This window comes from Staurois parvus, unplaced genomic scaffold (genome assembly GCF_062004578.1).
Source record: "Staurois parvus isolate SC_StPar_1 unplaced genomic scaffold, SC_StPar_1.0 ptg000154l, whole genome shotgun sequence".
Classification (NCBI taxonomy): Eukaryota; Metazoa; Chordata; class Amphibia; order Anura; family Ranidae; genus Staurois; species Staurois parvus.
In genome coordinates this window covers 11,766,939-11,839,027 of record NW_028317950.1, presented here as the reverse complement: position 1 = coordinate 11,839,027, position 72,089 = coordinate 11,766,939, and the positions used below count along the sequence as shown (strand labels likewise).

General features: G+C 40.9%; 2 protein-coding genes across 2 annotated transcripts; both read left to right on the top strand.

Moving 5' to 3' along the window:
• The first annotated feature begins 12,664 nt into the window (after positions 1-12,664).
• Positions 12,665-17,992, top strand: LOC149463516 (POU domain, class 5, transcription factor 1.2-like). Its single transcript, XM_089675314.1, has 5 exons — positions 12,665-13,327; positions 15,332-15,443; positions 15,576-15,706; positions 16,716-16,880; positions 17,705-17,992. Exons 1-5 carry the CDS (start codon positions 12,665-12,667, stop codon positions 17,978-17,980), a joined length of 1,347 nt encoding a protein of 448 aa, XP_089531440.1. The 3' UTR covers positions 17,981-17,992.
• Positions 17,993-52,039: 34,047 nt separating this feature from the next.
• Positions 52,040-57,266, top strand: LOC149463515 (POU domain, class 5, transcription factor 1.1-like). Its single transcript, XM_089675350.1, is given in 6 exon segments — positions 52,040-52,645; positions 53,705-53,816; positions 54,714-54,844; positions 55,437-55,601; positions 57,016-57,198; positions 57,201-57,266. Coding segments are annotated over 6 exon segments (1,263 nt in total).
• The last annotated feature ends 14,823 nt before the right edge of the window (positions 57,267-72,089 follow it).

Sequence of the window (72,089 nt, the reverse complement as noted above, 5' to 3'; positions counted from 1 at the left end):
CTACAGTTTTGTAGTTGACTTTTATTTTTTTTTTTTTACAGTGTAAGTGGAATCCCGCTTTAAGGTCAGTGTTCATGATTCAACAATAAGAAAGGGCAAAAATGGCATCCATGGTGAAAGGCACTGCTGACCAAAAAGAAAGCAAAGGTTTTTCTTCACATTTGCCACCAAAAACATCTTGATTATCTCCAAGACTTTTGGGCAAATATTCTCTGAACTGATAAGACTAAAAGTTGAACTTTTTTGAAAGCTTGCGTCCCCTTTACATGTGGCGTAAAACAAACACAGCATTTCATAAAAAGAACATCATACCAACAGTCAAACATGGTGGTGATGGTCTAGGCCTGCTTCAGGACCTGGACAATGTGCCATAATTGATGGAACCATGAATTCTGCGCTCTACCAGAAAATCCTAAAGGAAAATGTCTGGCCATCAGTTCGTGGCCTTTAAGCACACCAATTTTCCAAGGGTGAGAGCTGCTCTCCAAGACTTAGAGTGGGAGGGAATATTGGCATAGATGAACACAACACAGAAATCGGAGTTCTTCAAAAGGACTGTATGTGAACACAATGCAAAATATATTCCCATGGGCAACAAGTTTAAAAGGCTAAAAATCAAACCTATGTGGCTTACGGCCAAAGTTAAAAATCGTTATCGTTTAAACATCACAAAGAATATAACAGAATATGCAAAAAGGAAATAAAGGGCGCAAAAATTGATAACGAATGACCGATTGCAAAAGATAGCAAGACCAACCCCAAAAAATTCTTCAAATATATTAATAGTAAAAAGGTTTGGTCCGAGCATGTAGGCCCTTTACAAAATAATCTAGAGTGGATGACTGGGGACAAAGAGAAGGCAAATTTATTTAATACCTTCTTCAGCTCTGTGTATACAAAGGAGCATGGGGGAGCTCTTGTCCATAATGGGCATGGTATTGACACAGCTCCAGATGATCCATATTGGCTCACAATTGATATGATCCAAAAATATTTAGACAGAATAAAGGTGAAAAAAGCACCTGCATCGGAAGGCATACACCCACGGGTCCTTAAAGAATTGAGCTCTGTCATTGCAAAGCCATTGTTTCTCATTTTTAGGGACTCTTTAATGACTGGCATAGTACGACTGGATTGGCGTAAGGCCAATGTGGTGCCAATATTTAAAAAGAGGTCAAAATCTTTACCAAGTAATTATAGACCTGTTAGTTTAACTTCTATAGTTGGGAAGATACTGGAGAGTTTAATAAAAGACCGCATAGATGAGTTCTTGCTGGAAAAAAAATATTTTAAGCAACAGACAACATGGATTCATGAAAGACAGAAGTTGTCAAACAAATCTGATTACTTTTTATGAGGAGGTGAGCAAAACCTTGGACAGAGGGGTGGCAGTGAATGTGGTATACTTGGATTTTGCAAAAGCGTTTGACACAGTTCCCCACACATGGCTAATGTGTAAGGTAAAGTCTAAGGGCTTGGAAAAATCTGTATGTAAATGGATAGATAACTGGCTAAAAGATTGTATTCAGAGAGTAGTGGTTAATGATTCATACTCTGAATGGTCTAGGGTTGTCAGTAGTGTACCCCAGGGTTCAGTGTTGGGACCCTTACTTTTTAACATATTTATAAATGATATAGGGTCTGAGATTATTAATCCCATTTCAATCTTTGCAGATGACACCAAGCTGTGCAGTGGAATAACGTCCTTACAGGATGTCTTCAATTTATAAGCCGACCTCAATGCACTGTTTAATTGGGTAACTATGTGGCAAATGAGGTTTAATGTTGATAAATGTAAGGTTATGCACGTGGGGGCTAAGAATATGTATGAATCATACATACTAGGGGGGGAACAACTGGGATAATCAATGGATCAATGGTGGAGAAGGATCTGGGAGTTCTGGTAGATCACAAGCTTAATAATGGCATGCAATGCCAAGCTGCGGTTTCTAAAGTGAGCAAAATCCTCTCTTGTATGAACAGAGGTATAGACTCCAGAGAGAGATATCATATTACCCCTGTACAAATCATTAGAAATACCTCATCTGGAATATGCAGTTCAGTTTTGGGCACCAATTCACAAAAAGAACATTGGGGAACTGGAGAAAATACAGAGAAGGGCAACCAACTGATAAGAGGCATGGAGGAGCTCAGCTATTTATTTATGTATTTCAGATACTTATATAGCGCCGTCAATTTACACAGCGCTTTAAATATATATATTGTACATTCACATCAGTCCCTAACCCTCAAGGAGTGTACAATCTAAAGTCCCTAACTCATATTCATACATACACATACTATGGACAATTTAGACAGGAGCCAATTAACCTACCAGCATGTCTTTGGAGTGTGGGAGGAAACCAGAATACCCGGAGGAAACCCATGCAGTCACAGGGAGAACATGCAAACACCAGGCAGGTGGTGCCGGGGTTGGGATTCAAACCAATGACCTTAGTACTGCCAGGCGGAAGTGCTAACCATTTAGCCACTGTGCTGCCCTCACTATGAGGAAAGATTGGAGGAACTGAATGTATTCTCTCTTGAGAAGAGGAGATTAAGGGGGGGATATGATCAACATGTACAAATACATCAGTGGTTCATATAGTGAACTCGGTGTAGAGCTATTCATCCTGAGGACATCACAGAGGACAAGGGGGCACTCTTTACGTCTGGAGGAAAGGAAGTTTAATCTCCAAACACGGAAAGGTTTCTTCACAGTGCGAGCTGTGAAAATGTGGAATAGACTCCCTCAAGAGTTGGTTCTGGCCAGCTCAGTGGATTGCTTTAAAAAAGGCCTGGATTCTTTCTTAGATACACAGAATATAACTGGATACTAACATTTATAGGTAAAGTTGATCCAGGGAATATCCGATTGCCTCTCAGGGGATCAGGAAGTAATTTTTTTCCCAGCAGGAGCAAATTGGATCATGTTTTGCGGGTTTTTTTTGCCTTCCTCTGGATCAACTGTGGGTATAGGATTATAACTTTTTTTTTTCTATGGTTGAACTGGATGGACGTTTGTCTTTTTTCAGCCAGACTAACTATGTAACTTAAATACGACTGAAATGCTGTTGCATGACCTTAAACATGCCATTCATGCTCAAAAAAACCTCCAATGTGGCTGTATTAAAACAATTCTGCGAAGAGTGGGCCAAAATTCCTCCACAGCGATGTGAAAGACTCATGGTCAGTTGTCACAAATGCTTAGTTGCAGTTGTTGCCGCCAAGGGTGGCACAACCAGTTATTAAGTTTAGGGGCAGTTACTTTCTCACATAGGGCCAGCCAGGTTTGGACAGCTTTTGTTTCCCCTTAATAAATGAAATCATTTAAAAATTTTGTATTTTCTCTGGTTATCTTGTGTAATCAAATTTGTTTTCTGATCTGAATCATTTAAATGTGACAAATATGCAAAAAAAATAAATCAGGAAGGGGGCAAATATTGTTTCACGACACTGTAAATCACAAATTTGCTTGAATTCGAATTATCGAATTCATTTGTACATTGAATTAATTTCCCCATGGGCCTGAACTACTAACGCATCATGTGACGTCATCTGAATGAAACAAATGCATTAGTTAATTTCATTATAATTATTCATTCATTACTATGTCCATTCGAAGATTCATACACATCTGAATCTTCAAAAATCTGAAAATCAATTCATTATGAAACAAAACGCACATAGAGACATATTTTTAAGTGGAGCTCCACCCAAAAGGGAAAGTTACGCTTTAAGCCTTTATCCCCCTGCTCCCCATTAAGGATTGGCACCTTTGGGGACCTGGTACCCGAATTTGACAGGTACCTGCTTCTGCTGCGATCGCCTAGCTGATCGGAAGCGGAGGTTTTCCTCCCCCAATCCCTCCCTGTACTCTTCTGGGACATGTGACAGGTCCCAGAAGACTACAGGTAATTCACAAAGCTCAGCGCTTCTCGCGCATGCGCAGTGGGCACCTGGCTGTGAAGCTGCAAGCTCTTACAGCCGGGTGCCCACACTGAAGATGCCAGCGCCAGGGAGAGAAGACGGCCAGAGAAATCAGTGGTGGTGAAGACACCGTGGGACCGAGGGACAGGTAAGTGGCTGTATTTTAAAAGTCAGCAGCTACAGTTTTTGTAGCTGCTGACTTTTGTTTTTTTATAGGTGGAACTCCGCTGTAAGGAACTGGCAAGTGAGGGTGGGTAAAGAACCCTTAGCCCTGTGTACTTCCAACTGGATCAGTTTGAAGCTTGCACAGAGCTTCTTCTCTTATTTCCCATTAGTAAAATGTGTAGCAATTAGGTAAAGGTTAGGTGAGTTTATGTGGAGTGGGATGTACCTAACAACTAGGGTTGCCACCTCATCCCTTAAAAACCAAATGCATATTAATTACACAGGTTCTGAGGCTAATTTATTGCAAATAGGGCACTAGGTGAGTTTAATTACCATCTTAATCAGCCACAGAACTTGTGTAATTAATATGTGTTCAGTTTTAAAGGGGTGAGGTGGCAACCCTACTAACAACACCTGTATGGGCAAAGCTTTGAACACCAAAATTCCACTTGTAGGGTAATAGGCTACTATATAGGAGGACATATAATTAACTTTGCATACATTAATAATTCTTTACCTATGTTGTATTAAGCCTACACAGACTTTTGAAGTACTTGCAGTGGCTAGTAAAATTTGCTTTGTGCTGTGAGGCGTGCCTACTTAGGTAAATATAAAGGGCTCATAATTCAAGCTGTTGGCTAGCCTAAACATTTCTTGTTGAGACTAGAGATCAGAGCTAGCTACCTATGCACTGGGTGGCCCGTCTTCTCCATACCAGGATGCACAATTGTGGGGGAACATCCAACATCTACAGCAAAAATATAGACTTGATTGAATTTAGGCTTTATTATAACATTACATACAACCGGTCCATGGGAAGAAGCAACAATTTGAGTTTTGTGAACACTTACAGCCCTAAGGAAAACAACTGCTTATGGTATTTATTTCCTGCCTGCTTTACATTTAAATGTCATTTAAAAGGGCCAGCTCACAAAAGGATATATTAACTATAGGTGGTTTCTGGAGTTGGATAAGCCTACATAGACCCAGGTTAATAGGTAGTCAATATCCCACATCTCTCTTAGCTAATTATTCCATCTTCAACAAAATGGGGCTTTCAAGGTGCCAAAAAAAAGTCTCAATACTTCTAATTAGCAAACATTAATGGAAAAATGCATACGCAGCTGTAGCTGTTAGTTTGCACAACACCATTTCACAATGTACTCATTATACAGTACAACAATGGTGGAAGACCAGCTAAGCAGTTGACGTCATTGAGAGACATTCATCTTCTTCAGGAGAATGGTTGGTGACCAATAAGATAAAATACAATAGCAACCAGGGGCGGACTGAAAACTCATAGGACCCCCGGGCAATAGGGGATAATGAGGCCCCTGTGTCCTTGCCCAAACTCAAAAAAGCCTATGAAAAATGTACCAGGGGCATCTCATGGGGCCCCCTACTAACCCAGGGCCCTCAGGCAGTGCCTGTGTTTCCAAATGGTCAGTCCGCCCCTGGTAGCAACAATGTAGAAGATCAGTTAAGCAGTAGACTCAGTGTTTCATTGATAGGCTTTCAACTTCTACAGGAGCAATGGTTGGTGACCAATACATTCAATATAAATATGGCACTCCCCATTTTCAGCCAATATGTTTTGTGTGGCCCCCAGATCAGCAAACAAGCCACTCAAGGGGGAACCACTGGAAGGATACCACACAAGCACCATGATTCTACTGTAAGAGAGGAGGATAGATATCAACTTAAAATACAGACACGGACAATACACCATGTGCACCAACCCCAATCTTGGGTCACAAGACCCCAACCAGGTTAGATCAGTCCAGACTTCAAATATATTACCCAATTAATCTACTTAATATGCCAGATTTGTATATTCTCCCTTCCACAAACAGATCTTTTGGCTGTTGCCTAGCCCCTGAACAGGAAGGAGTGGAACCTGGGGGGCTGAGTCTGTTCATTGTTTTCTTTGTGTCTTAAGATGGCCATATATAGTTAGAATCTGCTGGTTCAGCAGGGACCAGACAAGATTTGAGCTATCTATGGGCAGGCTGATTGTACCCAAGTCCATCCATCAATCAACTTGGGTAAAACCAGCATGTCAGAATAAGAAAGAAAGTGTGTTACTGGCTGGATCACCAATTGAAATATAGATAAAATATTAAAACAAAAACTAATGCAGCCACCACATTTAATGATTGGTGGCTGTTTATGTATAGTCAGTTTATATAGTATTATAAGGATGATTATGATGGAAATGTTTTAGATGGAAATACGGCATGGTATTTCAAATTACATCATGACCTTCGTGGAAAATTAGGTGATTGGTAGTCCGATTTTCTCATAGGCTTTAATCGTGCTGAAAAATCTTTTTTTCTACGTTGCAGTGTTTCATAACGCAACAAATGAAATGTCCCAAACATCCAAAATAATTCAGATAATTTGTGAACCTGTCAAATATTATACAAATGCACACAATTAAGAAGTCTGGCAAAGGCAGATGTCCCATCAGGAAGCAAAAATTTGAAGTTGAATTTTCTAGGATTTTTAAAAATCTACAAAATCATAGTGAGCAATCTTCAAAAATATTTGTCTAACAAATGACAAAAAAAATAAGTGTGTGTTCAAGAAAACAGAAACCACAAAATTGTTAATTAAATTAACATATAATAAAAATAATTATAAATGCGATGTAGTACATAGTTAACATATAATTATTTTTAATTAAACCATATCTGAAGCCAGATAGTGCTATAGTTTGTTTTTTCCTGCCTGTGCCTTGTTGAGGAGATAACTATTCAATTCCTGTTCTAGAGTCACAACAGGAAGTTACAAAAAAACCCCATCTTAAAAGTGGTATTAAACCCAAAAAACAAAAATGTAATATATTGTAGCTTGTGAATCATTAAATGTGGTGGCTGCATTAGTTTTTGTTTTAATATTTTATCTATATTTCAATTGCTGGCCAGGAACATACTTTCTGTCTTTGGGCGTCTGCATTCTGGAAAAAGTCGTAAAGCAGACACCTTTGGACAGTGGCATTGTCAGTCTTGGGGGACAATAGTGTTAGACAAGTATATTTAGATGGACTTGACTAACAAATTAAAGCTGAACACCAGCTATCACTTTATAAGCCATTATAGCAACAGTTTTTTTTTCCTTTTGGGATAAATGTTTTACATAAATTAATAAATGATGGCCATTGAAAGCTCTCCTATCAGTGGTAAATGGTTTGTCTCAACCCTCTAACTACTACTTTGTCTGGACAGCATGGTCTGGTAAAAAAAGATGAAAAATAACAGACCTACTGGCTTGATCACCAGGTGAGAATAAAGGGAAAAAAAGCCAACACAAAAACTAATGTAGCCATCATATCTAAGAATTGGTAAGCTGCAGTTTTCATACATTACCACTTTGTCATGTGAACTGGTGTCCCCACTGAAAAAAGTCACCTCTCACCATGAGTTTTGGTGACAACTGTAAAATTTTGGATTTCTCAACACTTTTTTGTTAGAGACAATGAGTACCGCCACAATAGAATGTTTGGTCCCACCAGTGGCGATATAGACAACTATAAAAACTTGACAGAGGTTCTAACTCTTCCTTGCTTTATCCCAAACTAAAAATAAGAATAGTTTTGGCTTAGATACATTTTAATAACAAATCATTTTAATTAATAATTATACAAGAGTATATTTGGGTGTGGCCTGACAGTTTTCCAGTCCTACAGAAATCTTTAAACACCAAACTGGAGTCATAGATCAGAGAACACTGGTATGTCTGTAGACCTTCCAGGATGCCCAAGCCTATCAGGGTAAGAATCAGATGGTTGGGTTGGATATTCCTGGAAGATCACTGTAGTTTTCTTCAGTGATAATGCACTGTGCACCTCCTACCCTCTCCATAGGCCCAGACATGAATATCCACTCAATTTCCAACATGCATGTTTGTACAATGATAATTTGCAGTAGTGATTGGTCAATATGGATAGCTAATTATTGTGGCCACATTTACATTTATGCATCTAAAAGATGTCACTACCCTTTAGCATAACAACTGTCCATACTGAAGACTAAGCAGTCCACATCTGCAGGTTCAAAGTTACAGGTTGGGGCCATTGCTGTGAGTTCTGAATAGAGAAAACTGGTTGGAATCTGGCTAATCTAGTTTCAAGCAGTTTTGTGTCTTGTTTTGGGTAGTATCCTGTGGTGGAGAGTCAACATGGAGGGGGGTGGAAGGAGGGTCAGGTAACAATGAATCAAAGTGATATAGTTATTGTGCATTGAGGCTCTCTGGTTCTTGGCCCCCTGCTGTGGCAGAAGAAGTGTCTATTACCAGCTGAGCCCCCCTGTTGTATCCTGCACAAGGCAATCAACTCCTCCAAAGACAGGTGGAAAGAGCTACTCAACCAGAGCTACTTCAAGCAACATGAATCCACTGATGGTATCTAGAAGACTATTTGATGCTCAAGTGCTTCTTCCAGCAAGGTGCTACAAAACAATGTGTTGCACTCAAAACACTTTTGCATCTCATTTTAACACTAAGCTCCCTGCAAACATCGAAATACACATATATGTGCCCACTTGTCTGCCAAAGTGTTTACGTTCTGACCAGCCACTTTTGTGATTCATACATCTCTGTCAATAATACACAAGGAGGTTGACTCCCCTTTCTCAGTTACAGTTAATGGAGACAGCAGTATCACCTACCCATCCCCAGGCTGCTAAATGGAAAATGAAGGAGCAGAAACACACTGAATAATCATTGGTTTTGCTCACTCTGTTCCCTCCTGCCTGCAGGCTTCCTGATCGAACAAATGCATAGCCATAAAGCCTTGATTGGCTCCCTGTGCTGTCTTTCCCTCTCTGTCTTTTGCTGAGATTTGGAATCAATTTCAGGTTTTTAATGCTGTGTGTTCCCATTAGGTAGACTCACCCTCTAATTGTCCTGATCACCAATGTTCCTGGAAAATGAAAGTGAAGGTAATCCAAAATTTTGCGTTTTCAGCAGAACGGGAAAAGATGGGAAATTTTCCAATGGGGACACTTGTTACCGTGACACCATTGGAAAGTTAAGTTACTTCCTGTTGAGTGTACCGGACAGGAAGTGAAGAAAATTCTTCCTAATGAGAGACAGATCCCATAAAAAAAATTCCCCATCCCCACTTCTATCCAAACTGAAAGAAACAATTTGGGCTTTAGGTATACTTTAATCATTTTAAACAAAGACCCAACTGAATTAAATGGCATCTTTTTATACCTGCCTGAAGTTCAGTCCTTATGAAATCCTAGGGCTTGGGCACTCAGTACACTGGTTTGAGTTTACCACCAACCACCCCAGCTTTTGTTCGACTCCAAAGACAAGGGGCAATCAATCTTCAGCATCATCATTGACATCTCTAGTGTATATTAAGCCATCTAAAAGCACTATTTCAGCTTAAGCCATTACAGAGTATACAGATTTATATAAAACACTTTAACATATTTAATTAATTAGTATATTTTTTACTCCATAACTGTGATCATGACTTGAACATGTTCTCTTCTAACTCAATAGTCACCCCCCACTTTGCTTAATTATTTAAAGCAATGCTTGAATCCGTCACATCTGTCTTCCAAATATTAAGATCAACACCGTGTGGTAAAATGACAGGACCACAATAAAGAAAATATTGTTACAAAAGTCTGCAGGGGATAGGATTATATAGCCTTTCAAATGTCTTTGTAGCACAACTCTAGAAGTGATAACATGATTAAGGCCACTTAACATGCCTTAATAAGTTTAGTTGACCTCCATTAACAAAGAAAACCTGTTAATAATCTATTTTACCCCCTCTTGGTTAGTGTGAGCCAGGAGAAGCCATGATCATGGTCTTCACAGATAGCAAAAACCAAAGCCAATTATCCTACCCTTATCTTCCCCCCCACTATCCAGGTGACCCAAGAAAGAAAGCTGAACAAATAATGGCACAGAGCAGGGCTCTTGTCAAGATTGGCTCTTGTTATCAGGTCCTAATAAGATTTTCCATGTCTAGCCCTGGGCTTTCAACATCTAAAGACAACAAATGGGAGCTGGAGACTCCATGCCAATTGGAATATGTGATCACTACCTGAACATAGTACAAAATGATGGACACATAAATATTTGGAATTTTGGACTAATGCTTACAAGCAGGTAGAAACACTATAAGTGCACTCTACTTCTGCATATACCCTTGGCTCAACTAATTAGAGGAAGGATGGGTATATTATGGTTTTTCCCAGCCAAACATTTTCCTTAAATCTTTGCTCTGCAGCCTCTATAATGAAAAACAAGCATGCTTAGGTAATCCCCATGTTGGTCAGTCTCCCATGCAGCATAGGACTCCAGCATGAAAGCAAAGAGATGCTGCATATTCCATTTTATTTGTTCCCTTGATGAGGGCTATCTACATCTACAAGTACTTAGACACACTTGGAAAATATGTGTAATCGTAATAACAAGAGAAATGATTTCCAAATTTGCATCACATACAGCTGATCCAAAGTTAATTTACTCCACCAGGCAAGCCAGTTTACTTAGGAACTGCAGTGTCTTTTCCAACCCTTACTTGGTCACTTTATGTGTATTATTTATTTATATCAGGTACTTATATAGCGCTGTCAATTTACATATATATTGTACATTCACATCAGTCCCTAACCCTCAAAGGGTGTACAATGTAAAGTCCCTAACTTACATTCATACATAAACACACTAGGGCCAATTTTAGACAGGAGCCAATTAACCTACCAGCATGTCTTTGGAGTGTGGGAGGAAACCGGAGTACCCAGAGGAAACCCATGCAGTCACAGGGAGAACATGCAAACTCCAAGCAGGTGGTGCCATGGTCAGGATTCAAACCAGCGACCCTAGTACTGCCAGGTGGAAGTGCTAACCATTTAGCCACTGTGCTGCCCATGTAAAGCCCTTATTATCCCTTCTGCCCATGTTCCTTTCACAGTGTCAGCCCCCTGCCCCATTTGAGGTCACCAACAGAACGGGAAAACAGACTTTAATAAGTCCAAATTAGCACAACTCTGTCATAGAAACATGGCCCATCATTAATATAAAACATCCTACCTCTCTGTCTATTCCCTACCACCAGAGATGGGTGAGGGACTCATAATGTTGGTGAGAACTGTAACATGGAACAAGGGGTAAGGAGAAGTGAACTGGAAAGGTCTTCAAAAGGACCTTTTTACATTTTCACTTGATACCAGCAAGCCACCATTAGGATTTGATCACTAAATGTTATATGTATGCTCAGGTCTTCAAACAATAATGTTTAGTAGTGAATTATAGAGGCAAGTATGCCACTACCTAGTGTCTATGGCTATATTTACATATTTACCACTGTGAGACCTCTCTCCAACAAGCATAGCTGCTATCTTGAGAAAACAAAAAAAGGACTGGGTAAAAAATACCAGCTAGCTTAGAATATTAGTGGAGTTTTTTCCCCACTGGTTTGTGGGTTAAATCCTGGAGCCATGGTTTTCTTGAACATTCCAAAAATATATTACTATGTTAATAGGCTTTCACTGAAGCTAGCACTACATTGTGTGCCTATAAATGGTTGGGGCATCATAGTGGAAGCTCCTTCAGGGCAGAGACTGATTTGTGTGTTTTAATGAAAAGTAATACTATAAAAGTGTCAGTATTAAATAAAACCGTAACATAACTATCTGACTTTCTGTTGCACACCTGCCTTTTGTCTATTATCTATAGTGTGGATAATGATGATGTTATTGACATTAGCAGGTTGATGTGAGTTTTTCATATGCCTATTTTGGCACAGGTCAGAGCTCCCCTGCCTCATTATCCACACTCAATAGCTTTATAACCTCTAATGTTTAGGAAATGTTTAGACTGATGACTTAGAATTTAGGAGCTGTAGTGTGTAAAACAGAGCTGCTGAATATTCATATGCCTCTGTGGAGTCTGTATTCCTATGTATATGTGAAATCATGTACAAGCCAGACAAATTACACTTCAGGTTTGTTGGCTTGCTAATAGTTCTAGGCTGGGGGTCCTAAACATCCATACCTGATCATAACCCCTAAATACAAGTTACATTTTTTCCTACTTGTTAGTTCCATGTTTTTGCTTCAACTTAGCCCTGTTCATGGTCATTGGAGAGCCTTTTTTGTTTTATTGGCCCAATCACCCCACCTGGAAGGCTAATTAGCATAAGTTAGGGGAAGGCGGGGCCTCTTGCCTAGTCAAGTGTAGGGGTAGCCCCCATAATGAATTAAATTGCAACCAGTTGACCTACAGTACAGTCAACCTCCAGAGACCTCCAGCTTAAGACCACAGTTCACCAGTGGAGACTTTCTGGAAATAAGGTTAGATATCCTTATTTTTCTGCTAGCATCAATACCTTTATGGGACTTTTACTAATCTACAGGTGAAGATTCCCCCAAAGGGGCAAGTGAAGATCTACTGTATGGGACTCTAAGCATCAGATTGACCAGCTGCTCCTTCTCTGCAACTTTTGAGTATGTTTGGTGGATCTACAAGCAATCAGTAGACTCAACTCCAGCAAACTCCTGAACTTAGACGTGTAGACTTCATTGCCAAGGTTCTTCTCATAATGTACAACCAACAGAACTTCCAAGGTTTTGGCCACAACGCGGGACTGATGCAGGATCCCAATTACCAGTATAACATGGGCGGCTACGCTGGGCTCGGGCAACCAAACAACAACCAGAGCTTTTACTCTTTCCCCACAGTCAAGTCAGATTATGTAGACCTCGGTTTCCAGGGTGTGGGCGACTATTCGGCACAGGCGTTGCCCTGGAACCAACTGGCACAGATGGATTCGATCATCCAGATGATTATCGGTGACGACCAACAGGGAAGAGAGCTGATGTCCATCGCAGGAGAAGTGAAGAGGAACCCGAAGAATGAAATTGATCCGGAGCCTGTGATAAAAGAATTAAACCAAACCGCTACACTCAACACGCAGCCACCCAATTCCATGGGCGCACCCTACTATGCCCCGGCTTGGAACGGAGGCACCTACTGGCCAAGCCCGACCACCAACATGGTCAACAAGCCCCAAGCCAGCGTGAAACCCATTCCGGCCCAGCAGTATGTCGAGAACCAGAACTCCGCGGAAAAAAGTGGAATCTCCAGCGTGGCTAAAAGCAAACGTAGTGGTTCAACAAGCCCAGTCCACATTGTGCAGAAGAAGGTCACGCCCCGGAGGATTCCCTACAAGGGCATTTTGGAATACTTCAGCGACCTTGAGGAGGTAAGTGCCCGATATCTCTCCAGGTCTGCGGTGTGTTCACTTCCATATTTCTAATATCTCTTATAAAGCACAAATAGAAGTCTATTTGCTACTTTGTATTCCAGCGTCTGAAAATATGAACCTACATGTTTAGGTGACATTTTTTTTGAGACCCAGGAATTCATAGATTTAGCAGAATCCACCTCGAACTGAAGTCTTGTAGGCTGCAGGGAATCCCTCATTTTTGGGGATTCGGTTTTGTTTGGGGTGGATTTTTCTATCTTAGACAATATTATCCAAGGTTGTCCAGGAGACTTCCTGTGGACCACAACTCCTGGGATTTATAGAAGGAACAAATATTCAGCCTAGCTAGAGAAGTGTAAAATACTTGAATCAAAGTTTGCTGTGCTCCACAAGTTGTCTTAAGTGATCGCATCTTTTTTGATGTTTATGCCTTTATAGATTATATAATTACATCCAACAATAAGCTAATGATTTTATATAAATTTTTGTTTTGAACTTTTGCTATATTTAACCTTGTAGATATTCCTGCTTTGGCAGACTATAGCCACCCTATTGTACTTTTAGGCTCCTGATCCTGTGTATAACAGACTCAGTGCTGTACTGAACTCCTAATCTTGTAGACTGAATTCAGCTGACAACATTTGTATGTGCATTTGTTTGAATTCACTTTATAATGAGCCTCTGAATTGAAATTCCATGAATCCATTTTGTGTTGACTGAAGCATTCTATCATAGGGCAAGTATCATTGTTTTTACTTTTTTTTTAATCCTTAATAAGGTTTATAGATGAACTTTACCTTATGGGTACTATACAATCATGCTGTATCAGGAAAACCTCACAATGAGAACTTTATGGGTAGTCTACAGTTTTTCTAAAGAGTTTCACTAATGTTGCCTAAAAAATCTCATTTTGAGCTTTTGAACCCAAAAAACCCAGGAAATTCTGTTGTTTAATTAACAATTGTTAATGTATATTTTGATTTATCTAGTTGGACAGTCTGTGTGGTCATAAGCTACTTGGAGTTTATTATGCTTAAATTGTGATATGTTGACTCCATGACTTGAGCAGTAGTAGGAGGCAAGTTCAAAACTAACTGATGCCTGAACTAGACTTCCAGCAACAATAGTAAGTCCGTCAACAGTAAGTGTATTCAAACATAGATCTATACTCGGACAAAAAAAAAATGGGACAGGCTCAATGGACCACTTTATCTTTATTTGACTGTCGTTCTTTGTTTGATGGCACCCCATATTAAACAATGCTTCTGTTTTTAATTTCCTATGCAGTTTTTTAGTCAGAAGCCATCCTTGCTATTCTAGCCCCTAACATTTTGTTAACATGCCTCCATCTTTTTGTACGCTTATGTTGTTGATGGCCTTCTACTTGGCTTGGATTCCCTTTATTAAAATGTTTCCATCTAAACACCTGATTTTCTTATACTAACATAACACCATCCTATTTTGAGCCCCCTGACTTTATTTTCTTGTGTTTCACTGAGCACTTGATTGTGTTATATTAAAGTAACATTTACGTAAAAAGACCCATTTATAAATAAACTGTTTTTGCAGGTGTTCACAACGTCATTAGCTCCTGAGATCGTTGTCCTCTGCTCTCAGAGCTAAAGTTGTTCATTGTACAGCATCCCATGCTATGATCAATATTTCTGTTTATAGAGGTCATCACATAAAACTGCACCTGAATCTACCAATATAATGCTTAGTCAGGTGTGGCTCATATTACCCTCAGGTTAGAATGTTAAAGCTGAAAATTACATTTTCATTTTGTTCATAACGGGACAAGTTAATTGTCCTTTCTGCAGCCTGCATTCCCAAAACATGGATTCTAAAAAATGTTTGACTTTTTTACTTCCTTTGCTGATTGCTGTGCCCATCTTATGTGTGGTCGTCTTCAGTATTTTGTTTTGTTAATATACAGTTTGTTTGCTTCATCTATTCTAAATAGTTTTCAATTTTGTAACTTGCTTTTATAACTTTACGCAGGAAGTAACAACAACTGCTGAGATGGAACAATTTGCACGAGATTTGAAACACAAGCGGATCACTCTGGGCTTCACACAAGCAGACGTGGGTTATGCCCTAGGACTTTTTTTTGGTAAGGTTTCCTATAAATAATTCTAGAAGACCCTGCCAGAGAGCATTGTTTGAGTCTGTTTGAAACTGAAACCTTCTCTTTTTTTTTTTTTTTTTTTTTTTTTTTTTCCCCCTATTCTCTTCTCTCGCATAGGTAAAACATTTAGTCAGACGACCGTCTGCCGATTTGAGTCTCTACAGCTAAGCTTTAAAAACATGTGCAAGCTGAAACCGCTACTACGCAGGTGGCAACATGAAGTGGAGACAAACGACAAGATACATGAGGTAACTACATCATCAATGGGTTAAGAAAAGGTCTTTTTATCACAATGTGGAAGAGTAAAGTTATCCAAAACTGATATTTTAGCATTTGGTCGAGTCTGGTAGATGAACTCGGCTGGCAAGATCCCCCTTTTTTTTTTTTTTTTTTTTTTTATTTAAAGACTCTTGAGCAGTGCCAAGCTTGGCTGAACCTACAAATGGTGTAAATGGTAAATTAATGGGTAATAATGGAAAATGGCAGCGATTTAGCATGCCTGATAGTTATTCTCTTATGCCCCTGTGTGGCAGCCATACTGGCGTTCCACAAACATGAGAACCCTACTCTGAGGAAGAGGCAAGTCCTCGAAACGCGTCAGAATTTTGGATGTCTAAACTCCCTATTGCACACTGTTACTCAGCGCGGTGTTGACCCAGCTGTTCTTTTATGGTGTGCCTTGACTATATTGTCGTTTGTGAGTACAACACCTACTTTATTTTTTATTAGACATTTTTTATGGTAATGCCTACTCGCCCTAGTGGCCTGTGCGCCCTCTTTGTTCTTTCCCAATTCAGTATATTTGGATTCCCCCGGTCCATTTGAGGGCAGCAAGGTGTGCATGTTCCAGGACATTCTTAATGTGGTTGTAGCCTGCATCGAGTCCATCCCCAAGCGCAGGAGCATTTGTGTTTCATGAGAAGCCTACTGGTTCCAGTGCATTTCAGCATCGCCAAGACAACCCAACATGTCATCCCCAACTCGGTCAATGAGTAAATGAGACATATGTAGTGGCAATCCCATGCCTTTTCTCTATAGAAAAGAAGAAAATCTGTGTGTGATAGCAAACACCCATGAACCACTTTTAAGTGCCAATTGCAGAATACTTATGCACCATCATTCCGCTTTTGCAAGGAACGCTGGAGTTTGAACAGCCACTCCTATTTTACTAAGCTCTTGCATAGTTGGTGCAGGTTTTAGAATGTGGAAAGGAGGATCCAATACGCATCCATAACACTCTTCTCTTTGACTCCTTAGCTACTCAGTCGGGGACAAATTTCACCTCAAACTCAGAAGCGAAAGCATCGAACCAGCATTGAGAACAATGTCAAACGCATTTTGGAGAATTATTTCGTGCACTGCTCAAAGCCTGGTGCACAAGAGATAGCCCATATTGCCAGGGAGCTGAAGATGGATAAGGATGTAAGTATACTTAGTTTAATTATTCTACTGTTGTATGTTGATCTAACTATGGCATCACAACTCTTATGCTTTTACCATACCTTACCAATGTCAAAAACATTGAGGGGTTAAATACCTCCTTTATCCTATCCAAAATGAAACTAAAGTTTTGTATTAGTTCTACTTTGAGCTCTGCTGAGTTGTTTCAGCTCTAAGGGCTGTTCAATATTTAGGCTATTGTCATAGCATCAGAGGAGGATAGAGCTGGTGGGAGGGGTATTAGTCTTGCTATTGATGATATTAATGATGATAAATTTAATCCAAAGTCACATTTTTTAATCCAATAGTGTTCTTTAAAGCTGGATATGGTACAGACCTGGATTTTGAGCAAGTAAAATGAACCATGGCAGAAGGCACTGGGACTGAATATATGTTCACATTTGCTATAAAGAGGAAGGTGTTCTATAAAACCGATCTCCTGTTATAGTTCCCAACTCTTTCCTGTCCAGCTTGGAGTTTTATGTATACTTCTGCACATTAGAATGCCCCCCTCCTGGTGCATCATCTGTAATATGCAATTGACCAAATAACAGTGGGATCCTCATAATGGCTGAGGCAGGCTAGGGAACTCAAGCACAGGAATTCTACCACTGACATCCCTGTGAGATATCTGTAACCATTTTTGGTGTATATTCCCCCTTAAAAGCTTATTTTACAGTTTGGTTTTTTTTCTCATCTCCAAAAAATTTTACCAAGTTGCCTATGCGTCAAACTATTAGAATCATTATTATAGATCCTTTTATTTTAACATTTAACTTTTTAACCATGTGTTCATCTGTTCACAGGTAATCCGAGTCTGGTTTTGTAACCGCCGGCAGAAAGGAAAACGGCAGGTGCACCCCTACCTAAGGGAAAATGGCAGAGCAGCTTACAATGTTGTCCAATCCCTCTCACCTTCAAACGCGGGGCCTTTTGCCATGCCGCAGGTGATGGCAACTCAAGGTTTTGCCCCAACATCCCTGGGCTCCAATCCTGCACTTTACGCACCCACTTTTCTTAAATCCGAGGTCTACCCCCAGGGCATGCCTCATGGAATGGCCATAGCGAATCATGCCACTTAAAACTCATTCATAGCAAAGATTACCATTTTTCTGTTTCATGTTCTTAAGAAATGGGGAGGCAGGGTTGGGGGTAGGCAAAAAATATCACTGCTGGTAAATCTTTAATTTTGGTTCATGTTGGTCATATTCTTACCTAAAGATAAAATGAGTTCAGATTGAGAATGATTATCGTCCACTCTGCATGGATTGCTGTTACTAGTTTTTAAGTTTGATTAATACAGCGTACATCTGAAACATTTTCAAAATCTTACCTTTTAGTGCATTAGGGTTCCATCAAACCTTCCAATCTATTCTTCAGGGGTACTGTCATACGAGCATTTTCAGAGGGGCAATGCAAAAGAGCAATATTGGTGACTAACGGTTTCTGAGCTTGATTAATTCAGCATTTTGATTGATTGCTAAATTCTCCATATCATTATTATCCTATCCTCCATTTTTTGCCATCCTTAAACCAATACAATGCAAAAATTCTGCCAAACCAGATACTATACCACCGGTGCTGGTATATACCCAGAAATACTTCCTCTGTGCCCCTCTTTAATTTTGTTTCACTTAAAATACAAGAACTTGATTTAATGGCACTGACTGCTGTCTTCCTGTTAAGTGAAAGTGCCCCTACTGGACAGTTGGAGAGTAGAATGGCAGTAGGACTGGCTTAATCATGAAGACAGGAGAGCTGGGCTCCAGTTATAAAGTGAAACTATATCAAAGAGGGACACAGAGGAGGGCAAAGTATTTATGGACAACAAAATATATTAAATATCTAGTATCTGGTCATATTAAATTACCACATAGTTTATATATAGTATCCAGTAACATCTTGTGGTTTTGGCAGCTTTTTTGGATTGTAGACACATTTCTGGTTTTGGGATAGACCTTTGATGCTGTCTGTTATGACTGTATCCCTTGAAAAGCCAAAAAATCAGGTCATTGACTAACAATCCAGCAACAGCACATGCTAACTTCTATTCTGACGTTAGGGGGCACTGTGGTATCTTGCAGTTTGTGAGCGTGGCATAAGGTAGACTGGAGTTAGCCCCTGACCCACTCTTCCCCACCCCACCATACCCCACCCTAACCCCTACCATGTCCATTGTATGTTTTACACTCACTAACTCACTGTTGCCCCCTTCTGTTCAGTAAAAAGTTGGCTTTGTGAAACACCACATTGTAGATGCTGTTTCTGAGCCAACATTAAGGGGCCATTTCTGGCAGCTATTTCTCAGGCAGATACATTATTCATGAAAAAGCAGCTGGGACCTAGGCTACATTCCTTTAAATATAGTTTAGGCATATAAAATGGCTACCATAATGTTGAGGCATCAGGTCTACGTAACCCACTAAATTTGTTACCTTAACAGGGTTTCCTAACTCTTCCCCCAAATTTACATTCTAATGGGTTAATGTCTGTCATGTTTGTTTATTTTACTTTAGCTAGATCAGACTCTAAAATAAGTTAATTAAAATTATTTGACCTAAAGTCAAGAATAGTCACTTTTAGATGTTTTTATGTGCAAACTGCCTTCTCAATCAGCTAAGCTGGTAACTTAATGTCCCCAAGTCACTTTAATCCTTATTGTACTAAAGCGTTTGTTCATTTCGGCTCCTCATTTACCCTGGGGCAAGGAAATGTACTAGTTCAAAACTTCTTGTTGAAATTATTGGGCAAATATCAATACACTAGGGGGCCCAGGGCTGTTTTACTGATTTTTTTTTTTTTTTTTTTTTAATATGCCTTGGAAACTCCAAAGGTGAGATCTTTCTGCCATAATTCCCAACTACCATTTCCATTAATCTAGGAGTTTGAACTGTTCCCTTCCATTGGGAGATAATGTCTAAAATCTAATTTGTAAGCAGCAGCGTGGGTTTTCTATTAGCTAGTTTACAGAAATGAAGGCATTGAAGCCCCATTGATGGCCTAAATTTTGTCCAATTTAGCATTCAAACTGTCAGTGATCTTGCAAGCACTACCCATCCTGACAAAAGTTGATTTACAAATCGACTGAGCCAGGTGGAAAATTTATCAACCGAACAGTGGCTGTGTCCTATCGGATGTGGCCACTGTTTGGTAGCACAAACAGCCGCAGGACCTGCAGCTGCCTGGATACAATGGCCATCCAGAATTGATATCGAATCAAGTGCTTTTTTTTTTTTTTTTTTTTCTCTTGTGTCTCAAAGGCTGAACAACCAAAATTCAAACAGTCTATGCCCCCCCCCAGCCTTAGTTTCCCCAGTTCAGAAGTATTCATTCAACAATTGCCAAAGTACTGTTTTTAAGTTGCATATCCTTCCCTGCTCATAATTTTTCTTTTCATGCAAATTATGAGTAAATGCATTTTACCATTTCATAAATTTGGAACCCTCCATACTTAGCCCAGTCTTGGGTCATTTTAAAACATTTAATTTTACAGCTGGTTTGCTTTCAGTTATTACAGAAACCAGTTCTTTTTTTCTTGATGTGTTTCATCTGAAATGTTTGGGTGTGCTGTATACATCATACGCCTGCAACCTAAAAAAACCTACAAAAAAAAATCTATATGGGATTGCTTTTTTATACTTTTTTTTTTTTTTTTTTTTTTTTTTACTTATTTCCCTTGTCATGGGATACTCCCTTGAAGAAGCTCTATTAATACACTGGAATCTGAAGCAAGAGCTCCCACGGAGAAGGAAATAGACAATTTTTCAGGATAAAAAGTATATAAATATAGAACAAAGCTAGGGAATAAAACCATGTTTAGTAAGAGTTACAAGAGTTAAAAATATATCTAAAGTCAAAAGGATAAGATATAGAAACCCTAGTCAAGATTATTTTTTGCTGTCCGTGTCTCTTTGGGCAGATTTTCTACCAATTCCTGTCTCAGATACAACCTGACATGTGAGAACTCTAAAGCTAGCTATACATTATTTGATTTTCTCTCAGTCAACCCCCAGCAATGAGAGAAAATCAATTGATTTCCCCAGCCATGGTAAACGGTGTGGATTGAGGAATCTCTACTGCTGGCTATTGTATTCAGTACTCACAACATCCACTGCGAACTATATTTAGTGATGCTGCCAAACAGTGACTGCATCTGGTAGGATGTAGTTGCTGTTTGGTAGTATCAGTTGAATTTTAAATTGCCCTTTATCAAGCAAGGTGGCACTTGCAGGGCCAGCCATGGCTTGAATTTTGACATTCAGCAGGGATTGGCCGAAATTCAAGCCATCTATGGCTAGATTTAGGTGGTTGTCATTGGAACAGATGTTACAAGCCAAAGATTTTACTAATATTCCTGTTCTGGTGAGAATTTGTAACATTTCAGGTTTCTCTTCACCATCTGTCCATCTCTTCAATGGACAATACATTAATGAACAATGAATCTCACCAGTGAGACACAGCAACAAAGACCTGACAGGGATTATCTCTACTCAATCTACCTTAAACAAAAGAAAAAATGTTTTGGCTTGAGATACACTTTAAGCCATCTGAAGGTGGCAACACTCCTTTCAAGTTTAGATTCAAGTTGCTTTGTAACAAGACTGTTAGTACTGTTATGGGGTTTTCTGTATATCATCCTGGGAAATCCATCCTACTTAATGAATCAATACTAACAAATTGTCATATTGTGACCTGATATACACACAGAAATAAAACAAAGCATATGCATTGATATATTTGTGTGTGTGTGTGTGTTGGGAGGGAGGGAGGGGGGGGGGGTAATTGGGAGGGAGGGGGAGGAATTGGGGGGGAGGGAGGGGGGGGAAACCTGGGGGGTGGGAAGCGTTTGCAAAATTTCATATTGTTGCGTTAAAAAAAGTCATAACTGTGAATAACACCTGAGTTGCTGGACCTTATGTGATGAGATAATGTCATGTGTATCCCTTAACATTTAGAGGACCAACTTTATCCTCACAAGATGGTATATTAAACGCAGAAATAAAACTTGATAAAATCCATATTCATTGCAGTTATTTTGTGTGTTTGTTTGTTCTTTCACTAAAATGGCTGGGCTTGTTACAAAGGGAAACCATTACCCCTATTTTGCTGAATAGTCACTTCATCCTTTGCCAAGAGCCTCATCACCTGACCTGGCCACTGCTGTCTACAACAGTTCGCTTTCATCCACACTTGACTCACTTGCTCCTCTAACTACACGGAGTATCACGCCCCGACCATTACAACCGTGGCAGACTGACGGCACCAGAAATCTTAAGAGACATAGCCATGCACTGTAATGATTGTGGTGTAAAACCAAATCCCAGCAAGCATTCATCCTATATAAAGCTGCCTTCAAATACAAATCCTCCCTTCCTGCTGCCAAACAATCCACTCTTGTCACTCTTACCTTGTCATCCAGTCCTCATCCTCTCTTCTTTTAACTCTCTACTTTCTCCACCCCCACCCAGTAACTCACTGCTCATGAGATTGCCAATCATTTGCAAAACAAGATTGATGCAATTTGTGGGGGTATCTCCACTGCACAGATATCTATCCCACTTAGCATACCCTATACAAAACCACCCTCAACACTTTCCTCTTTTGACCTTGCTACTACCAAAGAGGCCACTAAGTTTTCTCAGAAGCCCACCTTTTATCCTATGCTGCCTTGCATCTTTAAGCTCTACTGACACCTTCCCCTCCTCTAAAGCATGTGCTGATCACCCCCATACTTAAAAGCCCTCACTGGACCCCACAAACCTGAACAACTTAGGACCCATCTCCCGCTCCTGTTTACCTCTAAACATTTAGAACACAATCGTCTGACCTATCTTGCTAACAACAACCTCACTGACCGCAAACTTCTTGACCCCCTTACAGTCTGGCTTTCACTTACTACACTCCATTGAAACTGCCCTACTAAAATGCACTAATGATTTACTAACTGCTAAAACCAGTAGCCACTACTCCGTACTTTTACTACTAGATCTTGCTGTGGCTTTTGATACTGTTGACCATCAACTCCACTCTCTTGGCATTTGAGACTCTGTTCTCTCCTGGTTCTCCTACCTATCTCAGTGCTCCTTCAGTGTTACCTATAACTCTTCTCTCTTCTCCACTTCCTTTTGTTTCAAGTACCATCTCTATGTTGATGACACATAAAACTATCTCTACACCTCACTCCTTTAGTCACCTCTCACATTACTAACTGACATCTGACGTGGATATCCCACCACTTCCTCAAACTCAATCTTTCTATAACTGAGCTCACAATATTCCTTCCAGCCTATGCCCCCTTCCTGACTTCTCCATCAAGATCATGCTAGGGGGCTAGATGTAATCCTAGACTCCCATCTGTCCTTTCAGCCCCAAATCCAATCGCTGTCCAAATCTTGTAGACGTCACGTCCATAACATCTCCAAAATATGCCCCTTTTTAACCATTAAAGTCCCAAAGCCCAAATAACCTGATTTGGTATACTTTCTTATGGTGGTAATGGAAGGGGGAGGTTTTTACTGCTGGGAAGATTTGCCCTCACTTCCTGCCCCAGATATTCAACAAAATGAGAGAGAAATCTCTCCGAAGTGACAAATATCATCAGAACAGCTGTTAAGTAAAATCTTAGAATTGTGTGAACAAGCACAGGACAAAGAGTGAATTTTCCAAACAGGGATACAGGTTGTATCCCTTCCACAATTTATTCAAAACTGGAAATCACATTTTGCCTTTAGATATATTTTAATTATAAAATTAAATAACAATATTCATTAGAGGTTTCAACTGGATGTGGTCTCTCAAAGTGGTTATTTGACCACTACCTACAAAAACTTTTAAAAGTTGATTGATAAAGAATTTTCATAGCCATTTGCCCAGTGAAAGTTCATGTACATTTGATCTGTGGGACTGGGGCAAAAACAAATATAAATAGGCTACATCCTGAATGCTAAAAAAAAAAAACAATTAGTTTCTGAAATATTAATCAGTTGGAACCTCTATGACTCAACCCCTTCAATGATTGCAACTCTTCTTAGGAACAAGAAGAAGGAACACTAAAGAAGGCATTCGTATAGCTGCTCCAAATATCTGGTACAAAATTTCCAATGTGAAGGGTTTTAAGGTGGCCTAAGGCCCATAGAGCAGGCACCTGGTGGTGTACCCACTCTTAGCATATCTTCCAAAAACTCAATGATCCCCAATATATAGATGCTCTGTAAAGGGAATTATCTACCACAGCTTCTGCTATCAATCCATGAAACAACTCCTGCCGCTTGCCAATTTTTCTACTGCTCACTAGATGAAAAGAGCTGCTTTGCTTGCCAGTGATAGGATGCAAAGGTGGAAGGAGATTGTCCATGGTAACTATTGTCCATATTTGCATCACAGAGCACCTTGGTGATTTGTGGGAGCTCAGCAATTAAGATGAAAGCGCAAACAGTAGTCTGGAATTGTCTGCTCTATGCAACTGGGGTCAGTTTAGAATATAAACCAAAGATTTGATCAAAACTTTCAAATTGTCTCAAGGTCTATGATATTTAGTAATCTAGAAGTCCCCAATCCAAAATCCAGATGTGAAAACAAACAAAAAAAGATTATATACTCATCCAAGATTTGTACTATTAGTATATATTTGAAATCAAAGGGCTGGTAGTGAAAGTACATGAACAATGGTTGTCCCCAATGAAATATTTATCTGGCTACAATCTCTGTGTAAGTGGGAGGTCACTGTGAATCACATTGTGCACAAAATATCCTCCTTTGAACTACACAGTATTATCCATATGGGGTCTTAACCAACTGTACTTTTGAGAGGCACAAGCTTATGATACAGTAGATATCCATTTCTAAAGATGACCCAAAGATATTTTAATTTAATATGCTGAACAGTTGTGGCCAAGTTAAGAAGACTTTATGCTAAATGTTTACAATAGATGGCATTTATTGGCACTCTTTGGGAGGAGCAAGTGAGACCTATGGAGTTTGGTTTGTTTTTATATTTACATGTTTTTGTCGAATTATAGTTGTTCATGTACTTTGACTACCAGCTCTTTGATTTAGAATATATACTAATAGTACAGAAAAACCAACAAATCTTGGTTGAGTCCATAACTAATCTTTTTTGTTTGTTTTCACAAACCACAGATTTACCTTCTATTTCTTGGTGCAAGACTGGATGGTTGGCTTGAAGGTCCACTTCCCCCTCCTCATTTATTAGCAGGACCATTTATTTTTCCAGTGCCCAACAAATCAGTGTATAGTAAAGGGATGCCTTACCTTAAAATAACTACATAAAGTTTTGTAAAGGTCAGTTCACCCAAAATTAATATCTCATTGTTTTGCCATCTTCTTTCAGCTATACTTTCAACCCCCTCTTCTCTACCCCATCCAGCACACACATTTTTTTTTCTTTCAATCCTTCTACAAATTATCAAATCATATAAACACAGCAAAGTAAAACATGGAAGTCACCATTTCACCACATACAGAAAAAAGAACTTCTTCAAAATACATAATCACAACTCATAACAAGCCAACATAAAAAGTCGTGTAAAATGCCAAAGTAAAATGGCTGTCTATAGTACACAAAATTGTCAACAAACACATTCTACCTAGTCAACTGCCATTATTGAAGACCCATTCAAGGAATAATTCTCTAGCCATCCCATTCTGAAGAAGGTTATACCTTGGGTTGACATGGCACAATGTAATTTGTACTCTAAGTCTAGGTCAAGATGCACATCTGGCTTGTGCCCAACACTCACAATAACCAGTATTCTCCTCCTAGGTCAAGATGCACCTCTGGCTTGGGCTACAACACCCAAAATAACCAATGTCCTTCCACAATCCAGTCCCATAAACATACAAGTGTCTAGTGCTTAGACTATGGTTAGGCCCCTTGTCCAGAAACGAGCAGCCAGTGGGAGCTGGCACTAATGCCTTTTATAATGCTCACATCAGACTCATCTTTCTGACTGCAGACATCTGTTCCAACAAAACGTTAATAGTTTCAGTGGTCTACAAACATTAGGGTTGTCTTACAGATATCTTTTCCCTTTGGCAATACATAGATTTTTAGCAGAGTATCTTTTCTGTGATGCTAAAGCTGGCCATAAACATATAGATTTTGATCCCTCCATCAATGCTAACAGCACATGGGAGTCACAAGGCCTAAGAAAAAAATTATTTCTTTACACAAGAAAGGTGAAGGCTACAAGAAGAGCAGCAAAGCTTTACTTATCAGTGAGAATACTGTAGCAAAAGTGATACAAAATTTTAACAAAGACATCCAGGCCTCCACAGGAGCGTGTTCTGATGAGAAGAGTTGAAAAAAATTGGCATGCAAGTTCACTACAGTTAGATAAAGAAGTAGAAAGCCAAACTGGGGTGATTGTTTCCCGTGACACAATACGTACACTGGAGAGGAATGACATGCATGGGTGTCATCCACAAAGAAAGCCTCATCTAAAGCCCATGCACAAAAAAGCCCGCCTAGAATTTGCCAGGGCCCATGCTGAAAAAGAAAGGACACTACTGTGACTCTGTACTCCGGAGTGATGAGACCAAGATAAATGTTTTTGGAACTGATGGCTTCAAAACTGTATGGCATCGCAAAGGTGAGGAGTACAAAGAAAAATGCATTGTGCCTACAGTGAAATATGGTGGTGGCCGTGTCCTTCTGTGGAACTGCATGAATGCTGCTGGTGTCAGGGGGCTGCATTTCATTGATGGTATCATGAATTCACAGATGTACTGCTCTACATTGAAAGAGAAGCTGCTACCATCACTCCATGCCCTTGGCCATCATGCACTTTTCCAACATGACAATGATCCAAAACACACATCTAAGGCCACTGTCGCATTTATGAAGGAGAACAGGGTGAAAGTGATTCAATGGCCAAGTATGTCTCCTGATCTGATACCAATCGAACACCTATGGGAAATTCTGAAGAGACAAGTTGAGCATCACTCTCCATCCAGCATGCAGACTCTAAAAGAAGTCGTTCTTAAAGAATGGAAAAAGATCCATGTTGCAATATGTCGCCAACTTCATTCTGTGCCTAGAATACTTGGTGCTGGCCTTACAAATCATGGAGATCTTACAAAATACTAGATGGAGTAGTTTTTGTTGTGGGGTGTATTCATTTTTGCATCAGCTAATTTGAGTAAAACTGAAGATTTCGTAATCTAAATTATATTATTAACCTTACTTTCATGTAATGAGCTGAACAAATGTTCTATAACACTCAGTTTTGTCAAAATTTTGAAAATTGTTTTTGTGTTCAATGAGACATTGATTTAAATCTTAGTTTTCAAAAGGGGTGTACTCATTTATGCTGAGCACTGTAGATGAAATACAACTGATATAGAGTATATTCAAATCATAAGCACAGATATAGTGTGTTGGTAAAATAAACTTGTAGAACTGCCGATAAGTAGACTCCAATGGAACTTAAAATAAAACTAAAATAAAAGAAAAAAAAACATTTAGCTGAGTGTTCCAGGTTATCATCATCGGGGACGAACATTCATATATTCATAACATTCAATAGTTTTCTGAACAGGTATATCTTTATATCCAAAAGGGGAGTGAATAATAAATAATAGATAAAAAGGAAAAATTTAATTGACAATAATTGAGGTAGGGAGATTAGGAGGGGGAAGGGGAAGTAGGGGAGAGTGTGATAGATAAAGAACAGTTACCAATTAAGTCTTCTATCTAATAATTCAGATTGAAGAACACGTGTTGTTGGTACCCCCCCCCATCAGCTTTTTGTACTCCTGAGAATATGCAAAGTCCATCCAATAGTACCACGTTTTTCAACATTTTTCATCTCAGTGATATAATCCATTTGGTGGATCTCTGCAATTTTGGATAACCATAGTTGAACAGTAAGGGGTGATGCTCTGATCTTGTCTTCAGAGTAGTAGAACACACTAGCTACATTAACTAGGTGAATCAATAGACATTGTAATGTTTCCTAGATACCTGGTTCAAGTAAAAGCAAAAAAGTGTCTGGATAATTCCCAAGGTCAATATTGGTCAATTTATGTGTAATCACACTTACTTGGCTTCAGAAAGGTCTTAATTTAGAGCAGGACCAAAAAATATGTAGAAGAATCCTTATATGTTGTTTAAACCTCCAATAAAGGTTAAATACTTGATGGTGGAATTTTTGTAGGAGTGTGAGCACTTACGTAAGATCATAAGCCTGATTCTTTGAGAAGAGACTAAAAAAAAAACCCTGTCAGTGGTCTGATCAGCAGAGGTGCTTCTTATATTAGGTACAGTGCAGTGATGTCATAAGGTCTAGCTAGATAGCTAGGAGCCTTCTAGCCGGATCAGATGGCATCATCACACTGCACCCATTATCAGTATTATCACTCTGAACTGGGGAAGTGACAATTTAAAGGCAGAAAGAGTGTTTTTTGGTGAAATAAACAAACTCCATGTTCATTAAACCAGATGACCTATTCTTAGACAATACAATAGGCACCCCTGCTGATCGGGCCACAGGTGGGTTTTTTTCAATCTCCTCTCAAACTCACCGATTTCAAATGCCCGCCTGAAAACCTTGCAGAGGGCTCAGGTATGGGACCTCAGTAGCTTCGAAAGTGACCATCCTGCGCAGTGATCGCTTTTTCTCCACCCGCATACTTGAAAGGTTGCACATTCCCACCCACTAGGAAGACTGTAACCTCAACAATTGCAAGTAATTTTTCTGGTTTCTTCTTTTTTTCAATTGCTGAACTGCATTTGAGTAAATTCACCTCACCAATTAACTACACTATAAGGACTCTCCTGCCTCTCTCTTTTCTTTTCCAGAGGACACCCTTAGACATACCAGAGACCAGTCTCTGATCTGGCTAGTGATCTGTCGAACCCCTCAAACATTTATTGACCACCACATCCTAGATCAGGGTTTCTCAACTAGGGTTCCTCCAGAGGTTGCTAAGGATTCCTTGAGCAATGCGCAATATCCAACTCTCAGATAAGTTCCCACTGACACCATTAATATATTTAGGTATATATAAGAGGGTATTTCTTCTCAATGACCACAAGTGTAAAGAACATTCTTCCCACTGATCATCACACAAATGTATCATGAGCTGTAGATACATTAATTTTTAGCAGGGGTTCCCCGAGACTAAAAAGTCATTTCAAAGGGTTCCTCTGTGTTGAAAAGGTTGAGAAAGGCTGTTTTAGATCCTACAATTGTGCCCTATTGTTCTGGGTTGAATTGGAAGTATAAAGCGTTTTCCTTTTTTTGAAAGATCAGGGGAGTGTGTGTTTCTGAAGGGTTAATAAAAGTAAATAGGCTTGTGGTACTGAGTATCACAATATCCCTTTTTCTATGCATAACTGTTTGAAGGGAGTGGGCACTGAATGCTTTTTTTCTAGAAAATTTAAGGAATGCCTTAATTGCAGGGCAACCCACCAAGGTAATGGTGGTTGAGAAAGTGTGCATAGTTCAGCAAGTGATCTAAGCTTTAAAAATCAGAATTGCCAATTATTGAAGTCATGTGTCAGGGTCCTGTCCACGGCAGAAGTTCTGGAAGATCTGGCATTTCTGCCAGTACCCTGAATGGCTGCAGAAGCATGCATCAGCCTCAGTTTGGTGCCAGACGGCCTTTATAAGCAGGCTCATCACTTCTTCAAGTTGCTGAATGATCTCTAGCTCCCGTGCCTTGTTCCTGATTCCTGTGATTGTGACCTGTGATTTCCTGATACCGACTCGGCTTGTTCTTGGACCTGTCTACTCTGCTTTACCCCTGATCTGACCTTGGCTTGGCTTATAGATACTCTCTCTCTCGCTCCTCTGTGTATGACCTCGGCTATCCCATCTGACTATGTCTGCTCTGATTCCCACCTGGTACCTGACCTTGGCTTGAACTGACTACCCAGTAAACATCTAAATCCCGGAAGGGCTTGCATACCATGCACAAGCGCCTCCTGTCTGCAGACCTATCTCTGTGCACCAGCTGTGCTTTTGAGTGGACCACCAACCGGCACTCCTACAGGCGACCTGTGCAACTTTGGGCCTGACTCCCGCTGTCCCACTCTCAGGGGAGTCCGGAACCTAGCCGCAAGGGAAGCCCTCTCTCCATTGGCCTCCATCACCAGCTACGTGATATCATGACCGTGACTTTGTTCACAGTGGAAATGTTTAAAGTAGAGGTAGCTGCAAATAGTAGAGGATCCAATGGTAGGGTCCAGGTTTAATTACTTGGTATGAGTGTCCAATAGGAATACGTTGTAGGGGAGTTTGTGATGTTTCTTGTTCCATGTTCACCTATTGTTTGTATGTGTTGATGTCTACACCACTCAGTGATCCTGGCTAGATGGGTTGCTCAGTAATATTTAAAGGAATATACAGCCAAAGCTCTTTCTCCTATGTTCTGTATTCCTGTGACCTGTTTTCAGCTGACAGCAGGCAAGTATAATGGGGAGTGAGGGAAAATTCCACACTTCTCTTTTAATGGGATCTGAGAAACCTATGCCCCCATAATGTTTAGAGAGATTAGGGAGTATTTGTCTGCAGGAATGTTTCAAATTCTCTGTGGATTGATGGAAGAAATTAAGTAGGTATTTTGATTGGCAACATTTGAAAGAATTCTAGAATTCAGGGGAGGATTGACATTTTGAGAATAGCATTTCTCCCAAACAACAGATAGGTATTTGCCAGTTTCTGGAGGTCTAGGTTTATGGGTTTTTTAACAGAGGGGAACATTTGCCTAAAAAGGTAGAAGGGAGTGAGTTTCACATCTAAGTAAGTAATACATTTATCTGCTCACTTGAAGGAAAAAGATGATTTGAGACCGCATAGTCTAGAGCAGGGGTCTCCAAACTTTCTAAAAAAGAAGGAAATGCTGGCCCTATGCAAACCACTGTGCTGGCCAGGGAGGAAGCTTGTCTAAGCTCCAAACATGAGTGCCACATCACTCCACACAAAACAGACCCCCTGGGGTGATGTGCATGGCAGTCTCAGCCTGGGCTTCTGCCAGGCCACACCCCCAACGTGTTTCACTCCACCCCTCGAAGTTTAATCATAGGGAACAAAGAGTTAGTTTTTCTAAACAAATAGCCAGTTTACTGTACTTCAGACTTCAGAATAACAAAAGCAATAATTTAGAGGCTAAGTGAAAAGCTAAGTGCAATATTAAACATTTCCCATAATGCTGTAGGAACAAGATCCTTAGAGTACTGAGGATACAAACTTTCATAAGAAGATGCTTTAATACAGTGCAGGAATGTCCTCTCATGAAATTTGGGATCCTCGTCATTCCCAGGATTTTGCTGGAAGTATTAAGAGTATTGTATAGGCCAGTGGTTGCCAATTATGAGCTAAAGAGGGCCTCAAATTCGGCCTCTGCCATCACGAAAGGACTGTACATATATGTAATTCTTGAGAGGATGGTCAGAAACTGCAGGCCTAATAGAGGAAAGGAGAGTCAAAGAGGGTGGACATGGTGCAGTTTTGTCTGGGGATGGCTGCAGAAGACAATACAAAACTGGGAATATGTTATGAGGCTCATAGAGATCAATGTGTACCATAATCAGTGTTCTCACTACAGCCTGCTGAGGTTGGAGGGCCAAACAACATATACCAAGCCCTTGGGCTGCAGGTTGGGCACCAGGGTCCTGGGTACTTTACGTAAATTAAGTATATTTACTCATTTTAAACAGTTTTTTTCTTTTACATTGAAATAAGCAGACCTTGCTTTTTCATACAAGGCGCCCAAGCTCTCAATGATGCATTTTTATACGCCAATACATAAGGCTTTTCCAACATAGAAAAGCACACCTACCTTTCCTTTCTTAAAGGAAAAATAGGGACCACCATCGCAGAACTCCTAAAATAGCTAGTTGCCTGGTTATATTATATTGATTCTCAGGATTCAATATTTTTTGAGTCACTGACACTGAACTAGTATACAGATCAGAAAAGTCCCAACAACATACTGAAGGTAATAATGGTGTGATCCTCCTGCACTCCTAACTATAGTACCTCCTAACCTTTGGGAGCTGCTAACACCTAATCATATACCATGTGACAAGTGTAAATCATAAATGCAATGGTGCAATGCTTACTTGATAAGAATAATAAAAACCGTAAACTATAAACAGTAAATAAATGTGAAAATAAACATGAACTTTATCCTCGGTGGGATCTTAATACTGAAATATATTATTAACCAATGAATTCAACCAAGTCCAAATGGGACTAGAAACAAGTGTACAAAGTGTACTGATCCACTAGGGATCCCAGGTGATATCAATAAGTACTGTAATCAACCAAGTCCAAACAAAGGACTAAAATAAAGTGTGTAACGTGAACTGATCCACTCATGGATCCAATGTGATATTCAAACGGTGAAAAAGACCAGTAAAGAATATTGAAATTAAATATAGTCCAAATGGGATTGGATAAAGGTGAAAAACAGTAAAAAAGAGGACTAAATAAAAAGGTGAAAAAAATGAATAAAATGAATAAAGTGCTACTCAAACACAGCACTCCATGGAATACATCATTATCCCATAATTATGGAGGATTAAACCCCCCCCAAAAAAAAATATAAATGTATATAAAATATATATAAAAAATAAAAAATATTTTTATAAACAAACTCCCCAATTGTGCCCAAAAATACAAAGTATGAAAAAAATTCACAAAAAAGTGAAAAAAATGTATCAGAAAAAAATATATAATAAATCACTAAATAAATAGAAAACACATATGTAAAAAGTTCAAAGGTGCATAAACGTCAAGTGATCCAAATTACTTTTCCAAACGTGCAAGTGATAAAGTGGATGTGCGTGCCAACCAATGCAAAAGATATCCCAAAACGGCTGAAATGCCTCCTCACTTCCTTTCAGCGACCCAAATGGGCCAAAACGCCTGTAGGATCATAAAAAAGATCCTCCTTGCCAAGAAACTCCTCTGCGGACGCCATCTTGCTACACCCATAGCATGTGGTTTAAATGCCTATACATTACTGTGTAAATGTGAGTGGGAATTTTTGGATTTACTAAGTTTTATAACAGATTAAAAAAGGTTTTACACTATGGAAGATCTTCTTTATGTCTTTTAATGTGAGTTGGCTGTATTACACCTATACTTACCTGGAGAAGACCCTGCTATCGAAAACGCATATTATTGAAGGGGATACCATTGTTTTGAGTGGATATCATCCGTAGAGGCGTTTCTTGGCACAGAGAATCTTTTTTATGATCCTACAGGCGCATTTGGGTTGCTGCAAAGAAGTGAGGGAGCATTTCAGCCGTTTTGGGATATCTTTCGCATTGGTTGGCAAGCACATCCACTTTATCACTTGCACGTTTGGAAAAGTCATTGGATAACTTGGCGTTTATGCACCTTTGAACTTTTCACATATGTGTTTTCGGTTTATTTAGTCATTTTTTATATATTTTTTTCTGACACGTTTTTCACTTTTTTGTGCGTTTTTTTCATACTTTGTATTTTTGGGCACAATTTTGGAGTTTGTTTATAAAAATATTTTTTATTTTTTATGTTTTGTTTTTTATATATATTTTATATATATTTATATTTTTTGGGGGTGGGGGGTTAAATCATCCAAAATTATGGGATAATGATGTATTCTATGGAGTGCTGTGTTTGAGTAGCACTTAGGGATTTGTGACACTTCTATATTTATTTTTTCACCTTTTTATTTAGTCCTATTTTTTGCTGTTTTTCACCTTTATCCAGTGCCATTTGGACTATATTTATTTGCAATATTCTTTACCTCTATGGTTTTTTTCACCGTTTGAATATCACATTGGATCCATGAGTGGATCAGTTCAAGTTACACTCTTTATTTTAGTCCTTTGTTTGGACCTGGTGGATTACAGCACTTATTGATATCACCTGGGATCCCTAGTGGATCAGTACACTTTGTATACTTGTTTCTAGTCCCATTCGGACTTGGTTGAATTAATTGGTTACTAATATATTTCACTGTTAAGATCCCACCAAGGATAAAGTTCACGTTTATTTTCACATTTATTGTTTACTGTTTATAGTTTACAGTTTTTTTTGTTATTAAGTCAGGGCTGCACCATTGCATTTGGACATACTGAAGGTTCTTCCCTTGCCCGGGGTGCATTTTTCTACAGGGAATAGCCTAGCACCTTGTCCATATGGAACTTCTTCTAGTGTTAGAATCTCTTCTGTCATGCTAATAGGGTTCCCTGACACCTACAACAAGTATCTGAGGTGGTGCAAAGTGTGTCTCAGATGTGTTAATAGAATCAGGAGGAGTTCACTATTAGCATAGTATCACAGGGCTCTTGTGTTATGAGCCTGATAGAACAAGGGACCTTCTAGTCCCACATCTAGGCTGGGCAGATTCAGACACACAATGCCCAACCTCAGTGGTGTTTGGGATGGAATAGAGAAAACCTGGAGAGATGTGGGAAGGGAGGACCTTGTGAGCAGTGTTCATAAAATGGATGGTCTTTTGGCTAGGTGGACCATGTGGAAACCTTTATCCCTGTCAGGAGTCTTGCACCTGATGGGGATCAGGGTAAAGGTCCTACCCCTTAGTAATAAAGTGCACTTTATTCTGTTTGTGTTTTGCACTTGCCCTTTTTTTGTACACTTACGGGTTTTTGTTTTTCGCATCTCCACGGACTTAAAAAGAAACAAAAAAGGATGGATAGAGATAGCAATAGATAGATATCCATAGCCATGTGTTTTTTGTTGTTTTTTTAGAGTTATCCTCCTTATTTGATATTTTTCAAGAAAGGCTAGTAGTGCACATAAACACATAGGGGCCAATGTATAAAAAATTGGCCATGCAAATATCATATAATATGATTATCTTCCTGGATCATCAACTCCACCTTTATGTGGTATTTTCCGGAAACCCCTGAATAAAAAAAAACCTGTATCATGGCCACTGGATTGAGCTGGTGATCCTAGTGTGGTAGACAAAAGAGTCCTTGTGACCATGATCAGACCAATGAACAATTTCATGCAAATGGAAAATCCAGCAGCTTTTGCATACCAACCAAATGCATTTTAGAGCTGGGTAAAGGTATATCCAGTGGCGTCCCTAGGGGGGTGCGGGCCGCACCGGGTGACACCATCACAGGGAGTGCAGGAGCAGGATGCCAGCAGAGCTTCTGGGCTCTGTGAAGGTCCTGGCCTGTTATTGGGGTGATCTCAGAACAGTGACAGCTGCCCCGGCACGGCTCCCCATCCTTCCCCGCCTACCCCTCCTCACTACAACTCCGCAACTAACAAAACTTCCAGCACTGGGCGGGCGGGGGAGCGGTCAGCCAATCAGCGGCCACGACACAGCCACAGTGCAGCCAATGGGAAGGTGTCTGTCTGGCTAAGTTGGAGCAGCAGCAGTCTGGGCTTTAGAGCAGAGCGGAGATTGTGCGATTTTGTACAGAGCTCTCAGCGCTGGACTATGGGTTGCCCAGACTGACACCCTCCCCTCCTTCCTGGCTACAGACTCAGCCCTCCTCCCGTCCGTGACTGTACGGACACCAACCTCCAGATCTCATCTCCTTCCAGGACCCCCTATACGGATCCCCTGGACACTAGAGGCTCCTGGCACTACTCCTTCCTCTCTGGAGGGGTGACACCACGTGTTACCATACTGGGTGACACCAACCCTAGTGACGCCTCTGGGTATAACTAAAACCAAAATGTATTTTTCCCAACTTTGGATAGAGTTAAATTTGGTTAAAAATTATGTTGTGTTTTTGAGCCCTCTGTGAAACTATGCAAAAATAGGGTACTCTATCACTTCATCAGTGCGGCTAAGGGTTTGATTCCCAAGTTTTGGCAGGTTTCTGAAGCACCAAGAATTAATGAATGGATAAATAGGGTTGAAAATATTTATAGGATGGAGGAGCTATATCACATGGAGGAGGATAAAATGGAAAAATGTAGGAAAATATGGTATAGTTTGTTGAAATTTAAAACCTCTGAAATATATACGGAACTGGTTGGAGTTGAGGGGGGAGTTAAAAGTTAAAAATCAGAAAAGAGTCTTAAATGGAGAATGAGAGAGAGAGAGAGAGAGAGAGAGAGAGAGAGAGAGAGAGAGAGAGAGAGATGTCAGATATGAATAGATAATTATGAGAAAAGAAATAGATTAGGAAGGAGGATGTGGAGGGGGAGGACAGGTTGGGGGAGGGGGGAGGGTGAAAGGGTGGGTGGGGATGGGGATAATAATGGGGTAAATGGTATATGTATATGTGAAATATCTTTGTAATTGTCTGGTTGTCTCTTTTGTATTGGAAACCAAATAAAAGTTTAAATTAAAAAAATTTATTTTTTAAATTTTTTTGTCCCACTTAGAACATTTCCCTTTAGTAAACACCACCGAGATTCAACAGGTGACAAGAAATCTATCCAAAATGAGGAAGATTGGCACTTACCCTAGGCTCACACCTAAGCATTTTCTGCAGCGTTTAGCAAAAACACACTACAGTCCATTTAACATGATTTCCTACAGGACATGTTCACATCTCCGCGTTTTCACCTGGTGCATTTTTTGGAAAGGGTCAACAAGCTGAGTTTTCGGGTCAATAAACTTCAATGGAAACACTGCAGAAAATCATGTAGTCCATTTCTGATGCGTTTTGCGTTTTAATCTGCCTAAAAACAAAAAATAAAACCAGCAAAATGCATCAAAAGCACATGTGCAAAAACACAAAACGTACCGCAAAAAAGCACTGCAGAAACAGTTCAAACGCAAACTGCATATTCTGTGGGAATTGGCCAAAATCTGAGCCATCTTTGGCAGCCTTAAAATGGTAAGATTTCTATGGTAGGGTAAATCTCATCTGTATAACAGAATCTTTTCATCAGATGAAAAAAACCTTTTGTGTGTGGTCAGCCTCCCTCTTATCTGCAATAAGTCTATCAGACAAGGTTTGTGTGAAGGAAAAATGTCCTCTACAGTCTTTGTTTTTTGTTTTTGTCTGTAGGTTGAAAATAACCAGACAAGGGGGTTGATTTACTAAATGCAAATAGACTGTGCAAGTGTGGTGCCTGAATGAGGTGGAGCTTCACTTTGCATAGAATACCCATACAAAACAGCAGAGCTTCTCCTCATTTACTAAGCCCTGCAGCAACTGCATTGTCAGGGGTGAGGACATTCTGGAAAAACTACTTGTGCAGGGACTAAATCACTGTCCCAATCTACTTGTCCTGATAAAAAAAAAATACATTTTAACCAAAACCGTATTTAAATCTGCTTTAACCACTTGCCCTCCAGAAGATTTACCCCCCTTCCTGACCAGGCCATGTTTTGCGTTACGAAACTGCGTTACTTTAACTGACAATTGCGCTGTCATCCCAAATTAAATTTGCGTCCTTTTTTTCCCACAAATAGAGCTTTCTTTCGGTGGTATTTGATTGCCTCTGTGGTTTTTATTTTTGTGCTATAAACAAAAAAAGACTGACAATTTTGAGAAAAAAAACTATATTTTTTACTTTTTGCTATTAAACTTGTCCAGTAAAAAAATGAAAAAAATTAAATTTTGTAAAAAATGTAGGGCAAAATGTATTCTGCTACATGTATTTGCTATAAAAAATATCGCAATGCGTGTACATTTTTTTTTTACTTGTGACTTATAGCGGGACTGCAGCAGGCATTCTGACACTGGGAGGAACTGACTTGGTGTCACTGACATCCCCAGTGACACCAATACAGTTATCAGTGCTAATAAAAAGCACTGACACTGTACTAATGGCACTGGGCAGGAAGGGGTTAACTTCTGGGGTGATCAAAGGGTTAACTGTGTGCTGTGTGTTTTACTAGGGGGCTATGTCTGTGCTTTCCACTGTAAGCACACTGCTTTGTATGGCTCTGGTACGCAGCAGTGTGACGGGGCTGACAGGTGAGAGAACTGTATTGTTTACAGTACAGTTCTACTCCCCCCCCCTTTCAGTAACACTCAGAGATCACCGAGTCCTTGATCTGATCTGAATCTCAGCCTGGATACAATATTAAATAGAACAGTGATTAGCACTGTTGCCTTGCAGCTCTGGATTCCTCGGTTTAAATCCAAACCAGGACACTCTGCGTGGAGTTTATATGTTCTCCTTGTGCCTGCATGGATTTCCTCTTCTCTGCATGGAGTTTGCATGTTCTCCTTGTAAAATAACATAAAATGGTGTAGCACTAACACATCATACTTAAATACATAAATATATATATTTGTGCATGAAACATAAATAACAGGGTCTCTAGTGATATGATCCTTACAGGATCCAATAGTGAAATATATAAAGTGAATTGTGAAAAACCAGGAAAATCCTGTAAAGTGAAAACACAAATGCACAAACCCCCTATCCCCAAATGAGGGATCAAAAACCAAAATACTGAAGTGTATACTACAGTGAATCCCCTACCAGGGGGATAATTGACCTATCAAAAAAGTGATAAGTGCTATGAACAAATACACTTAACCACATATGACCATCAACATAAATGAACGTAAAAAAAACTCATAAAAAACTTAATAAGTCCACATTTAAATGTCCAATTTGAAGAAATCATATATGAACGTATACAAGTGATCCACAGATGAAAATCATGCAGGTGATGAAGTGAATAAGTGATCACAGCAATAGTCAAACATCCTCACATGGCCAAAATGCCCCCTCACCTCCTTACAGTGACCACAAGGGCCAGCTCGCTTTTTAGGATCACACCACGATCCTTACAGGTAATAATTTGTCACAGGCAGGGGCGGACTGACCATTTGGAAACTCGGGCACTGCCCAAGGGCCTGGGGTCAGTAAGGGGCCCCATGAGATGACCCTGGTACCTTTTTCATAGGCTTTTTTGAGTTTGGGCAAGGACACAGGGGCCCCATGATCCCCTATTGCCCGGGGGCCCCATGAGTTGTCAGTCCGCCCCTGGTCACAGGATAATAACCGCACGGGATCCCATCAATGGTGGCACTTACTCCTCTCAGGTCCCCTCCAGATACAGATATCCACAACACCGCTCACTCTCCCATAAAGGATCTGCCTTCTCGACGCCGCTTCCTGTCTGATCACGTGACTGCACACGGTTGGGCTCTGATCGTGTTCCGTGTGCAGTCACGTGATCAGACAGGAAGCGGCGGTTTCAACCAGACATACAATACCATCAGCCCTTCCCTGGACGTTATTTTCTGTTCTTTCTCTAAATTAATCCTCTGAAGTCTTTCTTAAAGTGTCACTAAAGGCAAACATTTAGTTTAATATAGAGGGGAGAGGGATAAGACCCCCTGACAGTTTTTATTGTTGTCTATTTCCAACATTAGGAAGATTTGCCCTCTCTATTTCTTCTGTTTACCATTATCACCAAAGGGGAAGTAAAAGAAAATCCCAAATTTTGGGTTAAGAAACAGGAATAAAGGGGAAATTGTCCAATGGGGACACTAGTTCGGGTGACACCCTTGGATTCCCTCGCTGTGGAGAGATTTCCTCTCACGTCCTGTTTTGACTATGGGACAGGAAGTGAAAAGAAATCTCCACGGTGGTACACCGCTGGGGAAAAAACCGACATGGGGTTATAACCAGGGGTGGACTGACCTTGGGCCTGGGGTCAGTAGGGGGCCCCATGAGATGCCCCTGGTACCTTTTACATAGGCTTTTTTGAGTTTGGCCAAGGACACAGGGGCCCCATGATCCCCTATTGCCCGGGGGCCCCATGAGTTGTCAGTCCGCCCCTGGTTATAACCCTCCCTTCCTCTATCCAGTTTTGCCTTTAGTGACCGCATAATCTCCTTTAGATTGACCAAAAACTGTAGTGTAGGAGCCTGTAGGTATATGGTGTATCGTGTATGTTGACCCGTATGTCTACAAAGTGGTGGAAATTTAGAGGTCCTCAACTCCATTGCCTGATGTCCATCAGCTGAACAGCCAAGTGTCCCAGTAAACAATGACAATCGCTCTGTAAAATCCAGAGGCCTCTAGTTCCAAAATCCCATCAGCCTCACTTGTAGATATGAGTACTCCCAATTTTCTCCAGATTACATTTCTGCATGCTTGTCCAGGTCATTGATCCAGAAGCCAAGTGCAGCCAAGGAACTAGCATTTTTGGAAGAAGGCCAGCAACATCAGCTATTGCAACAGGGAAACAATCTTTGAAACAAAATAGAGGCAGGCTGCCAATGAAGACCTGTATGTGAAAATGCTCACTGCCTGGCCACCGCTAGCTTCACTTCAAAGTTACAAAGCCTGTGTCAGTGAAAGAAAGTGTTTTAGTGTATTGTATATACAGTTGTGCTCAACAGTTTACATACCCTGGCAGAAATTGTGAAATTTTGGCATTGATATTAAAAATATGACTGATCATGCCAAAAAATGTTCTGTTATTGAAGGATGATGATCATATGAAGCCCTTTATTATCAAATAGTTGTTTGGCTCCTTTTTAAATCATATTGATAACAGAAATCACCCAAATGGCCATGATCAAAAGTTTCCATCCCCTGGAATGTTTGGCCTTGGTACAGACACACAAGGTGACACACACGGGTTAAAATGCCAATTAGAGGTTAATGTCCCACGACTGTGGCTTTTTAAATTGCAATTAGTGTCAGTGTATAAATAGTCAATTAGTCAAAAGAAGCCTTTATTGCATCAATGACACACAAAGGCCCGGTTAGGCATGTCAAGGTGTTGTCAGGAATATTGTAGCCGGGCTTTTTTGTGGCATTGGTGCAGTAAAAGCTTCTTTCTGCCACCTCGACCAAACAGCTCATTTTTGTTCAAGTATAACCGTATTGTACTCCTTAAAAACAACCACACCATCTTTTTCCAGAGCAGCCTGTATATTTTTTGAGGTTGCCTGTGGGTTTTTCTTTGAGTCCTGGACAATTCTTCTGTCAGTTAAGGCTGCAATCTTTCTTGGTCTACCTGACCTTGGCTTGGTATCAAGAGATCCCCAAACTTTCCACTTCATATTAGGTTATTTAACAGTACTGATTGACATATTCAAGGCTTTGGAGATCTTTATATGTCCTTTTCCATCTTTATAAAGTTCCATTATCTTGTTACGCAGGACTTTTGACAGTTCTTTTCTGATCCCCATGGCTCATATCTATCCTAGTCAGTGCTTCCACGTAAGAGCTAACAAACTCATTGACTATTTATACACTGACACTAATTGTAATTTAAAAAGCCACAGATGTGGGACATTAACCTCTAATTGGCATTTTAACCCGTGTGTGTCACCTTGTGTGTCTGTACCAACTGTACACCATAGCAATGTAATGTATGTGCAATATGGTAATATACTGTATATACATTGTAGCAATCTATTTTATACACATCATAGTGATATAATTTACATACAGTGAAGGAAATAAGTATTTGATCTCCTGCTGATTTTGAATGTTTGCCCACCCACAAAGAAATGATCAGTCTAAAAATCAAATGATATGTGTATTGTAATACTGAGAGAAAGTATAGCAACCAAAAATTCTAAAGAAATGCATGTCTAAAATTGTCGCAAGGTTGTTCCAGTTTCATCAATAACCTTCACTGCTTGATGAAAGGTATGACATAAATACGGTAATATTTCTCGAAAGTCGCAATAACTCCTTGGTCCATAGGTTGGATGAGTGCTGTAGTATTCGGTGGCAGATGCACTACTTTGATGTTGGGATGAAAGTCATCCATGAATTGGGGGTGACCTGGTGCAGTGCATAATTTGTTAGACATGCATTTCTTTTGAATTTTTTATACTATTCTGTCTCTCTGTGTTACAATACACCTACCATTCGATTTTTAGACTGATCATTTCTTTGTGAGTGGGCAAACATTCAAAATCAGCAGGGGAGCAAATACTTATTTCCTACACTGTATACCATAACAATCATGTGTATGTACACCATAGCAATCTATTAGATTCACATCATAGTAATATATTGTTTTTACATCATAGCAATCTATTAGATTCACATCATAGTAATATATTGTTTTTACATCATAGCAATCTATTAGATTCACATCATAGTAATATATTGTTTTTACATCATAGCAATCTATTAGATTCACATCAAAGTAATATATTATTATACATTATTATTATTATACAGTATTTATATAGCGCCAAAGGATTTGCTCAGCGCTGTATATTATAGCAATATATTATATATACATCATAGTAATATATTGTTTTTACATCATAGAAATCTATTATATATACATCATAGTAATATCTAGTACAGTAAGTTCCCCGACTTATGAACATTCGAATTGCGAACTTTCACAGATACGAATGGACCTCACATTATGAACATTCGTAGATGCGAACAAAGCATGGAAGTAGCTCACGTGTCTGCCGGACATTATCACAGCTGTGCTGCTGTGTGCTTACTGTACAGCACGATGGTGTACTGTACAGAGCCCGGATGTCCGGAAGCAAGAGGAAAAGCAGTGGTGATGTGGAGGTATACTGCTAGGAAGCGCAAAGCAATAACCATGGAAACAAAAGTGAAAATAATTGAGAAAATTGGACTGAGGCGAAAAGATAGTAGACATTGCTCATTCTTATAACATGAACCGTTCAACCACTGGCACAATTCTAAAGAACAAGGCTAAGATCAGGGAACATGTGAAGTCCGCTGTGCCTATGAAGTCAACAATAATATCCAAAAAGCGTGGTAAAGTGACAGAGAAGATGGAGAAACTTCTCAGTGTGTGGATGCAGGATCAGCATCAGCGTTGAGTCCCACTCAGCTTAATGCTTATTCAAGAAAAATCTAAAAGCCTGTTTGAAGACTTGAAGAAAAAACGGGGTGAACAGTGTTAATCTTTTACTGCCAGCCATGGGTGGTTCAACAGATTCAAGGCTAGAGCCAACTTTCACAACGTAAAAGTAAGTGATGAGGCTGCGAGTGCAGATACCAAAGCTGCCCAAGAATTTCCAGCTACATTTTGAGAAATTATTGACGAAGGTGCTTAGTTACCCCCACAGGTTTTTAACGTTGATGAGACAGGACTGTACTGGAAGAGGATGCCAGAACGAAGTTACATCAGTAAAGAGGAAAAGGTGATGCCAGGCTTCAAAGCAGCAAAGGACAGACTTACTCTGTTGTTTGCTGACAATGCTTCCGGTGATATGAAACTAACGCTTCTCCTAGTTTACCATTCAGAGAACCCAAGAGCCCTCAAAAACATAGCCAAGGGCTCTCTATCTATTGTGTGGAAGAGTAACTCCAAAGCCTGGGTTACACAGGCCATTTTCCAGGACTGGTTTTTCCACCACTTTATCCCAGATATAGAGAAATATTGTTCGGAGAAAGATATCCCATTCAACATTCTTTTGCTGCTTGACAATGCACCAGGTCACCCCCAATTCATGGATGACTTTCATCCCAACATCAAAGTAGTGCATCTGCCACCAAATACTACAGCACTCATCCAACCTATGGACCTATGGACCAAGGAGTTATTGCAACTTTCGAGAAATATTATTTATGTCATACTTTTCATCAGGTAGTGAAGGCTATTGATAAAATAGGAACAACCTTGCAACAATTTTGGAAGGACTATAACATCTACAAGGCCATAAAAAACATCAACTTTGCTTGGCGTAAGGTTTTGGTTGTCACCATGAATTGGAGAGTTAGGAACTACAGAATACTGAGGCGACGTGACAAGGCTCTGTAGCTTACGCATGTATTTGCAAATGTGTGCTAACCAAACCCCTGTTTTTAACGCATACTGTTAGACAGGTTAATTTGGTTTATTTGCAAGCTGGCTGGCAAGTTAAAGTTGGGAATTTTTCTTTTTTGTTGCTTGACATGCTTCACCCTTCCATGTGCTCCTTGCTGTGAAGGCCAGTTATAGACTGGGGCAGTGGCCATTTTTTGTACTTTGGAAGAACCTTTGCTCGCAGTTTGTTCATTAAGTTCATGGAGAAGATGGTTCAGGAGTTCAGAGAGGTCTTCAACAACTTAGTGACCCTTAGCACGAAGCTGGAGCTAGATCTGCAAGAGGATAACTTCACTGAACTCCTTGATGTGCAACATGAGGAGCTTACTAATGAGGACCTGATGGAATTAGAGGCCCAGCAAAAAGATGAAGAGAGCCAAGAGGAAGATGTAACTGAAGAACCAAAGAGATTCACAACACAGGAAATGGCAAGGGGATTTTCTTTACTTGAAGTGGCACTGTTACTTTTAAGGCACAGGACCCCAACGTAGAACGATACACAGAGGTTGCAGCAGCCATTCGGAATGCCATCCAGTGCTACAGAGTCATCTATGTTGAGAAAAAAAGAGCTACTACTCAGACGTCACTGGATCAGCGCTGGTAAAGGACGTCTCCGGGCATTCTTCGCACGGACACTGTGAAACGAATAAGGTGGAGACAATCAGGAGAGATAAGCAGGTGATTCCTGGCAAACCAAGGAGGGATTAATCCCTGCAGGGATATCCAGCCAGCAAAGGGCTAATCGTGCTATCTACAGGAAAAGATCACATAGCCATGGCATGTTGCAGTTACCCCAGCAGGTTCCAGGTTATGTGAACCACAAGCGTGTATAGCCAATTTTTTGGAATCACTTAATTGATGGATGGGACTATAAATATTTTTTAAATTAAAATAATAATCACATAATTTGAAATATACTTTATATATAATTATTTGAGATAAATAATAATCACAAAGTTTGAATTATATATATTTTTTATTTTTATATATCACTATAAGTGGATTTACATGTAAAAGTATGGTTTGATTATGTTATGTGTTTATCACAGATCATGAGTATATATTGATTTTAGGAGCGCTGCGTTTATAAATATATCACTAAGGTGCAACAAATGCCTTCTTAGTTGAAGATTTTATTGAAAAATAAACAAAAAATTAAGAAAATAAAAAGCTCTAACAAGCTTGTTACAAAAGCATTAAAGAGCTAAGTTCAGGTGACATCTTGGCAAATCTGTCACCTGTCCCACTATACGTTGCTGATCACCGCCATTACCAGTATAGTGTATGTAGCTGCATATCTTCCAGTATACTGTATATCCCATAACTTTTAGACGTTATACCTTTCACATAAACCAATCAATAAACACTTATTGGGATTTTTTTTACCAAAGACATGTAGCAGAATACATTTTGGCCTAACTTTATGAAGAAATTTTATTTTTTAAATGTCTTTATTGGATATGTTTTATAGCTGAAAGTAGAAAATATTTTTTTCAAACTTTTCAGTAAATAGTAAACAGAGTCCACCTGTGTATAATTTAATCTCAGTATAAATACAGCTGTTCTGTGAAGCCCTAAGAGGTTTGTTAGAGAACATTAGTGAACAAACAGCATCATGAAGGTCAAGGAACGCAATAGACAGGTCAGGGATACAGTTGTGGAGTTTAAAGCAGGGTTAGGTTATAAAAAAATATCCTAATCTTTGAACATCTCATGGAGCACCGTTCAATCCATCATATGAAAATGTAAAGAGTATGGCACAAGTGCAAACCTACCGAGACATACTAAACTGAAAGGCCGGGCAAGGAGAGCATTAATCAGAGAAGCAGCCAAGAGGCCCATGGGAACTCTGGAGGAGCTGCAGAGATCCACAGCTCAGGTGGGAGAATCTATCCTCAGGACAACTATTAGTCGTGTACTCCACAAATCTGGCCTTTATGGAAGAGGGGCAAGAAGAAAGTCATTGTTGAAAGAAAGCCATAAGAAGTCCCGTTTGCAGTTTGTGAGAAGCCATGTGGGGGACACAGCAAACATGTAGAAGAAGGTGCTCTGGTCAGATGAGGCCAAAATGGAACTTGGGGGGGAACCCCCCTGTCCCAAAGCACCTCCCATGTTGAGGGAATGTGGTATGGTATGGTTCAGAAGGGGGGGGTGCTCGCTCATCCCCCCACCTTTCCTGACCTGCCAGGCTGCATGCTCGGATAAAGGTCTGGCATGGATTTTGGGGGGGACTAACACGTCATTTTTTTAAACATTTTGGCATGGGAGTTCCCCTCAAAATCCATACCAGACCCGAAGGGCTTGGTATGGATGGGAGGGGGGACCCCACGTTGTGCCGGTTTTTAAATGTAATTACCACTTTTATTTTTTCTTCACTATAGCTCAGAGATTCAGCTGTCACTTTCGCCCCAGATAAAAGATAAAGTTTCTTTTTAGTTTATTTCCCCAAGTTAAAAGAAACAATGTTTCCTTTTAGTTTCTTAAAAGAAACAAAGCTTCCTTTAACTCCAGGGAAAGTGACAGATCTGTGAGCTATAGTGAAGAAAAAAAAAAGGACGGCATATACATTTAAAAATCGGCACCAACATACACTTCGTATTGCGAAAAAAAAATTGTAAACCGAGGCAATATTTTCAATGGATTTTCATTCGAGGTGCACCTGTATGTGTATATAAATATATAGGAAATAACACTAAGTGTACAGATATCTGTGTTATATAACATTAATATCTTTACATTTAGTGTTATTTCCTAAATATAACACTGATATCTGGCGGCACTTTTCAGGGGGGCGGCACGGCGGCAGCGCTGTTCCCCCTCCTTTCCCATGGAAGGGACACTTCCATGGGAAAGGGGCACGGGCTGCTGTGTTTTACATGTGTCCGCGACTCCGTGTCCCACGTCGATCTGGTTCACAAGGCTCTGCTGGAGGAGGGGTGCAGAGGGTGTTCGTCCAGTGTCTTCACCTTCCTGGATCTTGATCGTGATGTGGGCGGGATGACAAGCCGCCCCTTGAATCTGGCCACACCCCTGGGATAACTGGGCAGCCTATGGCAGCCTGTCCCTCCCTCTGCAAGCTCCGCCTCCTTGCCGGTGATTGGCCACCAGATCTGTAGCTCACAAAAGGCACACAGGCGGCCAACCACAGGCGAAGAGGCGGAGCTTGGAGAGAAGGGGCTTAGCGGCAGCGCGAAAATTGAAGATTGAGAGAGCAGCTGGAGCCGGTGAAGAGGAGGAGAGCGGTTAGAGAAGGAAGACAGCTGATAGGTAAGTGTCTGTGCCTGAAGGAGGGAGCCCGGGCAGGAGCAGGGGTCAGCACAGCGATGTAAGTGTAATTGGTATCAGTGGGAGTAATAGTGCCCCATAATTAGTTTCAGTGTGGGAGGAATAGTTCCCTCTCATTGGTGTCACTGACACCAATGAGGGGGCACTTTTCCTCCCATTGACACCAATGATGGGACACTATGCCTCCCACTGACACCAATGATGGAGCACTATGCCTCTCACTGACACCAATGATGGGGCACTGTGCCTCCTACTGACACCAATGATGGGGCACTATGCCTCCCCCTGACACCAATGATGGGGCACTATTCCTCCCCCTGACACCAATGATGGGGCACGATTCATCCCACTGACACCAATGATGGGGCACGATTCCTCCCACTGACACCAATGATGGGGCACAATTCTTCCCACTGACACTAATGATGGAGTACTATTCCTCACACTGACACTAATGATGGGGCACTTCCTCCCACTGATACCAATGATGGGGCACTATTCCTCCCCCTGACACCAATGATGGGGCACGATTCCTCCCACTGACACCAATGATGGGGCACGATTCCTCCCACTGATACCAATGATGGGGCACAATTCCTCCCACTGACACCAATGATGGGGCACAATTCTTCCCACTGACGCTAATGATGGAGTGCTATTCCTCACACTGACACTAATGATGGGACACTATTCCTCACACACTGACACTAATGATGGGGCACCACCATTCTGGTGGCGGTTACATCGGCAAAAAGAGTCTCCGAAATTGGGAACCTTGGCTGTAAAGAGCCATTTTTTACATTCTTCCCGGATTGAGTGATCCTCATACCTATGCTAGGTTCTAATCCTAAAGTGACCTCGGTCTTCCATGAGAACCAAGAGATTTTCCTGCCAACATTTAGAGCCTCAGGAGTCGATAACGCTCACCCCCTGGACGTAGGTGAGACTTTAAGGCTATACTTGCTGGTTACAGCATCCTTCCGTAGGTTGGATCATTTATTCATCCTTTTCCATGAGAAGAGTAAAGGAGACTGGACGTCGCCCAGGTCAATCATGGCCTGGATCGTCCAGGCCATCCAAATGGCCTACAAAGCTAAGGGCTTGGCGCCTCCGGTGGCGGTGATTGCACACGCAACCAGAAGTGTGGCTATGTCTTAGGCGGCTTCCCAGCATGTCGCCCCTGAGATGATCTGCAGAGCAGTCTTATGGTCCTCAATCAACAGTTTTATGGCTCAGTACTGTGTAGAGCCTGCCTCCTTAGCCTCTGTTAATTTTGGTTTGAAAATCCTGTTGGTTGACGTAACAAATTAAAGTCTTTGGGTATCTGCCCACCCATGTGTTTATGGCTAGTTATTTCCCCATACATATGCTGCCATGGAGTCTGTCAGGAAAACGGAATATTTCCTATCAAATACTTACCGTAATTTTCCTTTCCTGATGCACTCCATTGCAGCAGGAGTACCCTCCCAATGCTATGAGTAGGCTGGTTATGGAACACAGCCTCTGGCGAGGGGCAACGATTTATGGGAGTGGGGTTCTATAGAAGAAGAGAGGGTGGGACTAACCCATGCTGCCATGGAGTCCATCAGGAAAGGAAAATTATGGTAAGTATTTTCTAGGAAATTTTCTGTTTTCTACATCATAGCAATTTATTATATATACATCACAGTAATATCTAGTACAGGGCTCAACAAATTCCAGGCGCCAGGTCGCTATGATGACTAGAAATTGTGTCCTTGCGCCTGAGCTACACTGCAGCAGGGGTCTTCTCTGGCTTCTTGTCTGGATTTAGTTCCCCATGTGGCCCCTCCGCAGGTGCTCAGGGCTGGACCCACTTCAGTTCCATACCTGTACACAGGGACCCCATCCCACCATACCTGATCTACCCCCATAGATAGGGACCCCCATCATCAAACCATGCTGGCCAGGATCCAGTACCCACACTCCATCAACCTCACCCTGCACCAGAGTGACAACACCCCACCTACTTGTACACAGGGGCCCCCATACCCATCAACACCCCACCTACTTGTACATGGGGGCTCCCATACCCCCCTGCCTACCTATACACAGGGGCCCCCAACACCCCACCTGTATACAGGGGCCCTCATACCCCCCAACACCCCACCTACATATACACAGGGGACCCCAACCATATATGCACTTTTATTGTGACCTATAAACTGTACAACTCAATTGAAAACAAACTGAAATCTTTTAGGGGGGAAGTAAACATAAAAAACTAAAATAATGCGGTTGCATAAGTGTACACACCCTCTCATAACTGGGGATGTGTTCAGAATTAAGCAATCACATTCAAAATCATGTTAAATAGGAGTCAGTACACACCTGCCATCATTTAAAGTTCCTCTGATTAACCCCAAATAAAGTTCAGCTGTTTTAGTAGGTCTTTCCTGAAATGTTCTTAGTTGCATCCTACAGCAAAAGCCATGGTCCGCAAACAGCTTCCAAAGCATCAGAGGGATCTCATTGTTAAAAGGTATCAGTCAGGAGAAGGGTACAAAATAATTTCCAAGGCATTAGATATACCATGCAAGACAGTGAAGACGGTCATCATCAAGTGGAGAAAATATGGTGCAACAGTAACATTACCAAGAACTGGACGTCCCTCCAAAATTGATGAAAAGATGAGAAGAAATCTGGTCTGGGAGGCTGCCAAGATGCCTACAGCAACATGAAAGGAGCTGAAGGAATATCTGGAAAATCTCCCATATTCTTCATATGTCTGGGCTATGGGGTAAAGTGGCAAGATGGAAGCCTTTTCTTACAAAGAAAAACATCCAAGCCTGGCTAAATTTTGCAAAAACACATCTGAAGTCTCCCAAAAAGCATATGGGAAAATGTGTTATGGTCTGATGAAACCAAGGTTGAACTTTTTGGCCATAATTACAAAAGACATGTTTGGTGCAAAAACATCACTGCACATCACCAAAAGAACCCCATACCCACAGTGAAGCATGGTGGTGGCAGAATCATGCTTTGGGGCTGTTTTTCTTCAGCTGGAACTGGGGTCTTAGTCAAGGTAGAGGGAATTATGAACAGTTCCAAATACCAGTCAATATTGGCACAAAACCTTCAGGCTTCTGCTAGAAAGCTGAACATGAAGAGGAATTTAATCTTTCAGCATGACAACGACCCAAAGCGTACATCCAAATCAACAAAGGGATGTCTTCACCGAAAGAAGATTAAAGTTTTGGAATGGCCCAGCCAGAACCCAGACCTGAACCTGATCGAAAATCTGTGGGGTGATCTGAAGAGGGCTGTGCTCAGGAGATGCCCTCACAATCTGACAGATTTGGAGTGTTTTTGCAAGGAAGAGTGGGCAAATATTACCAAGATGTGCCATTCTGATAGACTCACACCCAAAAAGACTGAGTGCTGAAATCACATCAAAAGGTGCTTCAACAAAGTATTAGTTTATGGGTGTGCACACTTATGCAACCACATTATTTTAGTATTTTATTTTTACTTCCCTCCACCTAAAAGATTTCAGTTTGTTGTTCAACTGAGTTGTAAAGTTTATAGGTTACATTTATCCTGGGTTCACACATATGCGCTTCGGTATATAGCATGTGATTCACACAGAAACCGTACCGCATTCCTGTGCAAATCACCTGCGATTTTTGTGCGGTGCAATTGGAGCCATACATTTTGTATGGCTCCAATTGCACCTCACCCACACTAAAAAGGTGCAGGACCCCATTTTTGGTCCTCACTAGAATCGGATCACACGTGTATTCACACCTATGCGATCCGATTCTGCACATCGCACTGCGCTTTGCAGACCGATTTCGGGGTGTTGTTAACTTAACATACACACCCGCAGCAGTTCGCATGAAAGGGGTGCGATTTTGATGCGGAATTCGCGAAGAAAACGCTGCAAAATCCGCACCGCATCAGTGTGAACCCAGCCTAAAGGTGGAAAAAGTTCTGAAATTATTTATCTTTGTCTCCTTTTTTTACATCAGAGAAACCTGACATTTTAAGAGGGGTGTGTACACTTTTTATATCCACTGTATATATACATCATGGTAATAAATGGTGTGTGTGTATATATATATATATCATGGCTATCATCTGAATATACACCATAGCCCCATAGCCATGGATGGGTCATGAGTTTGTGCCTTACAACAGGGACAGGTGATTAGTTTATGATCCCTAATGGCTGGAAAGTGGTTGCAATGATGCAAGGAAAGGAAAATCTGTCCAATCAAAGTTTACAAAGAAATGCCTGCTGAGCATTTAATATGGAGATTCCTGCTAACCTTGAGCTATCCATTATATATGTGCATATAGGCATCACCCATGTGATTAGCAGCCATGATGCCCACTGCAAGGGTCAAACCACCACCACCAGCATGCAGCAAGTACACATATTTTTACTTTGATAACTTTTTTTCCTGGGGTAAATTCATTAGGAAAAAATACGGTTAATTCACATTGGTGGGTGGATGGTGGGGGGTTATTTGCTGTAGACCAACCAATGAATGATAGGATCAATTAACATAACCATCAGCTGGGGGTGGGGGTGGGATCTCCAGCTCTAAGGTAAATAGACCAGTTTAATGGCCTTTCAGGTTGGGAGAGGAATCAGTTGTGTGAGGAACCTTGGCTGTGAAGGTAGACTCAATCGGTCAGCTCTTGAAGGACTTCTTTTTGGCTGTGAAGGCAGTATCAATCGTTCAGCTCTTGAAGGACTTCTCTTTGGCTGTGAAGGCAGTATCAATCGTTCAGCTCTTGAAGGACTTCTTTTTGGCTGTGAAGGCAGTATCAATCGTTCAGCTCTTGAAGGACTTCTTTTTGGCTGTGAAGGCAGTATCAATCGTTCAGCTCTTGAAGGACTTCTTTTTGGCTGTGAAGGCAGTATCAATCGTTCAGCTCTTGAAGGACTTCTTTTTGGCTGTGAAGGCAGTATCAATCGTTCAGCTCTTGAAGGACTTCTTTTTGGCTGTGAAGGCAGTATCAATCGTTCAGCTCTTGAAGGACTTATTTTTGGCTGTGAGGTACTGGTGGCTTTTGGACAGACTTTTTGATCAATCCTAGCAGGTAGTGTTTTACTGAGGCACGTGAAGGAAGACTTGAACCTTTTAGCCCTTCTGAAGAGCAGAAACTTTTCAGAACTAGAAGCCATGTACAGCCAACAGGCTTACCCATCGTTTAGCCGAAACCCTAGTATCATGCAAGATGGGTTTGGGGGTTACCACAACCACCCTCCCTCCCAGCCCTTCTTCTTCCCAACTGTGAGGGCAGATGGTGAGGATCTGGGGGAGCATCAGGCTCACTTCATGGCTTGGAGCCAAAATCCCGAGCTAGAGCCTCCCGGGCATCTCAATCTTTGTGCACCCCCAAGTCACCAGCTAAGAGAGGATACCGTCTACGTGGTGGGTAACAGGGAGATCAAGGAAGAGCGCAACGACCCTGATGGATCCGTAGAGAGGAGTCACCCGGTTCCTCAGCATTACCCCCATGCCTGGTCTCCAGCCTTCTGGCCAGGGAACCCCAATATTTACGGCCAGCCCCAGAAGCCCTCCGTTGTCCCGGGCTCCAACGTGTACCCGCCCAACCTGAGCCCCAACACTTCGGCGGAGTCCCCTCCGTCAAACCCGGAGACCAGACGCTGCAGCAGCGCCCCCATCCAAGACTTGGCCAAAGAGGGCGAATCACCCCCCAACGGGACCGCGGTCAGCCCGGGGGCCCAGGCGGAGCTTCCGGCCGAAGGTGGGCGAGACGCGCCGGTAAGTAGCTTAGTCTGCGACTTCTAGCCTTTGTTCTAGTCCGACTACATCGCTAAAGTCGCTAGTTTAGCCGATCTATAGCTGGTCTTCATTGACTTCAATATTAAACTCCTTTCTGCTATCCAGGTGCATGCAACAACCAATAAGGACATTCTATCTTCAGTCTCCGGGTTCCATGCTGGGAGTTGCTGGCTTTGTATTGAAATTCACAAGTCCTTCTCTGCATACCTGTTACCTGGCTGTGAATTAATGCATTGAAGTAAAAGGTTTAACAGGATAGCCAGGCAACTAGCATTTTAAGGATGTGGGATTGGCAGTGCCATACTCAACACTCTAGTTATGGAGATAGATTAGTAGATGTGAGAACCCTCTTATATTGAATATTATGGAGCCCCTAAAATCAAAATTGATAGCATGTGGTGGCTGCTTTTTTTTTAGTTTTTTTTTTTTTTGGCCTTTTTGACCATGTTTTATGTTACACCCATCCATGGTTGGTTTTTGAGCGCCCCTTACAGTGTTCAGGGGTGGTACTTCTGCAGCATCCTGCCATTTGATGTACCTGTAGCCTGGGCTGTGGATAAGGGGGCACCACCAGTCCCCCTGTACAGGGCCCAGGCCAGCAAGGGGGCCCAAGCAGCTGGGTGAATCTGATGTGGGCGGGGAGGGTGATCTGCACAGGGGGGGGGGGGCAATTACTGGAACCGATAACCTGTATGGCTGTACCCAGCATCTGAAAGCTAGATTCTCTTCCACCTCCCACTGGTTCTCAGCTGCTGTAGAGAGCCATACAAGGACTTGGTTCCAGTAATTGCTGTAAGTTCCAGATTGGATGTATGGGACCCTGGGGTTTCTTACAGCAGTCCTGCCTGTAGCTATAGGAGGCATCTGCAGAAGTTGCAATATTGCATCTGATGATCCCATTGATCATAGTTGCTAGAATCTCATACATTTTGAGGAAAGGTGTCCTTCCCAGTTATGAGCAGCAGTAAAAGCTTAACGTGTGTATCTAATAATAATATAGATAATAATTATCTAATTATAAATTTTTTTTTTTTTTAGGAAATGCCCAGTGAGGCGGAAATAGAACAGTTTGCTAGAGATATCAAGCAGAAGCGCGTAGCTTTGGGGTTTACACAAGAAGATGTTGGCTGTGCCTTGGGACTTCTCTTTGGTAAGCACTCTGCCCCCTCCTGTGATTTATATGTAAACTGTTGTCTAAAACTAAAGTTTGTTTTCTTTTGTTTGTGGGGGTTTTGTGTGTGGTTTGTTTGGTTTTTTTGTTATCTCCCTGGAATGTCCAAAACATCCCTTCATAAATTTGATATTCGTGTGATGATGTGTTCCAAATGCTACATTTAGGTTTCTCAGTCTGGATATTGTGGCTCATGAAGCATAGTTGCAGAAGTAACCTTTTTTGGACCCTTTCACAGGGGCATGCTGCTCGGGTCCACCTGTCAATGTTTCATGTGGATCTGATTGGAATATTCATGAGTCCCTATGGACTAGAAGATATAAACAGACATGTCCATTTATATCTGCCTACATTCAGGTCCAGGAAAAGGACAGCATCCATTCCAGGTTTTTGCAGGCTGGGAGGGGGGGAAACCTGATGTAAAAACAGCAGTCTGTTTACACCCAGTCACTCATAGAGCTGATGTGGGTCCACCAAGCAGAAACTGAATGGGCATGGATGTGACTTCCATCCTGTTTTGGCTCTGAGCAGCAGGGGATCTGCTTAGATTCCTTGCTGATTGTAGCTGACTGCTGCTACGTGTGAAAGGAGGCACTGAAATATGTATTGTGCTTTTAGACTGTGGGGATAACAGTGGGTGCCAAAACTGTGTTTTTTTTTTTGTTTTTTTTTTTTTTTTTGTCTAGACAGCCTATTAGGGAAGTGTTTATTGAACAGGAGTAGGAAGTCCTTGGGAGACTAAAAATCCTGTCCATGGGAGCGGGACACAAACAATGAACACAATGAAATTCTAACCCATCAATAAATTATGAATTTGCCATTATAAGTCTAGTTTTGACCCCAGACAGTATTTATTTAATTTTTTTTTCCCTACAGGCAAGATGTTCAGCCAAACTACTATCTGTAGATTTGAGTCCCTCCAGCTAAGCTATAAAAATATGTGCCACCTTAAACCTCTTCTGAGTCGCTGGCTGGAAGAGGCTCAACGCAATGAAAAGCTTCAAGAGGTAAGCTGCACTTAAACTTCTAAAAATTTGTAGTTCCAAAAACTTGGTGTGAGCAGCCATTTTTAAAGGTATATTTGCTTTGGAAAAGGGGTTCAGTGAGTGACTAATAGAGGCTGCCACTGCTGACTCCCCAGGCTGATCCAGTGGCTTAGCTGGAAACATATACCCAGTGGACTGGTTTATACCCAGTGGACTGGTTTATACCCAGTGGACTGGTTTATACCCAGTCTTCTCTACATCCATTCAAAGTCCAGAATTTATAAAGCTTGTCTGAGCTGTCAGAAAAGGGAAAGCTGAAATTGCTCTGCAGAGGAGAGCTGATTGGGGGGGGGGGAAGGGACACACCCCCTTCACACAGGAACAGAGCTGAGGCTGTCAATTAGCTGGCGACCCTGCCCGTCTCCTCCTTTTTTTTTTTTTTTTTTTTTTTTTTCTTCCCCCCCCCCCCCCTCTAGAATGTCAGAACAGTTCTCCAGTTGACATTTGTTAGATTTGGCATTTATAGCATAATAGTCAAGTTGGATTATTTGTCTGCCCATTGTATGCATGTGGTGCCTTTGAAACCATGCTTAACTATTTTCTTGCTTCTTAGATGGTCAGTCGGGAACAGGCACTGGCTCAGTCCCGAAAGAGGAAACGAAGGACAACCATTGAAAGCGTCGCAAAAAACCACCTAGAGGTTTATTTCCTGGCCAACTCAAAACCAAATGCCCAGGAAATTGAGCAGATTGCCAAGGGCCTTTATTTGGAGAAGGATGTAAGTATCCATTTTCGAGACTTTTAGTACTATGCTTTTATAGTGAAGGTTGTGCAGGCAGGTTCAGTTGGCAAGTCTGCTACTAGGTGGCTTGTTACCAGAATAGTGTTGGGCTACAGCAGACGGTAACATTTGGGTACTAGCCCCCTTTTTAGTTGGAGCCTTCCTGCAGTGATGTCAGGGGTGAGTCTGTCCAGTTATAAGCTTGTTTGGGTGGAGCCTTAGAGCAGATGCAACTGATTTTGATAAATGTAACCAGCACACAGAGGTCAAGGAGAAGTAGACTTGTTCCTGACAATTATGCAGGTGGGGCTAGGGCAGGTTGCAAAAGGCCTTTCTGGCCAAGAGCTTAAGTGAGGCTGCCCCCCCCCCCCCCCCCTGAAGGTCACTGGAGATCTGTACCCATAGAGGAGGTGATTGCTGAAAACTCAGTCCTGTGAGTACTAATGATCCTGGGTGGAAGAGACTGTAGATGGCGTATGGCTGCCTATGCTTTCACATGTGACTATGGACTGTCCATAAAGTGTGATATTGTCAAGTGACTCAGGAATATGTTGTAACTGTTCCACCAGTGCAGCAGCCACATTATGTGGACATTCCTTCCTTTTGGGATGTAAATGTCTATGGCTGGGAGTAAATACAAATGCTCCTGCGCTTGGGGATGGACTCGATGCAGGCTGCAACCACATTAAGAATGTCCTGGAACATGCACACCTTGCTGCCCTCAACAGATGGGGGAATCCAAATCTACTGAATGAGGAAAGAACAAAGAGGGCGCACAGGCCTAGTGCATTACCAGGAAAAATGTTTAATAAGAAATAAAATGGGTGTTGTACTCAAACGACAAAGTCAAGGCACATCATAAAAACAGCTGGGTCAACACCAGTGGCTCTGAGGAAGAGGCAAGTCCTCGAAACGCATCAGCCTATTGGATGTCTACATTCCCCATTACGGACTGTTACTCAGCGCGGTGTTAACCCAGCTGTTCTTTTATGATGTGCCTTGACTTTATTGTCTGAGTACAACACCTATTTTATTTCTTATTAAACCTTTTTATGGTAATGCACTAGGCCTGTGTGCCCTCTATGGCTGGGAGTATTGTCTGGAGGCCTCTAGCGTTGTATGGGGCACAATATGGTGGAGGGTTTGGCCTCGGTGGGAGGACAGTGTTCTAGCAAGGGTAGGGACTTTGCAAGACCCTCTTACAGGTTCTTGAGCCTAGAAACTGCTGGCCATAATTGACTCAGGGCCACCAAGCTGAAAACTTGGTGATGACCCAAAGTGGTAGCCAGGACTTTTAAGGGTGATAATTGGGAGGGAGTCTTGCATTCATATTAGAAGCAAAGATGCAAGGCCCATAGAGGGTTTGTGTATAGTTTGTCACATTTTTGCTTAATTTCTGTTTGTTCTCCAGGTTGTCCGTGTTTGGTTTTGTAATCGTCGACAGAAGGATAAGCGTCATGTTGTGAAGGAGCCTAGTAATGAAGGTTGTGATCCGCAACACTCTGTCCCTCCAGTTCTTGGAGTGGCTTCTCCTCCTCAGAAGATGCGAACTCCAAGATATATGTCGGGATCATCTCCAATTTACAATGCTGCCATTTAACCACAAACGACATGTTCCAACAGGCGCTGCCTCATGGAACACAGCTTAGAAGTCACATCTAACGGAGTCCAGGACTACTGCTTGTCCCAGGATAATGTTCTGGCTCCAGTGTGAAGACTTTTACTTAAAAATTTTAGACACTTTAAATGCATCGGAAGACACTTTTTTACACTGGCAGACATTTTTACTTATGTCTGCCACAGTCTACACCTCCACTACAACAAAGTGGATCTCTCTCCTTCCTCAAGTTAGAGGTGTCAATTAGGGAGAGCTCAGGGTCTTATCAAATGAGAAACTGATATAATATTGCATTTAAGTGGCTTACTGTGTGTTTTTTATTTTTATTTTATGTACGTTTGATATTTTAAAATGCTTTTTTGATGTCGGGTGCAAACAAAATTGGGATTGGAAGGACCTCCCTGAAGTTTAGATATCAGAGGTCTGACTGCCAGCTTTAGTCTTATAGGGGGTAGCTATTGAAATGGCCATTTTTTTGAGTTGACCTGTTGGGGGGGATTGAGCTAACACTGGAATGTTATGATGTCCCTCATTGTGCAAAATGGCCCATGTTTCTTTTTGGGGGAGGTATAGTGAGTTTTGTTAGTTTCAGTTTCAGTTGCAGTTTTCTACTGGCTGATATGCTCACCTACTTCTTCCATTACCTTGTAAGACTAACTTCCAAGTGTACTGATTTTATGATTCTGAATTTTTTTTTTCTGTAACTTGACTGACCATTTTTAATCCTTTAAACTGTATGCAGGCCTACATTAAACCAGAATTTTAGAGTCTGTGAAAACTGGGTAAACTGTATCTCATGATCGTATATTGTCATATGAATTTCCTCTGCTTTTCTGCAGATGTATCTCAAGCTATGTGTTTTTGATTGCACATATGTAAATATAGTTTCTTGGATAAAAAAAAATTAATAATCTGCTTCTGAAGTGTTTGTGTTGTCTGTTCCCAAAACCACCCCCTATGTGATAGAAGGTAGAATTTTTGCCTAGGCTGGATTAGAGTAGACACTTTACCTAAACCGTGACTCAACAGTGAATATTACTATGAAAACCACTGGGCAAAACCTTATTGAACATGTGCCCCACTGAGATCTACTTTTTGCTCACTTGCAAGGGTACCAATCTGTTAATCATTGGGAGGTCAGTGGTTTGGGCAGCTCCACCAGAGAGCCCAGGGCTACCAAACAGAAGGCAGAACATCTCTTCCTCCCCTTCTGACAAATTTTATCTTGGAAGCAACAAGGCCTTTTTGTCACACTTGGTTTGGATAGCTGTTTTTGGAGGGCAGAGGAGGAATCTGGGTATTATAGACCCTTGATCCCTGAGTACCTGTCATTTGCCCATGCTATCGCAAGGGATGTTGAATATAACGCAAAAGGAAACTGAAAAATGTAAGTGCCACCATCCCCTGTGCTCACTTGCAAATGTGAGGTATCGCTGAACAATAACCTCTAGCACCAGAGCTCATGTATAAAGTGATATTTAACCTTTTGGGGTGTTTTTAATACAAAGTCATACTTGCCTGATCTGTGCAATTGCAATGCACAGAGCAGCCCCCATCCTCCTCTGGTCCCCTGCTGCCACTGCTTTGGCAAGTGTCCCCATGGCACACAGCTTGCTATAGGGGCACATGTGTGTGCTCGCTCCCATGCTGCCCTCTGTCTATTGACAGACTTAAGCAGCTTTGATCTGCTCCCTCGTCACAGCAGTGGGAGCCAATAGCTGCTATCAGTCTGCCCGGGAAGGAGGGAGACCATGGTGAGAGCTGCTGCTTTGTGTGTATCACTGGATCAGGCTAAGATGAGTGGACTATATGGAATGTGTAGTACAGGTGTGGAGGGAATGGGGTTTCCCTGAATGCATGAAGTGTGTAAAAAAAAAAAAAAAAAACACTTTAGAACAACTTTAACTCTAAACTGACCCAAAGATTTGCCTATGGAGAAATTTTGTTGCAGTTTCACAGGCATGCATTAAATCTTGACATGTTTGGTATCTATTTTACTTGGCACAAAATTTTATAAAAAAATTGGATCTTGTGTGCACTAAGATCCATTTTAAGTATTTTCCTGAATTAGCATTTTGATCAAGAGCAGCACAAACCTATTTGTGACAACTTCAACAACCACCCTTTCATTTTTTTGGAGCCTCTGCTTTCAGAAAATACACCTCAATCTTTTTATAGAAGTAATTTTCACAAGATTGGCTGCACAGAATTCTGAATCCTTTGGCAGGCTATATCTTCCACTACACATTGACAGATATTGCTTAAGTTGCAGTTGAAGGTGACGGTAGGGGGCACTATTTGTAAATCATTTTCCTGCCACGGTGTTGACTTCATAAAATGATGTGTAAATCAAAGTTTGTGTTCACTCCTATCTCGGCATGTTTTATTGTAGCACAGGTGGTTTGTCACTTCTGCATGCAAAAGACTAGTGTTCACTTCCTCATTGCAAAACTTCAGATACACTTCCCCTGTTTTAAAAGCAGTGCTGATGAAGAAACTTTATCCTAAATATGGAAACATGCCTTAAGCAATACATGGATGTGTTTTGCTGAGCAGACTGCTCAGATTTGGACATGTCCTGTGCTGTAGTGCACATCATCTGTATTCTACTTGACCTGGATTGATGTCAGGGTTTGTAGAGGCCAGGGGCAGACTGACAACTCATGGGGCCCCTGTGTCCTTGCCCATACTCAAAAAAGCCTATAAAAAGGTACTGGGGCATTTCATGGGGCCCCCTACTGACCTCGGGCAGTGCTCAAATGGTCAGTCCGCCCCTGGTAGAGGCTGTGCATGAAATCTGATTGGGGGAGATGTTAGTCTGCCGATTGTTAGTGTAGTACAAAATGAATTGTCCAAGCATGGGTGTAATGCCATGGTCCTGCAGATTGTCTATCTGTCATTAACTCTGATATGAGCAGGCTGTTACTGACAGGAAGCTCAATGAGTGATCAACATTTCTCTGGTAGTTCACTGAAAACTACAAGCCGACTGCCGCAAAGGCTATCAAGACTTGTAGTTTTCCCATACACATAACACCATGAATAAATGTGGGGAAGGGGTTGCAGGGGCTGGTGCATTTGTAAAATGTTACATCCTGCATATTGGTGTAACATTTTACAAAGGGTGGGCTTTAAGATGTCCTTCCTCCAATATTACATTTGGCCGCTGGATCCCAGAATAAATCTACTATTTTGCAGAAGGTAGAGACTGTTTAATTTTTTTTTTTATAGGTACGCCCATTTTTTTATTTTTATAAAAAGAAAAAGAAAACCGGGTGCATCCTGGAAGCTCAGAGTCCTTCATAAGTAGAACTATAGGCAAATTTTTTTTCCCCATTTTTGATATAGTAAGGGAGAGTTAGAACCCCTGTGCGATTTTATTTTATTTTTGCTATGTGTTCCAGTTTGGAGATTTACCTTTTTAACTTCCTGTCCCATAGCCAAACACCAAATCCCTGCAAATTAAGGGAATCCCTTGGGGCTCCAAGGTCACCAGAACTAGTAATCCATTGAAAGATGTTGCCTCTTATTACTTTTCTGGGGACAACCCAAAATATGTGATTTTTCTTTATGTTCACTCTCAAATATAATGGTAAACAGGGCAAATAGAGGGTGAATCTCTTTAACGGGCACAGACAGCAATAAAAATAAACAGACAGGTGTTTTAATCCCTCTCCACTCTTTCCAAACCTCTTTCCAAAGTTTTCATGGTGATTTACTTAAAGTAACTCTTGATGAAAAGAAAATTAAAATGGAGAAAGCTCCTGTTATAGAAGACACTTCTATATTCTTTATCTTGTGCTCCTTTCTCTAAAGCCTTCTCTCTGTTATTGGAGGAACCAAAGAACACGTTGGAGGATATAGGCAACTGACAGATGTGGTGTGTTGGATATGAAGATTATTCAGGCTACAAAGTCATTTTGTAGAGAATCTAATCTATCGCTTTAACCATTCAGAGCAATTTGACAGGTTCTCCTGTAGGAACTTCACACTCATCTTCAGCCTGCTCTGTTGCTTCAGTGGAGCCCTTGATAAATACCGGAGTATGTGACATCTCCATTTTCGAGTTCCTCTTGTACAAAAAGAAAATAAAAACTTTTACTTGCAGTACTCACTCCAATATCTACTGCAAAAGTAGAGACAGAGCCACTTCCACCACCAAGAGATGATTCCCCTTCATATATTAAAGTGGTTGACCAGGTAGTTTGTATGGAGACTACTAAGGTCTTTTCATTCTGGAGTTGGAGGCAATTATTGGACTCCATATGATGTGGGCAATACAGGCCCTACAGTACAGCTGTGTTGTCTGGGTGTTTCTTATGCTATGTATTACTGGGTAATGTATATGTACTCCATGTAAATACCCTTCAGGATGTTTTTTTTTAAACCACTTCAAAACCACCCTGTGTGTGTCTTTTCATTTGATGAAAATGATCAACCTACAGAGGACTAGATTCAAAGACACCCTGAATATCAAAATCAAAAAGATGCAGCAGGCTAGTCCATTTTGCTGAAGTTTCATTGCAGCAACTCAAAATGATACTCAGTAGTTTGTATGGCTCCCATGTGCTTGTATGCATGCCTGGCAAGGTCGGGGCATGCTCCTAATGAGACAACGGATGGTGTCCTGGGGTATTTCCTTCCAGGGCATCACTGAGCTCCTTGACAGTCTGAGGTGTAACCTGGTGGTGTCGGATGGACCGAAACATGATATCCCAGAGGTGTACTGTTGGATTTAGGTCAGGTGAGCGTGGGGGCCATTCAATGGTATCAATTCCTTCATCCTCCAGGAACTTCCTGCATACTCTTGCCACATGAGGCCGGGCATGGTCGTGCACCAGGAGGAACCCAGGATGCACTGCACCAGCGTAGGGTCTGACAATGGGTCCAAGTATTTCATCCCAATACCTAATGGCAGTCAGGGTGCCATTGTCTAGCCTGGAGAGGTCTGTGCATCTCTCCACGGATATACCTTCCCAGACCATCACTGACCTATTACCAAAATGGTCATGCTGAACGATGTTACAGGCAGCATAACGTTCTCCACGGCTTCTCCAGACCCTTCCATGTCTGTCACATGTGCTCAGGGTGAACCTGCTCTCATCTGTGAAAAGTACAGGGTGCCAGTGGTGGACCTGCCAATTCTGGTGTTCAATGGCAAATGCCAATTGAGCTCTATGGTGCTGGGCAGTGAGCACAGGGCCCACTAGAGGACACTGGGCCCACAGGCCACCCTCATGAAATCTATTTCTGATTGTTTGGTCAGAGACATTCACACCAGTAGCCTGCTGAATGTCATATTGTAGGCCTCTGGCAGTGCTCATCCTGTTCCTCCTTGCACAGATATCAGTCCTGTTGAGGGGTTAAGGACCTTCTACAGCCCTGTCTAGCTCTCCTGGAGTAACTGCCTGTCTCCTGGAATCTCCTCCATGCTCTTGAGACTGTGCTGGGAGACACAGCAAACCTTCTGGTAATGGCACGTATTGATGTGCCATCCTGGAGGAGTTGGACTGCCTGTGCAACCTCTGTAGGGTCCAGGTATTGCCTCATGCTACCAGTAGTGACACTGACCCTAGCCAAATGCAAAACTAGTGAAAAACAGTCAGAAAAGATGAGTAGGGAAAAAAATTTCAGTGGACTCCACCTGTAAAACCATTCCTGTTTTGGGGGTCATCTCATCCAGTGCAGCTGTTGTTAATTTCATTAATACCAAAGCAGCTGAAACTGATTAACAATCCCCTCTGCTACTTAACTGACCAGATCAATATCCCAGGAGTTTAATTGACGTGATACTATATTCTGATTAAAAAGTGTTCCTTTCATTTTTTTTGAGCAGTGTACATTGTGGTTTTGAAGTGGTTTAGCAGAGCCATGGTTGCAGCTGTCAGCCATAACCCCAGTATTAAAAGTTTCAGCCGTCAATACCCTTTCTGCTAAAAGTGATCCGAGAAGCTGAGTAGCTGCTAGATTTCTTTTAGAAGCAGCAGGAAAAGTCATCCTTCTGCTCTCCGGTGCTGTTTTCTTGTTTCCTTACCTGTCTCAGCCTGGGATCTGATCCGGTAGTGGATGAGGCTGGCCATAGAGGTGATCAGTGACAGGAACGTGCTCAACCAGCTCTATGGTCTAGGAGACCGCAAGTGACAAGTATTTAATCACTTCTGGTTCTCGAGAAAGAAAAAGGGGCATTTTTGGGGGGCGAAAGCATGAGATCAAAGTTTTTTTGTTTTGTTTTTTATATGATGCTTTCAAGGGTAGAGGAGAGATCTGGGGTCTTATAGAAGAATATCTGTCATGCTTTTTGCTAGCAAGAGATGTTTAAATTTTTTGTGATAGCAATAAAAATGATATTAAAGAATTAAAGAGACCATGCAAAAATAAGCCTGAAACACAGTAAACTGGCCCTTTGCTTAGAAAGTTTGGAGACCTCTACTCTAGGGCCTCTGCTGACGAAAAAAATCTACGATGTTTGGGGGTTATAAGTAATTTTCTATCAAAAAATACTGATTCTGACAGCGAAAAGTGTCAGGATTGGCCTGGTCTTAAAGTGGGCTTCTGTTGTTGATACACTTCTTTTCAGGGATGTCTATTAATAATGAAACGATTAATTATTGTTATTTTTTTAATTATTAAGTTAATTATTAATAATAGAATATTATTCTATATAATACAATTTGTAAGGACCAAGTTTAGGGTCCCCTTAATCACAACTTGCATTTTTACTTTCTTCACATGTCAAAGAAAACAGTTCACATCAAAGCTCAAAAAAACCTAATAAAGTAAAACTAAAAAAATAGTAAAATCCTAATAAAAAAAAGTTGAAAACTAATATTTAAATAATTAATATTTGAATATTTTATTCAATACAATTTGTAAGGACCAGTTTTAGGGTCCCCTTAAATACAACTTGCATTTTTACTTTCTTCGCATGTCAAAGCAAACACTTCACATAAAAGCTCATAAAAAAAAAACCTAATACAGTAAAACTACAAAAATTTTAAAATCCTGATAAAAAAATGTTGAAAACTAATAGGTATTAATAGTAGAATATTATTTTATATAATACAATTTGTAAGGACCACTTTTAGGGTCCCCTTAAACACAACTTGCATTTTTACTTTCTTCATATGTCAAAGCAAACACTTCACATCAAAGCTCATATAAAAACTAATAAAGTAAAACTAAAAAAATTGTAAAATCCTAATAAAAAAATGTTGAAAACTAATAATTATTAATAACAGAATATTATTTTATATAATACAATTTGTAAGGACCACTTTTAGGATCCTCTTAAACACAACTTGCATTTTTACTTTCTTCACGTCAAAGCAAACACTTCACATCAAAGCTCATACAAAAGAAAACTAATAAAGTAAAACTACAAAAATAGTAAAATCCTAATAAAAAAAACCATTGAAAACTAATAATCAATTATTAGTAATAGAATATTATTTTATATAATACAATTTGTAAGGACCACTTTTAAGGTCCCCTTAAACACAACTTGCATTTTTACTTTCTTCACAAGTCAAAGCAAACACTTCACATCAGAGCTCATAAAAAAAACGAATAAAGTAAAACTAAAAAAAATAGTAAAATCCTAATAAAAAAAAAGTTGAAAACTAATAATTATTAATAATAGAATATTATTTTATATAATACAATTTGTAAGGACCACTTTTAGGATCCCCTTAAACATAACTTGCATTTTTACTTTCTTCACGTCAAAGCAAACACTTCACATCAAAGCTCATACAAAAGAAAACTAATAAAGTAAAACTAAAAAAATAGTAAAATCCTAATAAAAAAAACATTGAAAACTAATAATCAGTTATTAATAATAGAATATTATTTTATATAATACAATTTGTAAGGACCACTTTTAGAGTCCCCTTAAACACAACTTGCATTTTTACTTTCTTCATATGTCAAAGCGTACACTTCACATCAAAGCTCATATAAAAACTAATAAAGTAGAACTAAAAAAAAATAGTAAAATCCTAATAAAAAAACTTTCAAAAATGACGCTCAAGCCATTAGAGTTTCCCTTGCCAAAATAGTAACCTGCTAGTCATAAATTGTACATTCCCTGAAAAGCAAATTTGGAATACTTTTTTATTTAAAGATGAAACTTTTCTACATTCTATAAAATATAAAGCAGAACTTCTTTTCACATCCTATAAAAGTTCTGCTTTCTGTTATGTATGCCTCCATTGTGGGCAGTATGGAACTTTCCGTCCTGTAGAGAGTGACCTGTATATGATGATGAAGCTCCTCTCTGACCTCTGATATCCTTGTTTTTCTCAGCAGGTGCTACAAATGGGAGAAAAATGAGATATTGTCCTTCCATAATAGCAGCTCTGTCCTGACAGCTGATATATTAGCAGAAATGGATCTTCGTCTCTGTCATGTCTTATTAGGGGAAATGTTCAGGAGGATTGCAATCTGTCGCTTCAGGGCTCAGCGATATACCCGCAGGAACACGCTTAAACAGTACGAGCAACTCTGGCTAGGAAGAAACATAGGGTCATGCAGGGATGATTTTAAGGAGAACTCCGCACAAATACCTGAAGACAACCCAGACGGAATCCTTTGAATGCTGTTTTTAACTCTCCTGGGAAAAATTTGTAATAACATTTTTTAATAATTGGTATGCTTGATCCATCAGCACCACTAGGTTCACACCTATGCAGGTTGCGTTTGAGCCGTTTCTTCATTGCATTACGTTTTTGCCGCATTTTTTATGCGTTTTGCATTTTTTTTCTTGTTGCTAGGCAGATTTAAAATGCAAAATATGTCAAAGATGCAGCAAAAGCGCAATACATGCTTTTCTGAAACGTTTCCATTGAAGTCTATTTAAACAAAAACGCAACTTTTTGCATTCAAAAAACTGCCTGACCCTTTCCAAAAAATGCACCGGGTGAAAACGCAGTGTGAACATGTCCCATAGGAAATCATGTTAAATGGACTGTACTGTGTTTCTGCAAAATGCTGCAGAAAACACTTAGATGGGAATCTAGGGTAAAGTACAAATCTACATAAAAGAAAAAGGGAAAGTGGACTTTTAGCCTGAGTTCACATATATGCGGTGCGGTATATCGCATGTTATTCGCACAGGTACCACACAGCATTCCTGTGCAAATCACATGCGAATTGCGTGCGGTGCGATTGGAGCCACACATTTTGTATGGCTTCAATCGTACTGCATCTGCACCAAAAAGGTGCAGGACCCTTTTTTTGTCCACATTAAAATCGGACCGCATGGGTGTTCACACCTATGCGATCCGATTCTGCACATTGCACTGCGTTTTGCAGACCAATTTCAGGGTGTTGTTAGCTTAACATACACACCCACAGCGGTCCACATGACGGGGTGCGATTCTGATGTGGTGCAAAATTCACAGAGAAATCGTTGCGAATTTTGCACCGCATTAGTGTGAACCCAGAATTAAAGCGGAGATCCACCCAAAAGGGGAAGTTCCACTTTAAGCCTTTGTCCCCCGCACTGCATTAAAGATTGGCACCTTTGGGGGAGCAGATACCCGAATTTGACAGGTACACGCTCCCACTTCCACTGTGATTGCCTAGGTGATCGGAAGCGGAAGTTGTCCTCTCCCCTCTCACTCCGTAGTCTTCTGGGATACATGACAGGTACAGTATCAGAAGATTACGGGGCGATTCACAAAGTGCAGCGCTTCTCGCACATGTGCAGTTGGCACCCGGATGTGGAGCCGCAAGCTGTCACATCCAGGTGCCCATACTAAAGATGTCGGCACCAGGGAGGGAAGACGGCCGGTGAAAGCAGCCGTGGTGAGGACATCGCTGCACCGAGGGACAGTTAAGTGGCTCTGAGGAACAGGCTGAGTCCTTGAAACGCGTCAGACTGTTGGAAGTCCAGGGTTCCATTTATGAGCTTATATGCAGTGTGGATTGGACGCCGCTGTTTAGTGTGATGTACCTTTGTCCTGTATGTCAATTGTGAGTACGATACTTACTTTTTAACCTTTTATTAAGTATTTTTATGATAATGCACTAGGTCCCTCTGTTTGTTTTCTTTGCTCACAGGTAAGTAGCTGTATTTTAAAAGTCAGCAGCTACAGCTTTTGTAGCTGCTGATTTTATTTTTTTTTTTTTTTTTCAGCTGGAACTCAGCTTTAACCACTTGCCCTTCTGAGGAATTACCCCCCTTTCTGACCAGGCCATTGTTTGCATTACGGTGCTGCGTTACTTTAATGGACAATTGTGCTGTCATGCAACAGTGCACCCAAATGAAATTGACATTCTTTTTTTCCCATGAATTGAGATTTCTTTTGGTGGTATCTGATCTCCTGTTTTATTGTTTGCGCTATAACAAAAAAGACTGACAATTTTGAGAAAAAAAACTATATTTTGGACTTTTTGCTATTAAACATGTCCAATAAAAAAAAATTATAAAAAAATTAAATTTTGTCATACATTTAGGGCAAAATTTATTTGTCAACATGTCTTTGCTAAAAGAAAAATCCCAATACGTATAAACTAATTGGTTTACATGAATGTTCTAGTGTTTACAAATGGCGGTATAGATACTAGGATTTTTTTTTTTTTACTAGTAATGGTGGTGCTCAGCGACTTATAGTGGGACTGCGGCGGGCATTCTGACAATGGGGAGAACTGACTTGATGTCACTGACATCCCCAGTGACACCAATACAGTGATCAGTGCTAATAAAAAGCACGGACACTGTACTAATGGCACTGGACAGGAAGGGGTTAACATCTGGGGCGATCAAAGGGTTAACTGTGTGCTGTTTTACTATAAGCTGTGTCTGTGTGCTTCACTGTAAGCCAAGCATAGCAGTGTGCAGGAGCTGACAGGCAGGAGAACTCCTCCCCGTCGGAAGCTGCAAGTTGAAGGGAAGGACCTCCAAGGTGATATTCTCTGAAATATTCCTGTTCCATGCGCAACTCAGGAAAGACGGGGAGATTAGAGAACTCAATGCATGGCTGAAGACCTGGTGTAAGAGGAAAGGATTTGGGTTAATAGAGCACTGAGCTGACTTTTCATTGGGGTGCAACCTATATGCTAGAGATGGTCTGCACCTAAATGGAAGGGGGTCTGCTGTGCTAGAGGAGAGGTTTATGGGAAGGCTGGAGGAGTATTTAAACTAGGATCGAGGGGGGATGGAGAATTAGATTATAACGGGGTAGACAGATCAGACGGGTCAGTACTTATTGGTTGGTTGAATGGGGAAAGATGGGGGGAAGGCTATGGCAGATGATAGGAAGGTTCCTATGTTACAAACAACCAGTGGAATTGCCACCATTTGTATGAAAATGAAAAATATGCAAAATACGTGTGAACAAGGTGTCAATGAATTAACGTTTTTGTTCACCAATGCCAGAAGTCTGCCAAGCAAAACAGGTGAGTTGGAAGCTTTCATGCTTGAAGAGAACTATGATATAATTGGTATTGCTGAATCTTAGCTTCATTCTTCAAAAGACCGGGCCATTAATATTCCTGGCTATGTTCTCTTTCGGAGAGACAGGGTAAAAAGGAAATGTGGTGGTGTCTGTCTCTATGTGAGAAGTGATCCCAGAGCGAGTGTAAAAGAGGACCTAGTTGATGGAGAGTGTGATGAGGCTGAAGTATTATGGGTGGAACTGCACATGGGGGTGCGTACTACACAGGTAATCATTGGAGTTTGTTATAGGCCTCCCAGTGTTAATGAGGAGGTGGAAACTCAGCTCCTTGCACAGATCGGAAGTGCTGCAAGGGCTGGGACAGTGATAATAATGGGGGACTTCAACTACCCAGAAATTGACTGGAGTAATCGTACTGCAGGAACAGTTAAAGGGCAAACATTTTCAAACCTACTACAGGACAATTTTATTGTACAGTTCATGAAGGCCCCAACTAGAAAAGATGCTCTGCTGGACCTGGTTATCTAAAACCATGCAGAGCTTATTACAAATTTCCATATAAAAGAACATCTGGGTAGCAGTGACCATAACATGATTTCAAGTGGGAAAAATAAAAACGCTCAATTTTAAGAGAGCTAATTTTCCAAGGCTGAGAGCTGCTCTCCAAGACTTAGACTGGGAGGGAATATTGGCATCGATGAACACAACACAGAAATGGTACTTCTTCAAAAAGACTGTATGTGAACACACTGCAAAATGTATTCCCATGGGCAACAAGTTTAAAAGGCTAAAAATCAAACCTATGTGGCTTATGGCCAAAGTTAAAAAAAGCTATAAATAATAAGAAAAGAGCTTTTATTAAATATAAAAATGAAGGAACGCTATCATCGTTTAAACATTACAAAGAATATAACAGAATATGTAAAAAGGAAATAAAGGCCACAAAAATTGAATACGAATGACAGATTGCAAAAGATAGCAGGACCAACCCCCAAAAATTCTTCAAATATATTAATAGTGAAAAGGTCCGGTCCGAGCATGTAGGTCCTTTACAAAATAATCTAGAGTGGGTGACTGAGGGCAAAAAGTTTATTAAATACCTTCTTCAGCTTTGTGTATACAAAGGAGCATGGGGGTGCTCTTGTCCATAATGGGCATGGTATTGACACAGCTCCAGATGATCCACATTGGCTCACAATTGATATGATCCAAAAATATTTAGACAGTATAAAGGTGAATAAAGAACCTGGACCGGATGGCACACATTCATGGGTCCTTAAAGAATTGAACTCTGTCATTTCAAAGCCATTGTTTCTCATTTTTAGGGACTCTTTAATGACTGGCATAGTACCACTGGATTGGCATAAGGCCAGTGTGGTGCCAATATTCAAAAAGGGGTTTTAAAATCTTTACCAAGTAATTATAGACCTGTTAGTATAACTTCTATAGTTGGGAAGATACTGGAGAGTTTAATAAAAGACCACATAGATGAGTTCTTGCTGAAAAAAAATATTCTAAGCAACAGACAACATGGATTCATGAAAGACAGAAGTTGTCAAACAAATCTGATTTCTTTTTATGAGGGGGTGAGCAAAACCTTGGACAAGGGTGGTGGTGGTGGACGTGGTGTACTTGGATTTTGCAAAAGTGTTTGACACAGTTCCCCACACATGGATAATATGTAAGGTAAAGTCTACAGGCTTGGAAAAATCTGTATGTAAATGGATAGAAAACTGGCTAAAAGATCGTATTCAGAGAGTAATGGTTAATGATTCATACTCTGAATGGTCTGGGGTTGTCAGTGGTGTACCCCAAGGTTCAGTGTTGGGACCCTTACATTTTAATATATTTATAAACGATATAGGGTCTGAGATTAAAAATCCCATTTCAGTCTTTGCAGATGACACCAAGCTGTGCTGTGGAATAACGTCCTTACAGGATGTCTCCAATTTACAAGCCGACCTCAATGCACTGTTTAATTGGGCAACTATGTGACAAATGAGGTTTAATGTTGATAAATGCAAGGTTATGCACTTGGGGGCTAAGAATATGCAATCATCATACATACTAGGGGGGTACAACTGGGGGAATCAATGGTGGAGAAGGATCTGGGAGTTCTGGTAGATCACAAGCTTAATAATGGCATGCAATGCCAAGCTGTGGTTTCTAAAGCGAGCAAAATCCTCTCTTGTATTAAAGAGGTATAGACTCCAGAGAGAGAGATATCATATTACCCCAGTACAAATCATTAGTAAGACCTCATCTGGAATATGCAGTTCAGTTTTGGGCACCAATTCACAAAAAGAACATTGGGGAACAGGAGAAAGTACAGAGATGGGCAAACAAACTGATAAGAGGTATGGAGGAGCTCAGCTATGAGGAAAGATTAGAGGAACTGAATTTATTCTCTCTTGAGAAGAGGAGATTAAGGGGGGATATGATCAACATGTATAAATACATCAGTGGTTCATATAGTGAACTCGGTGTAGAGCTATTCACCCTGAGGTCATCACAGAGGACAAGGGGGCACTCTTTACATCTGGAGGAAAAGAAATTTAATCTCCAAAAACGGAAAGGTTTCTTCACAGTGAGAGCTGTGAAAATGTGGAATAGACTCCCTAATGAGTTGGTTCTGGCCAGCTCAGCGGATTGTTTTAAAACAGGTCTGGATTCTTCCTTGAATACACATAATATAACTGGATACTAACATGTATAGGTAAAGTTGATCCAGGGAATATCCGATTGCCTCTCAGGGGATCAGGAAGGAACTTTTTTCCCTGCAGGAGCAAATTGGATCATGCTTTGCTGGGGGTTTTTTTGCCTTCCTCTGGATCAACTGTGGATATAGGATTATAACTTTTTTTTTTTTTTTTTTAATGATTGAACTGGATGGACTTTTGTCTTTTTTCAGCCAGACTAACTATGTAGCTATGTAACTATGGAGATGCTCAACAATCACCGGGTGCCGGCGAGTAATCACCAGCTGGGACCCAGTAATTGACAGCCGCGGCTGTGAAGGGTGGCGTGGGTAGGGCAGGCGCGCATCTCGACCGCGCCCCCTACCCGGAAATGCAAAATCATATATATATATAAGTGATTTCTCCTAGATTGTAAGCTCGAAAGAGCAGGGCCCTCGTGTAGTGTATTGTTACTGTCTTGTCTCATGTTCTGTCCCCCTTGCTACTGTACAGCGCTGAGCATACCCTCTGGCGCTATATAAATACTGTATAATAATAATAATCCGTGCCGCCCTGTAGCAGTATTTCTACTATAGGGCAGATGGGAAGCGGTTAATGACCATCTCATCTTCTTCGTGAAATCTGTGTTTTCTGCCTCCTTGTAAAATCCTCCATGCACTTCCTGACCTATCATTTTCCCTGCATGTTATTTGTGGTCTTGTGCACTGCTTTATGCACACTACAGATCCCATAGTCCATAGTCCATCTCTGGGGTGAGCAAGAGAGGGTGG

What these genes read in the sequence shown, in the direction of transcription:
- LOC149463516 (XM_089675314.1), top strand. Translation starts at nt 12,665, where the DNA reads ATGTACAACCAACAGAACTTCCAAGGTTTTGGCCACAACGCGGGACTG. An exon ending in ACTTCAGCGACCTTGAGGAG is followed by an intron (nt 13,328 to 15,331) that starts GTAAGTGCCCGA and finishes AACTTTACGCAG; the next exon opens with GAAGTAACAACAACTGCTGA. An exon ending in TGCCCTAGGACTTTTTTTTG is followed by an intron (nt 15,444 to 15,575) that starts GTAAGGTTTCCT and finishes TCTCTCGCATAG; the next exon opens with GTAAAACATTTAGTCAGACG.